We start from the raw sequence: 72,089 nt of genomic DNA, 5'->3' as shown, positions 1-72,089 counted from the left end.
TAAGAAAAATGAAGAAGCTCTAATGGATTCTGATTGGATATCTGCCATGCAGAAAGAGTTGAATCAGTTTGAAAGGAACAAAGTCTGGGAGTTAGTTCCTGCACCAAAGAACAGAAGTATAATTAGAAAAAATGGGCGTTCTGGAATAAGATTGATGAAAATGGTATAACTACCAGAAACAAGGCAAGGTTGGTTGGTAAAGGCTACTCATAGGAAGAAGGAATTGATTATGATGAAACTTTTGCTCCAATTGCAAAACTTGAAGTAATTAGGATTTTTCTAGCATTTATTGCACATTCAAATTTTAAAGTGTATCAAATGGATGTCAAGAGTGCCTTCCTAAACGATGAGCTAGAAGAAGAGGTTTATGTGCAACAACCACCTGGCTTTGAAGATACAGAATTTCCAGATTTTGTGTACAAGTTACTCAAGGCTATATATAGACTAAAGCAGACACCTAGAGCTTGGTATGATACATTGTCAGAATTCCTACTTAAACATGGTTTTACTAGAGGGACTATAGACAAAACTCTCTTTTACAAGAAACATGGTAATGATATGATCCTAGTTCAAATATATGTGGATAATATCATCTTTGGTTCTACAAATTAAAAGTTGTGCCAAAGATTCTCCAGGCTTATGCAGAGTGAATATGAAATGCGTATGATGGGGGAATTAAGTTACTTTCTGGGACTACAAGTCAGTCAAATAAGTGATGGAATCTTCATCAGCCAAACTAAGTATGTCAAATATTTATTGAAGAAGTTTGGTATGGTTGACTGTTCACTTGCATCTACACCTATGTCTATAGCAACAAAGTTGGATGAAGATAAAATAGCAAAAGTGTAGATATTTCAAGCTATAAAGGGATGATTGGATCATTGCTTTATTTAACTACAAGTAGACCAGACATCATGTTTGCTACATGTTTGTGTGCAAGATTTCAAGCCAATCCAAAAGAATCACATTTGATGGCTGTAAAGAGGATTTTCAGATACTTGAAGGGGACTCTAAACTTAGTATCATGGTATCCTAAGGGAACTGGTTTTTGAAGCGGTTGGCTACACAGATGCAGATTTTGCTGGATGCAGGGTTGACAGAAAGAGCACTAGTGGAAGCTATCCATTTCTTGGACAAAGACTTGTATCCTGGTATAGCAAGAAACAACAATCTGTGTCAACTTCTACAGCAGAGGCTGAATACATAGCTACAGGAAGTTGTTGTGCTCAAGTGCTTTGGATTAGAAATCAACTAAGGGACTATGGCCTAGTGTTACATAAAATTCCAACTATGTGTGACAATACTAGTGTTATATCTATAGTAGCTAATCTATTTAATCATTCTAGAACAAAGCATATTGATGTAAGGTACCATTTTATTAGAGAACATGCTATAAATGGTACCATTGAGCTCATTTTGTTCCAACATAAAAACAATTAACTGACATTTTTACTAAACTTTTGGATGAAGCAACTTTCACTAGACTTGTAGGTGAAATTGGAATGCTTAATTCTTCATCCTAAGGAAAGAACTCAGCTAATGTTTTGCAGCAGATTAATTTCTGATAAATCAACATTTATTTGATTTAATTGGAAATTAACTGAAATATGAACTATAAATATTTCAGAAATCTCTGCATATTTATTTTTCAAAAATAAATTCAGCTTGGAATTTTTCAAATTCTAAGTAAACTGCCTGAATGTTAGTTTACATCTTCAATATATAAAATTAACACAAGGCGGAATCAAATTGATCAAAAGTATATAGAGAACTGAGTTCTCGATAAGTCCAACTGACTTATCGACAAGTCATTTTAAGACTTCTCGAGTGAGTTCTCGATAAGTCAATTTCCTGACTTCTCAAGTGACTTCTCGGTAAGCTTTATTATGACTTATCGATAAGTCATTGTAGAGTTCTCTAGTAGTGTTAAGTCATAGAGTTCTCTACTAGTATAACTTTTAGACTTATAAATAACTCAGAACTGAAATAATTTAATTTAACAAATTATTTTAGTCAAATACTTTTGGAAAAATTATTTTGATTTTATTTTGGTTTATTCAAATAAAAATTGGAATCAATTCAATCTATTTTGGACAAACTGGTTATTTATTTGACATCTCGATAATCTTGTTTTTTAGTTCTCTACAAGAATTATTAAAGTGACTTATCGATATATTTTTCATATTTTAAAATGACTTCTCGATAAGTATACTCCAAACGTCTATTTTTGACTTCTCGACAAGTCATTTGCTTTTGCTATAAATACCCAGACATCTCGATACATATACATACTTATACCTTCGAGATCTCAAGTGACCTAGCTTTTCAATCCAAAACCGATTTCTCTCTTGTTTTTACTCCTTTCTCACTAATTTTTTTTTACCCATTCACTCTCACTAAACAAGAATGGCACTCAATATTGTTAGAGCTACTATCCCAGATAAAGGAACAAATTACCTAGCTTTTACTGATGCTAATCAAGCCCCCGATAGTTTCAAGGGGTTTGTAAAATTCTTGTCTGAGTCCTATCTTGCAGGAGCTTTAATTGTTAACCCAGTCTTGTACTTGGATGTTCTGCATGAGTTTTAGACAACAACTGTGATAAGGACTGTTATGAATGATAACTCTGTATCTCTGGTGGTAACTTGCTCAGTTGGAGGCCAACAGATAGAGTTCAATGAGCAAGATGTGAATATAGCTTTGGGTCTTCCAACTGCAAACTCAGTGGAGGTGCCAACCCAGGATGAACTGACTGAGTTTATGGACTTCATCAACTATGATAGAAGAATCAACTTGTCAAGTTTGAACAGGACAAACTTAAGGAAAAAATGGTCCTTTATGTTTGATTCTGTAGTGAGGGTCTTCACATGCAGGAAGACAGGGTATGACAATATTTCAAGTATGATGCAGAAGCTGGTGTACTCAATAGCCCACAACAGACACTTGAATGTTAGTCTATTGATCCTGGAAGAACTTGCAACCACGCTGACCATGCCCCAATCTGCTAGAGGTAAGGAAATTTTCTTTCCTAGATTCATTATGTCTACTTTAAATCATAAAGTAACAGACATACATTTGTTGAATGGTATAGATAACACCAAAATAGGCAATTGTAAGCACGTGTCGAAAATAATATTTGGTTCACTTACTACAAAGAACAAGGTAAATGTGAGTCTGAAAATCACTCCATTCATGATGGAGAGATTTAGGACTTACCCTTACCCAATGCCTGACATGAGATCAAATGCACAGTCTAGCACAACTATGGTTCCTGAACCTGTGGAAGTACAAACATAGGAACACCCACAGGGACCTTCCCAAGTTGAGACCACTTCTTCAACCCAACTAGCAGCTAGGAAACCAACCACTTCATGCCCTCAAAAGGGTGAAGTGAGTAAAAAGAAGAGAAAGGAGATAACCCTAATAGCAATAGATGAGAGTGGCAAGGATCAAACACAATCTGAGTCACCTTTGGTCAGAAAGATAAAGAAGGCAAAACAAACTGAGCTGACCACTCAAACCACCCATGTATCCTTCCAAAAGGATGCAGTTGTAAAAATGGGGACTAAATAGACTCTAATACATTCTCTCAACAGGATGTGTCTATTGAAAAGAGCATTCACCCCAATGCACCCTGTATAGAGTCTGCACAGCCAACACCTGAAGAAATTCAAGTGTATGGTAGGAGAAATAAGGATGGCAAATATTATGAGAGCACATCTATTGAAGCTCCCTCATCCATTCAGGGGGAAGTGCCAACATACAATTCTGAGCAACAAATCTTAATCTCACAAATTTCTTCCTCTCCTACAGCACTTGAATCCATTTCTCAAGTGCGAGATAAATCAAGTGACTTGGTTCAAGAAACCTTGCTCACCACCCAGACACTATAATCAGATGGTGAAAGGCTACTAGATGGGGTAGACCTTGATGACACCATCAAAACCATGGGGGATTCATCAGTTTTATTGAAGACCCCATAGATGTTACAAATGCACCTTCATGTACAAATTAGTCTTCATAGATTGTTAGGTTTGAGGATAGTACTCCTGAGGGGGAGCTATCTAAATCCTCTCCAATTCAATTGGAGGTACCTCATGCAGGAACAACTCCCCTTAAAACCCTAGCAGAAATTACATTAGCAGTAGATGCTAGGAGTACAATTGCCAATGACCCTGCTATGGGAGAGGCAAGTTTATCACATTCAAGTGACAGTTCTTTGCAAGAAGCACAAGGGTTTGAAGCCGGTGTACATGACAGTAACCCAGTCAAATCCCCTCCAATTCAACTGGAGGTTCCCACTACAAGTGGAAGACAACACACCGTCATAAACACAGAGCAATCTGTGAGTAAAAATGTGACTTCAGTCACAGATGGTTCTGATCCCTCACACCAACCTTCAACCTCACAACCTCAACAACAACACCTTCTCTCTCAATGGATGCAAATATCTGACTCTCAACCTACATCTGTGGATGATCTTCTTGTTGAGCAGATTTCTGGATTAGCAAATATTTCACAGCATCTACTCACTTTAGATATGAGCAATCAGGACTATCAAGCCATTATGCTAACATACAATAAAGATATTGAAAAATAGAAGGAGAAGATTGTCAATGATGCAGAACTAGATGGGAATGTAGATGCTTGGCTATCTCAGGACTTTGTATTGGAGATGGATCAAGTCTTGTCTAGGTTTAGGGATGAATATGTCATTATTCTTGGAAGCAATGCCAAGGTCTTGACTCCACAAGATGTCTATGATGTAGTCACTGAGGTCTACAAAGCTCAACTCAAGGTTTTTACCTATTTGGTAAAGTTCTAGAACTCAAGCTGACTGGTCATGAAGACAAGATAAGGTAGCTGGTGAAGGAGAAAATGGAATAGAACATACCATCTCAAGTCCAGATCACCTTCAAGTTCAAGCATTTTGTTGATCAAATGACAAGGATGGATCTGACTACCATTGAAAAAGAGGTCAAAAATCTAAAACAATAATTCATTGCTCTTTATGAAGTAGTCTAAAAGTAAATCACCAATACAAATTACTCAAAGGTCAAACTGGAACAACTTCACCAGATCAAATATGAGCCTTCTGCCTTGCTTATGGATGACATCAAACAGGTCGTGGAAGCAACTTTTGGCTCCTCAACATCTACAAGCTCTCATCAACCTGTCTCAACCTCCGCAAATCTTCAAATTCAGTCTCTTCAAGGTCACGTCTCCACTTTACAAGCTTCAAATGACCAGCTCACAGCTCAAGTGCATGCTCTCATACACTGGTAAATAGTCAACATGTAGACGTTCAAGCCTTGGTGGACTCCCACAAGCACCTAAAAATGTAAAATTTAGTTGCTTTTGGAGCCATCATGGGTAAAATTAATATACCATTTCCTGTACTTCCTGAAGCTGTGAGGCCTGAAATTCCTACTCCCCTTCTCATGCCTGCCAACAAGACTAAGGGGGAGATATAGGCTAGGCTATCAAGATCAAGATCATCTACTCAAAATGTCTAAGCTGCTGAAAAGAATTTAATTCAAGAAGTAGATATTGGTATGGAGAGGCTCATTAGGGTTGCTGAAGGACTAAGTCTGAGCAGGGAATTTGATGAATTGCTCAAGGCCCTAAGGGATTCTCTCAACAATAACTTCTTCACCTACAAAAAGGCCTTGGACAGGATAATAAATTCCTTAAGGGTGATCTTGGTGACTAAGGACAATTTTTAGGAGAAGAGGATAATGGTCAATATAAATGACTCAGGGGTAGACAGGTGTATGCAGGTGTCCCTCAATTATCTTATTTCTAGGAGGGCATCTGAGTTGGATATTTGATAAGCAAAGTCATAGTGGTGATCCATGAAGACACTCAATTGCAAACTGAACTGAAAAATGCTCAAGTGGCTGCTTTTCCTGACGCATACCTACAACCAAGCAAGGGAGTGGAATACATATGTCCTACCACAAAACACTTCAAACACTTCCAAATCCCTAAACAATATGTCATGGCCAACAAAAAGCTTATCATGACCCTAGAAACTGAGTTGAAAGTAAAGACAAATAAGACTGTTGAAGATGAAGAGATGATTGAACTGTTGGGGAGATATCTAAGGAATGCTGAAGCCAACTTTCCCAAAACTCAAATCAACAAGGATAATTTGGATGATGATGATCAGAAGAAAGATGATCAAAAACCTTCTGGCTTAAATCCAAGTCAATCCTCTAGGGTAGCTAGAAGCAAGGGTGAAAAAAAGAAGGATGATGAGAAGAAGGAAGATGACAAGAAAAGAGGTGAAGAAAGAAGGAGAAAGAAAAAACATGATGGCTCAGGATCAGAACCATAACAACAAACCCTAAAAATCCAAACAAATCTAGCTCAAGCTTCAAAGCCAACAACCTCAATTGGTGCATCTCAGATGAAGATTATTTTCAACAACTAGCTGAGGAAATAGTTAGAGTCTGGGTTGTATCTCCAAGGGAAGTTAGAATTTACTATAAAGATGGGTCCTTCACATTCCTTGGATGTGCTTTAATGGATTCTCTCTCTCCCACAGAAATTAAGAGAGTGATAAGTCTGCTAAAAGATAAAGATACTGCTACAAGAGCATGAGGATCAGTTTTGGCTGAGTGGTTGATTATAAGGGAAGAAAGAAGAAAAAGAAATGAGGTAGAATATAAAGAAAGAAAAAGGAAGTATGATGAGGAGATTGAGATGTTCAAATTGACTTGTGCAAGACATGCCTGTACTTTAACAAGGCTAAGTGAAATTGATAACCCTAAGTAAATTGTATTGTAATCTTAATTTGCATTTTGTATTGTAACATTTAAAGTCTGTAAAAATGTCAAAGAGATGACTTGAGTCTTTTTCTTTAAACAGTATCTAGCCTAAGAATTCTATCTGGAAGAAGATCAAGAAGATCATGTCTCAGAAGAAATATGAAGAAGCTTGTAGTTGAATAAATCTGTTTTGAGAAAAATGTTTTAAGTCAAGATCTCTACAAGTCACAGATTTAGTGTTATAGAGAAGTCATTCGAGAACTCCAGAATGACTTAAAGAGAACTCAGAGATATCGACAAGCCACATTGAAGACATAAAGATTGGAGATACAAGTCATTTCTTCACTAGAGAACTCAGAGTTATTTGTTATTCCCTAACAATACAACAAGAATTACAGAAGGGGGTTGAATGTAATTCTGTCTATTTTTTCAAGATTTTAAAAACTGTTATAACTGAATATATATAAGTGTTTGATTTGCAGAGTGCGGAATGAAAGAGTTATATAAATCAAAACACAAAGTAATAAAAACACAAGCTTTTTAAACTTTCTGGTGGATTTGAATGTATCCACCAAATATATATATATCAGTTTGAGAACTTTGTGTAGCTTAGAATGGCTCACAGCTGCTTTACAAGTAGAACAAACAAACTACAGAGAAATTCTTGACAAGTACAACTTTTTCTATCTCTCTTTAAAATGTGTTTGCTTAGTTAAATTTTCTACTAGCTGCACTTGGTTTATATTCACCAAGTTTACATGACAATAAGATAAGATAATAAAACAAAACATATCTAGTCTAACTCCATGTTGCTTCACTACTCTATTCCAGCATCTTTGAATATCTTCATAATTTCATGGAAATGGTAATGCTTCTTTGTTCTCAAATTCCTGTTTAGCAGGCTGCCACATTCCTTTTACAAACACCCAACGCATGTGACTGTGTTGTCTGTCAATAGATATTTGAATTTGATCATCCGTCGGGTAGCTTTGTTGGTCATCCGTCAGGTAGCTTTGTTTATCATCCGTCGGGTAGCTATTTGTCACTTGACTCTATTTCACTTATACAGAATTACAAGACATCTCATATTTATAATTAATCAACCTATTCTGCATATCCACTAGTAGTCAATATGACTCATATACTCCTACAGAATCTATACAAAGTTGATAGTAGAAATCTGTTACAATTCTTATTATTACATAAGCTACTCACTCGATGGATGTTAATCTGTCATCCGTCGGGATTATAAGGTTTATCCGTCAGGACTATATTAGATGATCCGTCGAGTGCTACAAAATTCACTAAGTTAAATCTACTAAGGTGATTTGTTTAACTTATCATCAAGTTCACAACATATTCCTAACAATCTCCCCCAATTTATGTCTACTGGAATTGTAGCCATAAATTAAGAAAAATTTGATGATAACAAAATACCCTAAAAACACAGATTGAAAAATAGTAGATAAAACTGATAAGTGCTACAAAATTTATTGAAAATTGAACAAGGCAAAGTGTACAAAGAGTTGCTCACAATCTTTATCAAGGTGCTCATCTATTCTGAGCAGATAAATCTATTTCCTTGATTGTCTGGATTTCTTCCCAAGCCTTCCGTTGTTCTCTTCTATCTGATTCTAGAGTTGTTTGTGGAATTCAAGTTCATCAGCTTAAGATATATCCAACATTTCTTGCATTTCCAAAAGAGTCTCATTGCTAGAGATGCTCAGTTGGTCATCCAGTCTGAAAATTTTTCTAACTCCCTTATCATCCATGAATTCCATCAGCCAGTAAAGCCTCAAATGCACTCTCTTTCATGTGAAGGGAATAAACAGAGTTTTTGGAAGTGCGTCTTTGGCTCTATTACTCCTTAGCTCCTCTATTTTCTTTAGAAATATTCTCCTTGCAGTCACATTAAATCCAAAGTTCTTCTTGAAGGATGAATAGACCTTTATCAGTACAAATTGGCTTTTTTGAAGAATCATGTGAAGTGGCCATGTGATCTCTTTCCCTTCCTTATACTTGAACACTAGCCTTTCAGGAAGATGTCTGTAGGCATCAATCCCTCTTACTTCTTCTAATTCTTTTCAGTAGAGGTTTATTTTAGAGAACTCCTTGATGTCATAGATGTATAAGAGATCCTCCTTATTGACTGTAGGTTGATATTTGGTTAGGGTCTTAGATCTAAGAGTCACAGGCTTCACTTTCTTGATTGTTCTAGTCTTTGTTTTCTTTAGCTTGTTGAAGATTGGAAAGTTTAGTTCAGGAATTGGAAAACTATCCCAGTCTACTGGCTCATCCTTTAGAATTATGGGCTCACCATGAATATTCCTTGTTGGATCCACCACCTTGAATTCTTCAAATACCATTGAGGGTTTTGATGTCTGAGTTAAAGTTGTAGACTTTTTGGGAATGTAGTCTTCCATTTCCTCATCAATGAAGTCCAATTTTAATTTGGAGTGGAGCTTGTATCTGAATCTTCTATTCTGTTGTGGTTTCTGTTGCATTTTCTGATCTTGAGGTTCAGCAATCACAGATGGTTGTACAGAAATCTCAGTTGTAGTCTTCACAGCTTGAAGTTTGGCCAAGATAGCAGCTTGCTCCTTCTTTTGTTTGAGCTTCTTAGCATCTAAGGCAGCTTGCTTCTTTTCTTGCCTGATTCTTTTCTTCTCTTCCTTTTTAGCTTCTACAAACTGAGGGTGTCCAGCCACCACACAGATTTCTTTACCATTTCTGTAAATCTTGGCAATTCTTCTTTTAAGTGCTGAATCCGCTGGATCTGTGAAAAATGCAATTAACCTAGCCAACAGCTTCTTCTCATCTGGCCTAGGTGTTTCATACACAATATCCATAGGATTTTTGTCTGAAAACTTTGAGTAGTTTCTTTTAGGCTTCATGATCAGATTTGCCTTTGGAGATTTGATGCAAGATGTTTGGCCTTTTTCCAGATAATTTATACTCATTTCATTGACAGAAATATTCTTGACTTGACAGTGATGAGTGAAGATTTTGTCTGGTTTCTTAATTGGCCCAAACTTGTGTTGAATTTATGCATCTATCTTTCTCCATTTCTCATCTAGGTCCTTCTCCATAACTGCAATATCAAGCATCTTTGGAATTGACTTTGACTCAAACTTAGCAACTGCTATTTGGATCAGATCAATGCTGTCTAATACTGGTGATTTTGGCAGAGTAATTTCTGGAACAATTACTTGGCTGATTTGTACATTTACCACATGCTCCCCCTCACTAGTTGGCTCTGCTTGACTGTCTTGAGATAATGATTTCTCCCCCTTTTTGTTATCATCAAGTAGAGTGGAGGAAGAAGATTGTGTAGCCACCAGCTTTTGTAGCAGTTGAGTTTGATGTGCTTGATGTAGATGAATAGCTGTTATAGAAGCTTCCATAGCAGTCATCCTTTTATCCAAGGAATCCACTTTAGTGGCAAGATCAGAGTTCTTCCTTACATGCCACTTAATATCAGGCATTGTTGCTTCTGGAAGTTTAGTATCCAATCTTTCAGAAATATCCTTCTTCACTTGATCAATCTCAGTCTTGATAGAAGTGATATCTTGATTGTGTTGAAAGCCTTGGATTTGATGCAATTGTAGAGAATTGAGATGTGCCTATAAGAGCTTCCCGGTGCTAGCATTTGTTGTGGCTTGAAGAACATTATGCGTGTCTTAAATTTGATGGATGAAAGTGGTTTTGAAGTGTTGAATATTACAGTCCTTGGAGAATGCCCATGATGGCAGGCCAGATCTAGAGCTGGTGCCTGCTTCTCCCCCTATGTCCATGAGCTCTTCACTATCATCACCATCATCTCCAAAGAAATCTGTAGATTCACCAGTACCATAGTCAACCTCATCATCAGCCCTAGGTGGCATGGTTGTGATGGCATCCTTTGCTCTTTGCATAGAATGAGTGGTGTACACTAAGTTGAGCATCCTTTCGGCCTCCTCATTGCCTTGTCCAGCTAGAATTTGATATGCTGGAACAAGATGAGTAAATGTCTCAGCATCCAGGGGGATAGATTCTATGACAGTTTAATGTGCTTGCTGAGATAGATTCCCCTTTTCTGCATCACTGACATTCATTGACTCACTAGCAATCGTGTCCATCCTTATCTCTCCAGTACCTGCATTTCTCTCATATTCTCTCTGTTTTTGCATCAAGGGTTCCCCTTGGCTTCCCACCCTCACACCCTCACCTTCACCATTTAAGGTGGGACTCCCCTCACCCACTTTTGTCAGTCCTGAAGAAATGGACTGCATAGGTTCACTTATTTTCTCTCCTTTTTCCTGGGAGCAACCCAACCTCTCACTCAGTTCACTCTCTTCCCTCAGTCCTAAGAGTGACTGTACTACTACTAAGTCCTCTGCACTTGTGATAATTGAAGAAATTTGAAGTTGTGCAGAGACTCCCGACGGATGAGGAATATCCATCGGGGTAGTAGTTTGGCTAGCCGACGGATGACTGCTGTTAGGCACATCCGTCGGGATACAATCACTACTCGACAGATGAATGATATCCACCGGGATAGAAGAAATGAATGAGTTTGGAGTGGAGACTATTGTAGAATCTGTGCAGATTGATGAAAATTTAGGCACAGATGTCTCAATAGACTCAGAAAGAATTGGCAAGTGAGCCAACAAATCATCTAATAGATGATGCTCGCTTGCTTGGATTTTTGGCTTCTCCAACAGAGTTAAAGATGGAGAATTTAGAAGTGATGTATTAATCATGTCTACATCCAATGAGTGTGTGGGTCATTTTGGTATTTCAGGTGCTTCTATCACTAAAGATTTTGGTTGTGACTCCACATTTACTGGAGCCACATCAACCTGAATTTGAGATGGTGCAGTGAATGAGTGTATTGCTACAGTTTGCACTGTGTGTGTTCCCTGTGCATCCCCAAGGGTTTTAGATCTTTTCTTTCTAGCATAAGTCTGTGGTGAACTTGTGTTCTTAACCCTCTTGACCTGTGCTCCTGATTGAGAGCTTGTTTCAATAGTAACATCCTTTTAGGAGGATGAAACTAGAAGTGAGCTTATTTCCTTATTAACAATCACAGTTTGTTGGGAAACTGTGGTGTGGCTAGGCTTAGGTACACTCATCTCACCAGCCTTATCCTTAGGGTTTCTTTGATTTGTACCCTATCCTTCACCTTGCTCACTCACCTGCACACTCGCCTCTTCGTGTTTAGTAGATTTTGTAACTGGTTTCTTTTAAGAGAAACCAGAGGGGGCTTTCTTAGCTTTGGATTTTGAAATTATTGATTTGGTAGCTTGGGTAGGCATCTGTTGGGTCATTGACACTGATGTCATAGCTACACTTGAGGGCAAAGAAATGTGTGAGATTGGAAGAGTGGAGACAGTGGTGCACCTCACTTACCTGAGGTCCCTCCATGATTGAAAAGTAAAGGAGGGGCACCTCTTTGTGGTGACTTGCCCTGTTAAGATCAGTAATGACTCTCCTTTCTTGAACCCAAAAATTTAGCTTATTGGTTGGGTTCTCAACAACAATATTATCAATAAGATGGTTATCAAGCATCATAAAAAAACAAGCATAATAGACACTTTACCTCTCTTGTTAAGTTCTCCTAACTTATAACCTAACTCAAACATGATCAAGTCACTGAGATTAAAGTACTTATTAATAACTAGCATATAAAACATGTTAAGCATGGAAATGTTAACAGAATCAAAATTGCTAATTTTACCAGAAAATACTTTAGTTACCACATCACACAGATAGCTCCAATCCTTTCTAAGACCTAGCCTCCTAATTTCACTTAACTTAGAAGTAGAAAGTGCATAGCCCATAAAATTTAGCATGTTAATTATATCAGTATCTGTGTGTGGAACAGTAATTGTGTTATCTGGAATTCTAAAGCATGCTTTGACAATGTCACTATTGATGCAAAACTATTTACCTTTAAGTGTAAAAGTTATGGTTTTGTCAGATGAGTTGTACACGGAAGTTGTCCATATCTCCTCCACAACTTCACAGTAGATTGTGGGTGATTCCAGCATAGCATAATTGAGTTTACAGTTCTTCACAAAATCCATCATCTTGGCAAAGTCTCCAGACTGTGGAATCTCCTTATTCACAAGAGCTACAAAGTTGTTCTTTTCATAGATATATCCAGATTGAGACATGATTTTGACTTCTAGTGCCATTGTTAGATAATGAGAAAATTGTAGAGAGAATGTTTGCTTTGGACAAGAAAGGAAGTTAGAGCAATTGATTTGAGAATGAGAAAGGAGTAGAATAAAAATGAATTCTGCTTTTATACTATCTCAGAAGTAAACTGTCAAAAATAATAAAGTGAAATAAAGTAACCAATCAAAATAGCCCAAAATATCCGTTTAAAAATAAATAAACTATAAAAATTCTGTCACTTATCCGTCATATTATACTTACAAATTGTAAGTATACCCAATGGATAACGTTCAGAGTTTTAACGGCTAAGATTGAGACAATTCGACGGATGAGGATAAATCAATATCCGTCGGGTTATAAAAAATCCAAAAAAGTAATTGATTTTTATTAACAAATGATATTCTGACGGATGATCAAACTCGATGGATAATGAGCATCCGTCGGGATGTAAATTCTGACTTAGCCAAAATTTCATCCAAATCAGAAAAATCAATTAAGTTTCTGGCTGCATTTTAACTTGCAAAAATATCTGAAATAATTCAAGAATAATTAAGCATACCTAACTCACTTACCAACCTTGAAAAGGTGGATTCATCAAGTGGCTTGGTAAAGAAATCTGCAAGCTGCTTTTCACTAGGAACAAAATGAAGTTCCACAGTACCATTCATCACATGTTCCCTAATGAAGTGGTACTTTATGTCTATGTGCTTTGTTCTTGAATGTTATATTGAATTTTCAGTGATGGCAATTGCACTTGTGTTATCACAAAAAATGGGAATTTTATCCACTTGTAGAACTAGTCCAACAATTGGTTTTTCATCCACAAAATCTGTGCACAACAACTACCAACAGCAATATATTCAGCTTCAGTTGTAGAAGTAGAAACTGAATTTTGCTTTTTTACTGAACCAGGACACAAGTTTGTTTCCTAGAAATTGACAGGTTCTTGTTATACTTTTTCTGTCTATTTTACAACCTGCATAATCTGCATCTGAATAACCAGTTAGATCAAAACAAGAATCTCTAGGGTACCAAATGCTAAGTTTTGGTGTTCCCTTGAGATATCTGAAAATTCTCTTAATAGCTACTATGTGAGATTCTCTAGGATCAGACTGAAATCTAGTACAAAGACAAGTAGCAAACATTATGTCTGCCCTACTAGCTGTTAAGTACAGAAGTGAGCGAACCATGCCCCTATAGCTTGAAATATCCACAGACTTTTCAGTAGAGTTTAATTCAAGCTTGGTTGCAGTGGCCATGGGAGTTTTTACAGATGTACAATCCATTAGATTAAACTTCTTTAAAAGATCATGAATATATTTAGTTTGACTAATGAATATTCCATCACTAACTTGCTTAACTTGTAAACCAAGAAAGTAAGTAAGTTCTCCCATCATGCTCATTTCATACTTACTTTGCATCAATTTGACAAACTTTTTGCAAAGTTTTTCATCTGTAGAATCAAATATAATATCATCTACATAGATTTGAACAAGCATACTAGAGTCATTAACATTTCTAAAGAATAAAGTTTCATCAACAATGCCTCTTGTGAAGTGATTTTCCAAAAAAAACTTTGATAAAGTATCATACCAGGCTCTAGGTGCTTGCTTCAGTCCACAAAGTGCTTTCAAGAAATAGTAGACATATTCTAGAAAATTTGGATCTTCAAAACCAGGAGGTTGACTGACATAGAGTTCCTCCTCCAAATCTCCATTTAGAAAGGCACTTTTGACATCCATTTGATAGATCTTGAAATTGGCATGAGCTGCATAGGCTAAGAAAATTCTGATGGCTTCAAATCTTGCAACAGGAGCAAAGGTTTCATCAAAATCTATTTCTTCTTGTTGACGGTAGCCCTTAGCAACCAATCTAGCTTTGTTCCTGACCATTATGCCAATTTCATCGATCTTGTTTCTGAATACCCACTTGGTGTCAGTTAGATTCTTTCCTTTAGGTTTGGGTACCATTTCCATATCTTGTTCCTTTCAAATTGGTTTAACTCCTCCTACATAGCTAAAATCCAATCAGGATCCAACAAAGCTTCTTCTACCTTCTTTGGTTCTTCCTTAGATAGGAAGCTACTATATAGACATTCTTCTTGAGTTGCTCTCCTTGTTTGAACTCTAGAAGATGCATCACCAATGATGAGCTCAAAAGGGTAATCTTTAGTCCATTTTCTTTGATGAGGTAGATTAGCTCTTGATGAAGAGGCCTCATTGTTGTCTTGATGTGTGATTGAGATTTGATTATGAGAAACTCCCCCTGAGTTTGTGAATCTTTGATTTGAGAAAGGGGAACTTTCTGTAGGTGATCTATTATGACTTTCAGCTTCTCTTAATATTCTGACGGATGATGCACTTTGTGTCCCGACGGATGAAGTTGATTGTCTCCCGACGGATAAGGCAGATTGTCTCTCGATGGATGAAGCATTTTGTAACTCGACAGATGTTGAATTATGTGCTTCATTAGTTATAGATTTTTCTACATTATCCTTATTTACTATTTCTTGATCACTTTCATCATCACTGTCAATACTAACCATCTCCACATTATCAAACTCGAGGCTCTCATGGAAATCTTCATCTTGCAGTCCTTCAATATTTTTGTCATCAAACACAACATGTACTGATTCCATAACAATGTTGGTTCTTAGATTGTAGACTCTGTATGCTTTTCTCACAACATATCCAACAAAAATTCCTTCATGTGCTTTAGCATCAAACTTCCCATGTTGATCAGTTTGATTCCTTAAGATATAACATTTGCAGCCAAAGAAATGAAGAAAATTTAGAGTTGGCTTCATATTATTGAACAACTGGTAGGGTGTCATGCACTTTGCTTGATTAACCAAAGAAATTTTCTGAGTGTAGCAGGCAGTTTTCATAGCTTCAGCCCAAAAATATGTTGGTAACTTTGATTCTTCAAGCATTATCCTTGCAGCTTCAATAAGAGATCTGTTCTTTCTTTCCACTACTCCATTTTTTTGTGGAGTTCTTGCTGCAAAAAACTCATGCATAATCCCATTCTCTTCACAAAATGATCTCATCACAGAATTCTTGAACTCAGTTCCATTGTCCTGATTCTTCTTAATTTAAAAGCAGGATGATTGTTGACTTGCCTTATGTGATTGATGATGATTTCACTAGCTTCATCTTTAGACTTTAGGAAATCTGTCCAAGAGAAATTTGAGAAATCATCCACAATTACTAGGCAAAATCTTTTCCTTGAGATGGACAACACATTGACTGGTCCAAACAAATCCATGTGTAACAATTGCAAAAGTTCTTCAATTGTTGAATCAAGCTTCTTTCTGAATGATGCTTTGATTTGTTTTCCTTTCTGGCAGGCATCACACAATCTATCCTTAGTAAACTCCACTTGAGGAATACCACTAACCAGTTCTTTCTTGAAAAGCTCATTCATGGTCTTGAAGTTCAGATGGGATAGCTTCTTGTGCCAAAGCCAACTTTCATCTTGACTTGCCTGAGAAGACAAGTTACTGATTCTGTATTTGATGAGTTGAAATCAGCTAAGTACACATTCCCTTTTCTCACTTCAGTGAGAACCACTTTGTTGCTCTTTTTATTTGTCATAACACAGGCTTCTGAATTGAAGGTTACTGAGTTGCCCTTATCACAAAGCTGGTTGATACTCAATAGATTGTGCTTGAGACCATCCACTAGGGAAACCTCTTCAATGATGATATTGTCTTTTGAAATCAAGCCATATCCCACATTATAACCCTTGCTGTCATCTCGAAAAGTAATACTTGGGCCAGCTCTTTCCTTGAACTCAGTGAGAAGGGTAGAATCTCCAGTCATGTGACTTGAGCAACCACTATCCAGATACCAAAGATTCTTTCTATTTCCCTGCACACATCAAAATTAAATCAAGTTGATTTTGGTACCCAAGTTTCCTTGGCTCCTGCCTTATTAGCTTTCTTCTTTGGTTTCTTAGGTTTGATCTCATTTAACTTGGGGTTTTCTGATTCATCCTTAGTCATTTAAGTTGGACCTTTGAAACTAGTCATTAGAACATAATGTCATGCATATTTTGATTAATAGGAAAAGACATGTTATTTGCAAACATGTTATTCCAGTAAGGCATGTTAAATGGCATTTGATGCATATTAAATGCAGCATAATAAGGATTAGGTGCAAATGACATATTAGCAAATTATACATTCATATTCTGAGTAGACATAACATTCAATGGCATGGTAGGCATAGCAGTCATGTTGGGAAAAGAGGGAGGCACATACATAGGATTAGGTATGGCAAGTTTGCAATTAACAGACAAGTGATTAACACTACCACACTTAACACAAATTTTTCTTGGTGCAAATTTATCAGTGTGTAGTTGTTATGTTTGTTAATTCCTACTTTCTCATTTCTATTGTTTTTCTTTTTAGTTTCTGTTTTAACCTCAATCTTTATTAATCTGTCATTCAATTGCTTAATAGACAGATGATCAACATTAACTTTCTTCTCCTTCTTTACTTGACTAGATTCTCCTGGAATAAAGTTCTTAAAAACTGATCCATATTTCTCATTTAACTTAGCTAGCTTAGCTTTGCTAATAGGTTTACTCACAACCGACTGATGTGGCTCCTTGTCACTCGACGTATAATCCTTCTGATTATCCGACAGATGAAATCATCCGTCGAGTCCACATCTGTCAGCAATCCTCTAACCGAATTGGACTCAAGCTTCTCTTTATTCTTCTTCCAGGCTGCATCACAAAAGGACTCAATACCTTGAACTTTAGTGATTTGAGCATGGACATCTCTGGATAATTTCCATGCTTTAATCACTTCCTGTTCTCGTTCAAGCTGCTTCTTTAAAATCTCTTCTTTCTTCAAGGACTCAGTTAATTTATCCTTAGCAATCTTACACTCAATTCTCAATTTTTCAAATTCAATAAACTGAGACTCTGGCACATTATTCCTCTCACTTAAAAACAAAATATTTTCTTTAATTTTAGCATTTTCCTTAGTGAGGGACTTAAGTGTAACACACAAGTGATATAATTATATGGACATGTCATTTATTACATCATTACACTCAGCTTTAGATAAATGTGCTAGGTTAGTGATGATTACCTGGTTGCTTGAAGAACTTGTTTCTGTTTCATTAGATTTGGCCATTAGGGCTAGGTTGACATAGTTTATTTCTTCATCTTCATCCAAACCATCTTCAGCCCAGTCATTCTCCTGTGTGATGAAATCCATTTCCTTTTGTTTGAGCAACTCAAAGTATTTCTGTTTATAATCAATAGGCTTAAACTTCTTCTTACTAGAATCAGACTTTCTACATTCACTTGCAAAATGCCCTGCCAAGCCACATTTGAAACATTTCAATTTGGATTTATCCACCATGTTTCTACTTGGCTTGGCTGCTCCAAAATTCTTTTTGAATCTGAGCTTGGCAAATCTTCTGGACAGGAATGCTAGATGTTCATCAATATCATCCATGTCTTCTTGCCTCAAGTGATCTTCATTTTCAGCTACCAGCCCTTTACCCTTGCTTTCACAGACCTTTGATGTAGACTCAACAGTTTCTACCTTCATCTCTTTCTCCTTTTCTAACTAAGCAACCAATGCTATGGACCCTCCTTTCTTCCTTCCTTTCTCCATCCTCTCATCTTGCTCTATTTCAAGCTCATAAGTTTTCAGGATGCCATACAGTCTTTCCAAGGTGAACTCCTTATAATCCTGTGAATTTCTCAATGAGTCTGTCATTGGTTTCCACTCTTTTAGAAGAGATCTAAGGAATTTGAGGTTAGAGTCTTTTATTTGATAGACTCTTCCATGCAACTTTAGAGCATTTAGTAGCTTTTAAAATCTACTAAAAATATCAGTGAGAGACTCACTTTCTTTACAGTGGAAATGCTCATATTGTGGAATCAGTAACTGCATCTTGTTCTCCCTTACTTGCTCAGTACCATCACAAATAATTTGGATTGTGTCCCAAACCTCTTTGGATGTTTTAAAGTTAATGATGTTATCAAACATATCACCATCAACACCATTGAACAATATGTTCATGGCCTTCTTATCTTTCCTGACTTGCTCAATATCAGGATCTGACCATTTATGCCTAGGTTTGGGAACAGATGGTTCATTGCCAGTTGCAGCTCCCATTGGTACATGAGGACCTCTCTCTAAGCAATCCACATAGGCCTCATCTTGAGAAAGAAGATGTAGGTGCATTTTCACCTTCCAGTGTTGATAATTATCTTTGTCCAAAAATGGAATTTTGACTCCAACATCCTTCTTGTTCATCTTGTTGTTTATTGTGATCTTTACACTCTTTGTACTTCAAGAGCTTGATCTGATACCAATTGTTATTCCTTAACAATACAACAAGAATTACAGAAGGGGGGTTGAATGTAATTCTGGCTACTTTTTCAAGATTTTAAAAACTATTCTAACTGAATATATATAAGTGTTTGATTTGCAGAGTGCGGAATGAAAGAGTTATATAAATCAAAACACAAAGTAATAAAAACACAAGCTTTTAAAACTTTCTGATGCAGTGGTTAAGCAAGCGCTGTTCCAAATGCATCCGGACAAAGCCCCAGGTCCGGACGGTATGACACCTGCTTTCTTTCAAAAGCAATGGAAAATAGTGGGTCAGGATGTGATTTTGTTGGTGCGTGAGTTTGTTGACACTGGAACTCTGAGTAGTTGTTTAAATGAGACCAATATTGTGCTGATCCCAAAGAAAAAATGCCCGACGATTATTTCAGAACTTCGACCGATCTCTTTGTGTAATGTCTTAGTCAAAATTATTATGAAGGTCCTTGTAAATCGTATGAAAATTTTATTGGAGTCAGTCATCTCCGAAAATCAGAGTGCATTCATCCCTGGACGTCTAATTATGGACAATATGATGGTCTCTTATGAGGTTATGCACTACTTGATGAGGAAACGCAGAGGGAAGGGTGGCTTCATGGCACTGAAATTAGATATGAGTAAGGCCTATGATCGGGTGGAGTGGGATTTTCTTTGAGCTATTCTCTTGAAGATGGGGTTTCATGCAAGATGGGTTAATCTGATTATGCAAACCGTCACTACAGTCTCTTACAAAATTGTTCATGGCCAGAATGTGATGGGTCCGATTAATCCTTCGCGTGGAGTTCGTCAAGGGGACCCTCTATCCCCGTACCTGTTCATCATATGTGCGGAAGTCTTGTCTGCCTTGATAAAAAAAACGTATCACAAAAAGCTATATCAGGTATAAAAGTTTGTAATCATGCTCCAAGTATAACCCATATGTTTTTTACGGACGATAGCTATATATACTGTAAAGCCAACGTGGAGGAAGCTCAGAATGTTTTAAATATGTTGAAAATCTTCGAGGGTGCATCAGGGCAAAAGATAAACAACTCGAAGTCATCAGTCTTCTTCAGCATGAACATGGGGAGCAGTAGCAAGACGCAAATCTGTGACACACTTCGTATACAGGAGGCAGATGACCGCAGTACTTACTTAGGTCTCCCAAATTTTCTTGGTAGGAATAAGTCATCGGTGCTGGGTTTTATAAAAGATAAAATCACGAAAAAAGTGGAAACTTGGGATGGTAAAATTATCTCAAAGCCTGGAAAGGAAGTTCTTATTAAATCGGTTGCTCAAACCATTCCCAGTTATGCCATGGGTGTTTTCTTGTTGCCATTGGATATTACGAAAGATATAGAAAGAACTATTACTAAATATTGGTGGAGTTCAAAATCATATGGCACTAGGGGGGTTCACTGGATGTGTTGGGACCGATTATGTAAGCATAAATCAACTGGGGGACTTGGATTTAGGAATTTTCATGATTTTAATTTGGCTCTTCTTGCTAAACAGGGGTGGCGATTTCTTACTAAACCGAATAGCTTGGTTAGTAGATTGTATAAGGCTCAGTACTTTCCCTCCTCTGATTTTCTAAACTCTTCGCTGGGTAACAATCCAAGCTTCATATGGAGAAGTGTGTGGGAGACTCGAGAGCTGCTTCGATCTGGTCTTAGATGGACTATAGGAAATGGGGACAATATTGATATTGTTGGGCAACCTTGGTTGAATGATGCAGTTAATCCTTACTTCACATCAAGTTCTGAATCTTTTCAGAATGTCAAGATCTCTTCTCTTTTTGCTATGAATAGTACGGACTGGGACATGGATATCATTCGAGATCTATTTAATGTAAGAGATCAAAATTGCATCAGGCATACTATGGTGGAGGGTGGTTTGGATGAGGACAGATTGTATTGGAGTGAAGAGGCTTCAGGACTGTACACAGTAAAAAGTGCATATCGATTGCTACAAACTCAGAAGGGTCTTTGGAACGCTGCCGATAATGAGAGTCTTTGGAAGCAAATGTGGAGGATCAAGGCTCCATCAAAAACCTTAAATCTTCTATGGAGAGCAATGTCAGGATGCTTACCGACTAATGTACAGTTGCAGCATCTTCATGTTCCAATTTTATCATCATGCCCTGTCTGTGAGCATGAAGAGGAAACCACTCTGCATATTTTAGTTTTCTGCCCGTTTGCTCAGCTTTGTTGGCAACTGTTCAAGCCTCAATTACTGTCTATTCAATGTGAGGATTTTGCAGGATGGATGATGCAAGCTATGGAGACTTGTAATGCTAAAGCAAGAGCGGAACTAGCCACTTTGTGTTGGGCCATATGGAAAGTAAGAAATGACAGAGTTTGGAGGAATAAGAAAGCTTGAGCGAATTATGTTTGTTCATCAGCTATGCAGTATCTTTTACAGTGGAAGAATGCTCAGAGTAAAGATTACACACCTATCTCTCACTACAGTCGTGAAGGGGATGGGGCGAGTCTCTGGGTTAAACCTCAAGGTGATACAATAAAGATATCGGTTGATGCAACATGTTTTGTCGAGAGTTCTGCTTATGGTTCTGGTATGGTGGTTCGTGACTCGACTGGTGAGTTTATTTATGCTTCTTCAAAACTTTTTCATGGCAGGGTTTACGGACACGGTTCTTAATTACGGATTAGAAGATCTGGGATTTACAGGAGATAGGTTTACATGGGAGAAATCGAGTGGAAGTATAAACTGGATTCAGGAGAGGTTAGACAGAGGAATGGCAAACCAAGCGTGGAGGGAGTTATTTCCTCAAGCGGAAGTTCGAGTGTTGGATGTGACAACCTCTGATCATTTGCCGCTTTACCTTCAGTTAAACAGGAGAATTTATATGCCAAAGGTTAAAAGGTTTCGTTTTGAAAATGTGTGGATCAAGGAGAGTGAATGTTTCAATCTAATTCATGATTGCTGGAATCGTGGTGATACAAATGATATTATGATAAAGCTGGCTACTTGGTGCGCTAAATTGGAGGAATGGGGGGGGGTGGTTTGATTCAGGATATGCGTAGGCAGATGGGAGACTTTAAGGAAAAAATGTGAAAGTTTCGGTCTAGACGGGATGCTCAGGGTTTAAATGAATATAAGGAGGCAAGGTGGGGGTATCTTTGTTTACTAGAAAAATAAGAGGTTTATTGGAAGCAACGAGCTAAGCAATTCTGGCTTAAGGAGGGGGATCAAAACTCTCGTTTCTTTCATAAGTATGCAGTGACGAGGAAGCAGAATAATAATATAGGGAGGTTGAAGGATGGTAATGGGGTTTTGCAAGAAGAAAAAATAGAAATTCAAAACATTATTATTGAATATTTCTCCACGTTGTTCAAATCCTCAGCTGAGAATACAAGCTTGTTAGATAGAGAGAAAGTATCTAGTGTATCTGCGGCACAAAATGATGACCTGATACGGGAGGTAACAAGTGACGAAGTTAAGGAAGCGGTGTTTAGCATGCATTCAGATAAATCACCAGGTCCCGATGGATTCAACCCGGCATTCTTTCAGACTTATTGGAGTATAGTCGGGGGGGATATAGTACAGGTGTGTAAGGTTTTTTTGGAGACTGGAGAACTCCCGTTAGGTCTAAATCGTACGCTTGTGTGCCTCATTCCCAAAGTTAAGCATCCACAGCAGATGACAAACTTAAGACCTATATCGCTGTGTAATGTTTTGATGAGAATTGTGTCAAAAGTTTTAGCGAATAGGCTAAAAAAATGTCTCCCATCCATAATTTCGGATAAACAGAGTGCATTTATCGAAGGAAGGTTGCTCACAGATAATGCTTTAATTGCGTTTGAGATAAATCATTACATTCAGAGGAGAACGAAAGGGAAGACTGGGATGGGAGGGTTGAAGCTAGATGTATCAAAAGCGTATGATAGACTCGAGTGGGGCTTCATAAAAAATATGCTGTTCAAATTTGGTTTTCATCAACAATGGGTTGACAGAGTAATGTTGTGCATTAAGACAGTTACTTATAGTTTTGTGCATAATGGGGAGGTTTTTGGGGAAGTGCAGCCTCAAAGAGGGATCCGTCAAGGTGATCCATTGTCACCGTATATTTACATTTTATGTGCAGAAGGGATAAGTGCTATTGTGAGAAGACATGAGGAAACAGGGTTGTTACATGGGTGTCGAATAGCTAGGAGAGCACCGGTTATATCTCACTTGTTCTTCGCGGATGATTGCTATTTTTTTATTCGGGCATCTGAAACAGAAGCAATGATTATGAAGAACATTTTGGGACGGTATGAGAGGCTATCGGGACAGGCTATAAATTATAGTAAGTCTAGTATATGCTTTAGTCCAAATACAAATGTAGAAGAGAGGGAGAAGATATGTACGAAGCTTGGGGTCCCAGAGACAAGTAAGGCTGGCAAGTACTTGGGGATACCAATGTATGCGGGGAAAAACAAAACAGAGGTTTTTGTTTTTTTACAAGATCGAATGGGTCAGAAATTGCAGGGGTGGTACAATAAGAGTTTGTCAAAAGGTGGTAAATTAACCCTTTTGAAAACGGTAGCGCAAGCCATTCCGAACTTCTGGATGAGTTTATTTTTACTTCCTGAGTCTGTGTGTGATGGTATCGAGAAGAAAATGAACGGTTTTTGGTGGGGGCAGGGAGCTCATGGGAAGGGTATAAGGTGGACCTCGTGGGAAAAGCTTTGTGTTCCAAAATCAGGAGGTGGGTTAGGATGCAGGGACCTCAGGAATTTTAATAAAGCGATGCTAGCAAAGCAAGGATGGAGAATTCTAATCAGAGAAAATCCTTTGGTTTCAGATATAATGCAAGCGAGATATTTTCCTCATACAGATTTCCTTGGTGCGGAGGTTGGAACAAATCCTAATTACATGTGGCGTAGCATTATGGCGGCTCAAGATGTGGTCAAAACAGGAAGTAGAAGAAGAATTGGAGACGGTGCTAGTACAAAAGTATGGCAGGTGCCCTGGCTTCCGTGTACGACGAATGGATGTCTTACTTCTAGCATGCCACACGACTTACAAGAGAGTACGGTGCAAGGGTTGATGAATGAAGAGAGAACTGGGTGGGATTATGACATCTTGAATGATTTATGTAACATGAGGGATAGAGAACTAATATCTAGAATTCCAATACCAATGAGACATAGTGAAGATTCTTGGTTTTGGCTGTTAGACAAGGATGGGAGGTTTACTGTAAAAAGTTGCTATAGAATTTTACAGGGAGACCAAAGGTATGATTATGCAAAATTTTGGAATCGTCTATGGTCTTTGCAACTCCCAGGAAAGATTATTGTTTTCTTATGGAGAGTCTATAAGGGTTGTTTACCTACGACTCAAGCTTTAAGCTCTAGAAAAGTGGAGATCATTGATGAATGCCCCTGGTGTCGTCAGGGTGCCGAAACGGATAGGCATGTGTTGTTCGAATGTGATTTTGCACGAACAGTTTGGACTGGTACGGGGCTACAACAACTGGTTCAAGCAATAGGGGATGAGAGAGCTTTTGATGTCCTGTATAGAGCGTATGCATCAGCTACCAGGGAACAATGTGTGCAGATAGGAATGATGTGTTGGAGCTTGTGGAACCGTCGAAATAAATGGGTATGGGAGAGAGCCAATGGATCAGCTTTTGGAGTTAAGGCTGCTGCAGTAAAGCTGCTAGAAGATTGGAGAGAGGCTAGAAGAGTGGAGGTAAAAGAGAACAACCAACAGGGGGAAAGTAGAAGAACATGGAGTAAGCCACCGTTGGGATGGGTTAAACTAAATGTCGACGCAGCCATTTTTCAGAATGGTAGTGTTGGGTTGGGTTGTGTACTTTGGGACGCTCAGGGGAGTTTTCTTAGAGCTCATTGTATTCGCAAGCAAGGATCTTGGCAGGCCAGAGAAGCTGAAGCTATTAGCTTGAAGGAAGCGTTGATGTGGGTTAAGGCTAATGGGGTTCATCATTGCATTGTGGAGACTGATTCACAGATCTTGGCGAATGCTTGTAAGGGTATGAAGGGAGAAGCGTATTTTAACACAATTGTTTCAGATTGTGTATATTTATTAAAGCACCTTGATAATGTGCTAGTTGAGTTTGTGTATAGGTCTGCAAATAATGTAGCGCATGTATTAGCAAAAGCTGCATTATCTGAGTCAGGCTTAGGGGAGTGGAATGTTACTCCTCCTGATTTTATTCATCATGTAATTGCTTCTGATATTATTTAAGTAATGCAAGTACGTTTATTTCAAAAAAAAAAACCGCTTGAAGCTGAATTAACCTATTAATTTAAAATTCGATTTATATTGAGAACATCAAATTAAATTTTATATAAGGTCATATTAAGCAAGCATTGACATCACATAATATGAAAATGTTATTGTCGATAATGTTAAAAAATATAATAGTTGGATAGTAACTAGACCTAGCAAAATCAGTTGTATCTAAAAAACCTAATTGAAATTCATGTAATCAAGATTTGATCAAATTTTTGATCATATAATTTGATAATTATCCGAAAGTTAAATTAAATTGAACCGATAATATAATCGAAAATGATATGAAATATAATGTTGATATATATTAGAAACGAACAAAACAAAATTATATATTCTCGAAATCGAATATGATCCGAAATAAGCAAAATTCATACATAAAAATATTTTATGTTTATGATAATATTATTATTTAATCATAATATTTTGTAAAAGTACATTATATTACATTAAAATACTACATTTTAATAAAAAAATATTTTCTTTATATCTTATAAATTGAAAAATGAATAAGTTATGATCCGAAAATATCTGAACCGAATTTAATCTAAACCGAATTTCATCCGAATTTTATACATTTTAATTTAAATTAGACCAGAACCAAATTAAATCCGATCGATTGATTTTCACTCATACCATGATCCAAATTGAAAACCTATCTGAAATTGATATGATCGGAAACTGGTCAGTTATCCAATTTGCTGATGAAGTCGGGATATTCATCTGCATTTTGAAACATAGTTACTTGCACGTCCCTTTTGTTTTGTTTTTTAGGGGTCCAATCGGCGCATGCACTTAAAAAGAAATTTATATTATATTATTATAAATAAAATATGATTTCATTCAGTATGTTGGTTAATAGTTTTGTAAAAAATGCGTTAATACTTTTCAAAATAAAAATTTAAAAAAATATAAATTAACTAGAAAAAATTAAATCATGTCTAATATAACTACAAAATCTATAAATAATTATCCAATTTAATTTATAATCACACTCAACTTTTTTTTTTTACCTCTTTTGTAGAGAACCGAACACTTTCAAAATTTATTTTAATAATTTAAATTATAATATAACAAAATAATTAATAAATCATGAATAAAAATTTTTAAAAAAATTATTTTTAAAAAACAATGCCAAATCATCTATTCAGACTCCCACCTACCTATGACATGTGGTAAGAAGCTGTGGTAAGAATAATTTTTTTTTATAATTTTAGCTATCTAAATTTTAAATTTTTCAATAATATAATATATACAAAATAATATATAAATTTTTTAATTTCATACACATCAACAACTCAATTAAAATATCACATATTATGTATCACATTATTTTAGATTATTTTTTTACACCAAATTTTGTACAAAAAAAATTACTCTTGCTTAGTTGGTTTGCTGAGCAACAGCTTTGGAGACGGAACAACAAGAGTCGTCTGCATATGAGCAAAATCGGGTTAAAAAATCTGTCCCTGTGACAACTAAAATTGACGGAATAACATATATAACTAAGTGACGGGAGTCGCTCCAATTCATAAGCATCAAGTGAAATTGACACCCAAAACTCTGATCATACTTTTTCTTCAAATTTAAAGTAATTTGTAACCAAAATCCTGCACCACTTTACATGTTTTATCTATAACTATTACTCTCTTTTATCGACTAATTATAGAAAAAAGGTTTTTTTTAGAAGATATAGTTCTTGTGTGGCACAACCATATTTTACCGTCAAAACCCATTTTTCATTTTGTCAGACTATTTGGGTACTGTAAATAAATGATCATTTTCTCGGATAAATGAAAAAAAATTAGAAAGTGGAAGGAAGGTACATTCCCCCTTTCATGATCTGAGTAGCTTTGTGATATACTCTCTTCGGTCTTTTTTATATTTTTTATTATTACTTTTATTACGGGATGTATTAAAAGATAATTTCACATATTTTTTCAAATATTTTTACCAAAATTTTAATTTAGGACAATCAGAACTGTGAAGATTTGATATTTATTTTTAATTTTTTTTAAATAATGATTAGTTATCTTTTAATTTTAATTTTATTTTTGTATCATTTTATTTTAACACGCAACCATTATACTGACCAAATTAAATCAATCTGATTATATTTAATTTTATTTTTTTAGCCCGGATATGTTGTATAACGTCAAGATGAATAGTGCATATTATATAATTTTATCTCGAGATCATTATTCTTATTTTTAAAATTTTCACTTTTTTATTTTATATTATGTATTAAAATTCATTCATGTAATTTGTAATTAATATTTTATTTTCTTTTTAAAAAAATATAACTTACAAGTTATAATTTACCAAACACATTAATATATTATTAAGTTATAAGTAACTTATACATAAAATTATCCAAAAATCTAAATAACTTATAAGTTAAATGTTCATATCATTTATATGACATTTTTCAAATTTAAATCATAATTTACATTTTTTAAAAATCCCCAAAGAAGCCCATAATTTCCCATACATATAAGTTGTGAAGCGCTTGACGCCTAACATTAAAGTAAATTAATGGTATGTGACTAAATTTTATCCGATTTTATATTTTAATTTCCAAATTTCAAATTTGTAATATAGTGATCAAATATTATTTTTATATTTTAAAAAGTTGCCTAAAGATCACTTTTTTTTTTCAAAAAAAAAACTAATGTTTCTTTTTCAAAAATGACCCTTACATACATTTAAGAAGAATTAAAGTAATATTTGATATAAATTTAAAATTTAACACAAAAACAGGTAAAGTCAAGCCTCAATTTTTACAATTTACCGCAATAAACTTTTCTGTATTAACCCCGGTGCTGAAAAACTGTAGGGTGCAGACTTATAATTATCAAAAGTCAACATTTTAATTTCCACTCTTTCACACACATTCACGTGTGAACTCTTTTACTTTGCCGAGGTCGTTGAAACCATAGTTTCATATTTTGGGGTCAACTTATATGTCGTAATCTTAGTTATGTTTACTCTGTTCTTTAACATGTTAATTCTTCGAAGTCGCGTAACAATTATTTTCAGTACGTAAATTTTGAAAATCAGGATCGTAACGTAGAAATATAGTAAAATATGGCACTCTTTTAGATTCTTAAAAGTGGAATATGAGAGTAGTCAGACGATGATATTTTTATCTTGTTAATTTTATATACAAACGGGCTGAGTTCTATGGAGTCCACCTTTTTGTCGGAGTTCTCGGAGTCCATCTACATTCTACAAATAAAATATATTGTAAAACGTGTTATTTTGCAAAATATGTTACACAAATAGCATAATTTCAACAAAATCATGCAAATCTCATATATTTACAGTACAATATGTATGTTCTGCAATATGTTCTGCAACATGAACATTTATGTTCTCCAAACTAAACATATTTTGTAGAATAATATATTTTTGCAATGTTCTGCTTGTAAAATGTATGCAATCTACAAGATTTTTAATAGAATAGTGATGTTTGTCGAAAAATAAAATGTTTTGCAATATTTTATCCTATATTTTACGTGCAGAACATATATGGACTCCGATGACTCCAATTAAAAGGTGGACTCCATAGAATTTTACTCTAAATAAAACATACCTATCTATTTAATGACGTGTTCATACTTTATGCAAGCAAGCATTGAATGAAGTTCAAAGGCTATATTTATAATCCTCATAATTTTTTCCCAAAATTATTAGTTTTACTGTAAAATTTTATAATAATTCTTAAATTATATTTCACAAAGTATAAAATTTAATTTAATATAAAATATTAATTTTATAAAAAAATTAACACTTCAAATTTGAAATAAAACATATGTTTGGATTTGATTCTCCTTAAAAATCATGTTAAATAAATTTGATTTTACTATGTTTTACTTTTGACATTTCTAAGTGATTTTTAACCATCTTTCTTCAAAAAAAAAAACTCAATTTCAACTTTGATTTGCCATTGAAATTTGTAATTATATTTCTATTTATTAGTAGAGTAATCCCTGTTTTTGTTCCCGCTCGAGTTTGTTGGTAAATGAACTGATCTGATCTCCCTTGAACGAGTCCGGTTCCAAAATTTGTTTGCCAGCAGCTCAATTAGTTTATGGATTACACAATCTACTTTCAAAGACAGAAGTAACTGCATTTTGATAGTCCATCCTTTGCACAAACGGTGAAAGTCCTATAATATCCGCCGACTATTTGATTATATATAGTGGAGTAACAGTCTGATACTTGTAGCATACAAAGTATGAGGATGATACTCGTAACAAACGAAATATTATATCTGTATTCTTTTGTCATGCAGTATAGATCAGATACTCCTTTATCATAAATTAACATGAGATGCTCATTAGTCATTTTCATCTAAAATTTTAAAATAATTAAATTAAATTTCACACTTTGATTTGGGTTTAAACCGTAGGGGTTAGAGTGCCCTAAACCCTAAATCAATTTTAGTTTTATTCATTTTATAAAATATTTCTAAATCCCAGATTAGAAATTGTTAAACAATAAAATATTAAAATTATAAAATATAATACAAGTTTAAATAATAAAATTATTAAATTAATATTTAAATTTTCAAAAAAAATACATATGGGAAAGGAGAATCAGAACAAAATCTGCCATGATACTACATTGTAAAGGAGCATGACCCTCATACTTTAATAAAAGTGACGTATCATATTCCACTAAAGTGAAGTATCACGTATGTATTAAGGGTAGTTTATCTTAGAATGGATATTTTGGACAAAACAGCCTCCAAAAAGATGTATTTTGATTATTTTTTTTTGGACAAATGGGGTTGATATGTACGTTGTCAGTTTATGGGAGTGAAGTCCACTTAAGTTGGGCTGGAAACTAACGTTTTATTGGGCTATTCTGTTACAAAGTACACCTGGACTTCTTATAGAATTGTAAACCAAACACATTCTTAACTTTTCTTAAACAGCAATCATCTTAAATATTCTTTTACAAGTTGTTGAGTTCATAATATATAATAAAATGTTATATTATAAAGTGTGACCAATATATTTCATCAAATATTTATTAAAATTTGTTATTACTAGTAATATAGCTTATGATTCGTATAGGAGTAAATACATTATTTATAGTTAAAAAGGTATTATGTTTTTTAAAAAATAAAATTTTAACGTACTAAACATTTTAAAATTTGATAAGTAATGTATAGCATTAACAAATATACGAGCGGACTTCATCAAAAATATACTTGAAATTTGTCAAATTTGAACAATACAAAACAATCAATATTTATATTTTTATAATTATAATGTACACGTCATTAGTTAATTGCCATAATCAGACAATTGTGTATATATTAATCAAAAACTCTTTCTTTATTCTAATTCTTTGAATAAAAGATAAGGATATTTTAAAAAAGTATAAAATTACATGGATGACTTTAATTTTAGAAAAAAATGTTAATAATATCTTTAAAAAAAAATAAAGACGTTCGAATATTAGTTTCATAGCAATATTGCGCTTAATTCACACACTGAAATTATAGTTTATATACAAAATTTAATTTGTTTAATTGTATCATTCTTTAAGTAATATATATTTCAAAATGTTATATTTTATGATGATATTACAATTATGAAGAGGCAATATTAACATATTGACTGAGTTGAAATATAATAGTTCAAATATGTGTTTTCTAAATCAAATGAGTTGTTTTTATTTATATTAATTTGTCCATGTAATTCCACATTTTATTCGAGGAAAGATGTATATTTTATTTTTTTCCAAATATTACGTTACACATATGTTAGCAAAAAATTATATAATCTCTAAAAAATAAGAAATGTCAGAATATATATGATTAATTGGAAATTGGATATATATCATGCTTTAATGAATTTTTTTCATTGAATCTCAGGTACTTATTGATTGTGATAGCATTCATAGTAAAAGTCAAAAATTAATCATTCTTCTAACAAATCCTTGATCTTAAACATTAGATAAATGGATAACTTGCCAAAAGGGATAAATAATCTAAAATCCAACTTTCAATTCATGTAAATTATGGAACTACATTCTGACAAAAAATATTATAAGACTGTCTAATAAGTTTACAAATTCTTCATGTCGGTAAAGTCAATCTACATAAAATCATACATTATAATTTTTGGCTAACACTTTTTTAATAGAATATCATGTATATTATTTTAAATATTAAGTCAAAAGAATTAAAAAAATTGTATATATATATATATCTATATATATTCTCAATTTATTTATCACTATATATAAGGAATAAAATTACCTCGATTAACTTTTTAATACTTAGAATAATAATTTATAATTTTATAATAAACTAAATAGAGTTTCATGGTCGTGTTTTTATAGTGATATACTAACTTGTATTAACAATGACGCTTAAAATTAATAATTTTAGTTAGATAAGAATAATAATTAAATTATAAAATACTAGCATCAATTTGTATTAGTGAAGTTGTTTATTTGCTAAATCACCAAAGTTTGTTTCACCAAAACAAATGATAACTTTAAAAGGTCTTTTTTCACTGTATAGAACGATATCATATTTTGCAACTAATATGCATACAATTCAAATTGTAAGCTCAATCACATAACTTAAATCCCCAGCTAAACCTGTCTACGATTGCTTTGATGCTACATAATTAGAGCTTGTATACAGCCTAGTGATAGTTGCAGTCTTGTTATGCTCATAGTTTAAAAAAAACATGTCTTTAGGAAAGAAGCTCATGATGTACTCATCAATCTTTAAACGCATATATATCTATGATAATAGAGGAGGGACTAAACACGAACAATAATTTAAAAGGCACCAAGCAATTCATAGAAACACAAGTACCAATTAATGCCAAAGCAAATTTGCAAATCTACAGACTATACTTGATTAGCATTTTAAAATAGAAAAATCTAATTTCGATAAGCTAGATTAGTTTTTGTTCTATTGCCTAACCCCATTACTTCCCTACAACACTGCACTATTCAAGAAACTTTTCTGAACCTCTTAGGACGATCAAACTTAAATTAATATTGTTAAAAGATACCAAATCCTACTATATTGTTAACTTTAAAAATAGAGGCTCCTACTGCCAAGGTGATGGTGTACTTTAAAAAGTTGCTTATGGAGTATCACCAATTGACGGCACAGCAGTTGAACAGTTGATAATGCTTGATAATGCAGCATCAACACTTAATGATACACTTTGAAAAATTTCAGGTGCAGTGTCTTGAGCATCTACATTTGCACTGTACTAGTGCACGGTGAACATTAGCACTTTGAGAATCTACTGGTGCACTTTGAGCACTTATTAGTTATTATTGTCTTGATTTTAGAATTCTGAAAAAAAAGTTCAAAGTAGTTATATTACTAAGCACGTGCTAAATTAATTGAATAGCGTGATCAACGGCCGTACATCAATAATTTGATTATCAATTTACAAAATGTTCAACTCTCCAAAAACTATAAAATACACTCTCGCCTTGAGACTTTCATATGCTATCAACTGTATCTAACATCAGAGTCGCTGCCTGTAATGCATTCTAGCTACAATTCCAAAAAGCTAATTAAACTTCAAGCGCCATAATCTTTAGAAAAATATGTAGGAGCAAACATTCCTTCTAATAAGTCTTAAAGAAAACTTCTAAATAAATAACAAAGTTCATAGTAGTAAAATCTCTTTAAACAACCAACTCTAGTTTTAATCAAGAAAAAACTTACCTAGACAAAATCACAAGCTCCGTGAACTGTGAATTACAGCTTCAAAAAAGTTACACAGCTACAGAGGAAGTGTGAACTCAATATAACACTAATAAATTTACTTGATAAGGAAGAACAAATTAAATGAAGTTGCACACAGAATTCTAACATATGAAAGCCTCTACATCAAAGAACTACAAATTAAGTAGAAATGGTATTAAATGCTCATATAATATAATTTAATAAACGATTTAAATCTTCAATAAACTAAGAAAATTTGGGTTAATTTAAGGACTGCAAATATAGGATATTAGATTAATCACTGTCATGACACATTTAGCTTTTCTATGATCACTTTGGCCAAGTGGAGGATGGCAGTTGATGGAATAACTCGAATTTTTTAGACTTTGTAAAAACGTTTAATGAATAGTAACCCTGAAGGACGGGGAAAACTTTTTAGCCCACACTATGTAGTGTATGAGAAAATGAGTTTCGGAGTTGATATTATGATTATACGTATCAAATGAATGTATGTAAACACTATTAGTTTTCGAAGAAAACAAACTTTGAAAAACGACCATATTTACGAATTATCGAGGATTACGGGAATCACTATATAATTACGAATTTAAAACCCTACAGATTTATATCCAAGTATGATAATTCAAAACATAAGGAATAAATACGAAAGAAATTACGTCGCGAACCATTTACGAGAAAGTATTACAAAAACGTTTAAGCGACCGAGCGAACGCGTAAACGATTAAATAAACGTAACGCACTAACTTATCATGGTAGAAAAGTAACCATGGTTATTTTATCAAATAGTAAGCTAAGGCATAGGATGATCAACCAATGGCTAGCAAATAGTAAGCTAAAGAGCTAAACCAAGTAGCTTAGCTTGTAAACTACAAAGGCTAGCTAGTTTTGTCTCAAGATTTGGCAACCAAGATCAAATCCTAGGATATACACTAAGGAATAACAATCAACTACAAGCTATCACAAACATTATTGCAAGAAGCAACCAAGAAGCAACAAAATTTTCTCTTTCCATTTCTTCTTCTTCTTCATTCGGCTTTTTCAAAGAAAAACCAAGAAACCAATTTCAAATCTCCAAGCTCTAGCCATTGATAAATCATCCCATTAATTCTCAAGCTTCATACCACCTAAACTAAGGTAAGATAAATCTTTGAGCTCTTTTTATCAAGGTTTGATGGGTGAAATAAAATCAAGAAAGATGATAGTAAATAGTATGAATAGTAACTTTTGTTTTGTTTCTTGATTTTAATGGTTATTTTAGGTTCCAAAAACCATACTAAGCTCTCCCAAGACTTCACCATCATCAATAACACATCTCAAACTCTCAAGACAGGTATAAATCTTTGACCCAACCTTATTTAAGATTTAAGTTCAAGATCCTTTTAGAATATAGTTGTAAACCTAGTTTTGGTGGAAGTATTGTTGTAATCTTGATATTTAGCTAAGTAGATTTAAGGTTGATTGTTGTTGCCTCAAGAACATCATGTTCTTGAGAGGAGTTAGTGTGATGATGATGATATGTTGATTGTTGGTGGTAGTATAATGATTTAAGGCAAAAACGAGACTCCGATCGTAACCGTAATCTCACTAAAATGAAAAAACGTAACTTTAAGTTTCTGCAGAAATTTCGAAAGATATAAAATGTAGTTTATTGAAAGATAATCCTTTATTATAATAGAAAATGTTATAAGGATCTTCTAGGCACTTGAATCGCTTGATTCCGATTTACGGATCAAAAGTTATGGCCGTTTTACTAAAAGTGATTTACGCGACAAAAAATGCTACGAATTACAAACTTTGAAAATAAAAATGACCAACTTAAAAATGTTCATAAATCATGAAATTTTTACAGAAAGTAGTAAATTGAGTTTCCTAACTTCCATAAAATTTCAATTGAAAATAATGATTTTTCAATTTTATAAAAATATCGGAGCCGAAACCGCGCGATTAGAAAACCGTAGATTCCATAAGCGGAGCCGACGACGAAAATGAAAACGGACATAAGATACTTTGAAAAAGGAAGAGACCATAAGAAGAACAAGGAATTAAAGGAATAATAAGGGTAATATAAGTTGAGAAGGTGCAAAATAAGTAGCGCATAAGTGCGAGTCACCGTAAATTAGAACGGGACCTAATAAAACGAATTTTGTTTATGATTATAGATTTTCGAGCAGAACCTAGAGCATCCTTCACCTCGAGATACCTAGGCAAGTTTACGAACCCAACTCCATTTACTGTTGTGTTGTGAAAGGATTGTTTTATTATCATTTCATAGATACCATGCTTGCCATGGTACATAGTAATTGAATTTTCGCATAATGTAGGGATGTTGTACGATAAGTATATATCGTGAACTGTTTAATTCCCTATAAGCGTGACGTATTATTATAAGACCGAGAGTCAGTCGGGATTTCAAAATAAAAACCCGGGAATTATTCCGGTGATATTACGGGACGATTAAAAGTCCATAGTAGTTACGTATTAAGGGCCTCAACGTCCACTTACGAAACATTAAACACCTCGAGCTTTTATTAAAACGATTTCCAAAGATCGTATTCCCTCAACTATATTTTATCTTCCGAGTAATAAATATTATATACCTACTCATTTATTATGGGAGAAGCATATCCCATCGATTATTTACTTCAAAATCGATTAAACATTAAAGGTTATTAAATTACGTAAACATAAATTAGTTGAGGAATATTATTTTAAATATTCTTTTAAAAGTAAACTCCTCCGAGGTTTAATTATTTATCGATTATTATTTATTTAATTATTATTTATTAAATGGTTTATATATGATTTAAAAATCATAGAACCTGATTTAAAATACTTTCTGATTTTCGGAAAATCATTCGAATAATTTTAGATCGTCGAAGAATATTATCTCGACTTATTTTAAATATTTTGAATATAGTTTCAAAAGAAACTCCCCCCTTATTTAATTATCTTTTGACAACGGTCAACTCACATCCTTAGTACTTCCTCCGAAAACTTTCAGAAGTACATATATATATATATATATCTGAGGTAAAACTGTGCCTATCAACAAGCAAAACGCTTGAGGGAACTTCGATGTGGTTCGAGTTCTCGAGATATGATAGAATTCTTTTAAAAAGCACAAGGGAGGGGTAGACTCTGGTACTATGTGTGCTAGATGGACTACCAAAGGTACCGCAGGCGAAGGTACTCTGTGTACTCAGGAACTTGTGAAGTATGTGTATACCCAAAAATGGGACACGTAGCCCGAATGCGGCAAGGGTGATAACCGGGATACGAATGTGTCGTCCTTCTACTAGTAGAAAAGGTTACTATTATCGTAGTACGACTGATCATCGTATGCGGTGGCTCCAACGAATGTCCTATTCTTCCAATTGGAATTGTGATGCAATACCGTAACCCAAGCCTAGGTGCTGGGTTTACTATTAAGGTATTCGTAGGATAATAAAATCCACTAAAGGATTGTTTCATAAGAAGGTGTGTATCACCTAGGAAAACTATTTTTTTGAATAAAATATAATCATCATATATGATGTTTTACGTGGGTTTATCATACAGTCATTTTCATATGGTACATTATTATGCTGGGCATTATAGCTCACACTTGTTTTCTTAAATTGACACAACACAACAGTGAATCAAGTTGCCTACCATAAGACTCACAACCAGAAAACGGGTAGGAAATGGCCAGTTGTTCTGTAGGTTGTTTGGTACGGTACCACAGGTAGTCCGAATAAGCTGGATTGGTTTTCAGTTGTTTTTAGTTCGGCTTATTTATAAGTATGACTTATGTAAGGTAATAAATAAGAAACATATATTTGGCCGACGGACTAGCCTTACTTAAAGGTTATTCCCCGGTAAGACTTAATTACTTTTGGGTTGTAATAATTATCACTTTGTGGGTTAATTTACTCTAGTAATGAATGGTTCGTTTCCAAGACAATAACCTATAAGTGTGTGTATGTGATAAGTGTGGGGTCGTAAAGTGTGAGTATTTATATATTGTGATGCGAGGTATGTGGTTTATAGTGATTGAGATGGCGTGGCCTCCGAGATCCCCGACCCCAGATTTTGGGGCGCCATAGTTGACATGGGAATGAGATCTCGATACTTATTACCAACCATTGAGCTCCTCAAGCTCGAAAAAATTGCCAGCTAGTAAGTCTGCTTTTTGAATAAGAACTTTAGAATGATGCATACAAAACTTTAACACTATACGAAGATACACACAAACTCCTGATATATGAATCATCCTTACCAACACTGAATTTCAGCCGTATGCAACATAGTGAAAATGCGTGTTTACTGCCGGTCAAAAAAATATTATAAAACAAAAGTAAAAGTACACTATTTTCTTCTCATATTTTGACTGTTACGCCCCGATCTCCATCGGATTGAAAGAACAGCCTTCGGCCTGTCAACAACTCTCTTTTGCTGTTACCTGAAAAGGAAGAGAATGCGTGGAATTGTCCCCCTGATTCACCTTCGATGTGAGAATAAGAATCTGGATGTAGAGTGAGTTTTGGGAATACAAGAAAGTAGAGAGTATTTGAGAGAATGAATGTAAAATTGTCTTTATTTTACTTTCCCAGGGGTTTTTATACCCAAACCCGCTATGAATGCTCGTCTCTTACATCTGATTAATCAAGAGGAGTGAAAAGGGGGCGTTATGATTATATAATCCCAATAGTTGGAGGATTAAAGGACCTCAGTCTATGAAACTCAGTGGGCCTTCGGTCCGTGGTCACGTTGGGCCTTCGTTCGTTGGGCCTTATTGGTACCATAACTAACATGTCCCTGTCCTGTGGCTGGTCCTTCGGTCGGGCCAATGGACATCGATCTCAGCCCATCTTGGGGTGAAGAAGACCTAGGAAGATCACTTTGGTTTTTCCTCGATCTAGTTCGTACACGTGGAAATGTCGTGTGTGTATTAATAGGACAACTGTCTATCACACGTTCTATAACTCCATCCCACCCGTTAAATTCCAACCATTTTCATAAGGGCGATCCATTTCAAAAAAGCCCAGAAGTCATCTTTTTGGCACCCAAACCTTTGCATTTTTTAGGCACCTATATATACACTTCACTGTTTGTTTTTTATTTTTTCCTATCTCTCATTTTTCAACCAAACACAAACAGCAACCAAAGCTTTTCCAGTTTCTTCAAGACGGGTGTTGTTAACTCGATTTTCCCAGATCATCCCATTCCAGTAAAGAAGCATCTTCAAATCAGTATGTAGTTTTCGTGCTCATTTATATTTACTCGTAGTATTTTTCTTACATGCATACATGTTTTTCTTTTGGTTTTTGTTCTTGATGATTGGGGCATTTCCCGGGTAGATAGTAGGGAATTTTGCTGGGTTTCTTTTTTTCTTTTTAAGCGCCTACTGGGTTTAAGAGGGCTTGCGATGTGTTCTTGGGCAAGAACTCCCTTCGGGGGGTTTTTGGATGTAGAACAATCTTCGGGAGTTGACCCAGGGTGTTTAATTTTTTCTTCTTCCTTGCTTATTGAGTTTAAAAATGGCATGCGAAGGGTTTTATGGGCAAGAACTTCCTGCGGGAAAACTTGTCTATAGAATATCCTTCGGGAGCCGACTCTGGAAGTTTTCTTGCTTGCTCGGTCTCAGGACATGTACTCGGTCCCTTGTCCTTTTAATTTTTATTTTTTGTTTATCCAAGTACATGGAATAATTTGTCTCTTTATTTTCGAATACAGGGACATGGACCTGTTGAGTGGAATTTATGTCACTTTATAACGCTCCGTAAAGCTTTGAATTGATGTTTTATACTCGAGTTGTTAGTGTTTTTAACGTATTTTGTAGTATTTTTGCATTTCAGGCATTTAACAGGAATACAGTTGAATGGGATTATTTTGATGCTAATATGTTGTTATGATGGTGTCTAGAATAAAAGCTCGTGAAAAGACTAACTCAAATCAGCAAGAAAAGAAGTAGTCAAAAAATTATCCAGAGATTCAGCGTGCCCGCGCTGTAGAATCGCGCGCCTGCGCCAAGATGGAAGAAGTACAGCGCGCCCGCGCTGGTCAAGTGCGCGGCTGCGTCAGGTCGAGATAAAAGAATCCTGATTCTCTTGTGATTCTGATTGATGGACTTCTACTCTGCATGGGCTGCTATATATACATAACTTAAGGTCGTTTTTCATAATGAGACGTACTAGAGCTTAAGGAGAATGCATAAGAAGACCATAGAGCACAATTCAACCAAGGCGAAGAAGATCTAGTTTATACTTGTGATTCTTTGTTTTAAGTTGTAACTTTGGATGCTAGTTTTCTTATTCGTGAACCTATACTCTTGTTGCGTACTTGGTTTATTATTTATTCAGTATAAAGACTATGTTTATTATACCATGCTTTCATTGGAACCCACATTGATGATTGTTAGTCGCCAAACACGCGCTAATCATACACACAAGTATACGAGTATGAAAGTAGTATAATATCTTTTCTAGTTCATTCCCACATAGACAGGCCTTGGTTAACTAATTAATTCACACACTTAAACAACAATGTATGGTTATTATTCAATGCTAAGACGATAAGAATTTGAGGTTGTTTATAACTAAGAATTAAACTAACAATTATAACTAAGAGAATAAGATTGATTGAATTAATATATATGACAAACATGAGATTCTAACTTCATTAAATACTTCATTCAATAGCCTTATTGTTCATAACTTTAGCATGCAATGGTGATGACACTAATCAGATAACACGAAACTGATAAATGCCAACTTTCGTTGTACGAATACCATACTACCAGACATCCACAAAAGAAATAGAAGCTGAATAGACACCAATTATATTGAGACCCTATATGTCTATAGAATTTGACAACATAACGGTTTAAGCACAAGTTATCTATCTTGATTACATAGGGCAAGTAAGATGGTAAAAATTACATACGAATCATGCATAACAATACATGAACCTATGCTAGGATGGCTAGTTCTAAACCCTTAAATTCACTTCCGCTTCATTAAGAATTAACACCCTATCTTATAAGTTCGCGACGCTCATAAGATGAATAAGCACAACCAATACTAGGTTATTATTTATTCAGTATAAAGACTATGTTTATTATACCATGCTTTCATTGGAACCCACATTGATGATTGTTAGTCGCCAAACACGCGCTAATCATACACGCAAGTATACGAGTACGAAAGTAGTATAGTATCTTTTCTAGTTCATTCCCACATAGACAGGCCTTGGTTAACTAATTAATTCACACACTTAAGCAACAATGTATGATTATTATTCAATGCTAAGACGATAAGAATTTGAGGTTGTTTATAACTAAGAATTAAACTAACAATTATAACTAAGAGAATAAGATTGATTGAATTAATATATATGACAAACATGAGATTCTAACTTCATTAAATACTTCATTCAATAGCCTTATTGTTCATAACCTTAGCATGCAATGGTGATGACACTAATCAGATAACACGAAACTGATAAATGCCAACTTTTGTTGTACGAATACCATACTACCAGACATCCACAAAAGAGATAGAAGCTGAATAGACACCAATTATATTGAGACCCTATATGTCTATAGAATTTGACAACATAACGGTTTAAGCACAAGTTATCTATCTTGATTACATAGGGCAAGTAAGATGGTAAAAATTACATACGAATCATGCATAACAATACATGAACCTATGCTAGCATGGCAAGTTCTAAACCCTTAAATTCACTTCCGCTTCATTAAGAATTAACACCCTATCTTATAAGTTCGCGACGCTCATAAGATGAATAAGCACAACCAATACTAGGTTATCATATAATCACCACATACTAAGGTATCAAAACAAATTAAATAAAGAAATCCATAAATAAATCTGCTATAACCCCACGATAACGATTAGCCCATAATAAGACTCATCATCAGCGTGGGTTCCGATGAAAGCATGGTTTAATGAACGTAGTCTTTATAACGAATAAACAAAACCAAGTACATAACAAGAGTAAGGTTCACAAATAAGAAAACTAGCATCCAAGTTACAACTTAAAACAAAGATTCATAAGTAAAAATAAGATCTTCTTCGTCTTCATTGAATCGTGCTAACACGGTCTTCTTACAGCTCTCCTGATATGTCTCTGGCTTGATATCTTATTAAAAACAACCTAAAGTTATTTATATAGCAGCCCTGATAAGCAGAGAAGTCCAGAAATCAGTCTTCTACTCAAAACAGGATTCTTGAAACCCGACCTGGCGCGGCCGCGCGCTTGATTAGCGCGGGCGCGCTGGCTCTCTGAAGTTCGGGCACGGGCGCGCACTTGATCAGCGCGGGCGTGCTGGGCTTCTGCCAAAACTTTGACTTGTTTATTTTCTTGCAGATTTGAGCCGGTCTTCGTGAGCTTTATTCCTTAGACACCAACCTAACACCATATTAGCATCAAATCAATGCTAACTCACCTGATTCTCAAATTAATGCCTGAAATGCAAAAACACTAAAAAACACATTAAAACACCAATAACTTGAGTACAAATACACCAATTCAAAGCTTTACAGAGCGTAATAAAGTGTCATAAATGCCACTCAACATACCCCCAAACTTGAATCGATGCTTGTCATCAAGCATAAAAAGACTCAAACACAAGAAATAAAAATGCATGAATGCAACTAAATGAATGCAACGATCCTAAAAGAATAACTAAACCAATCAACAAGCAACACCTCAGCAAATGCAGTTATTCACATAAAGATCAATCAAATCTCATAAATCAACCTACAAACCAGAGACGTGCGTGTGTGCAACTGCTTACAGATATACTATCACAACTAGATCAACAATCATGACTCACTACTTATCAAAACAATCACAAGTTTATATAATAAAAGCTAAACTCAAAATAACTTATAACACTTCAATTCTTATATCGGAGTTTAACATAAATTCACACTTTTATTCACAACAAAATAATAAAAGTATGCTTATTTGATTGTGCAATGAGTGAGGTCCACAAAAGACTTATACAATAGTACCCATGTAGCGAGCGTTAGGTTAGGGGATCCCAGACTATAAAAGCCTTAGGTCACTAGGCACAAAGTCCCCTAAGAACTTAATAATTCGAGTACTAAAGAGCCCACTCGTGATCAATTATATATAACACTTATTATTTTTTTTCTTTTTTTCTTTTCTTTTTTCAAATTCTAAACGAGTGTGTTTCGCTCCATCTCGCTCAACCATATACTACTCATATAAATATGAGCTGACTACTAGCCATTTGACACCTAGCCACACAACTAGCTATGAAATCCAATTTTCTCCAATTTTTAAATATCCATGTCTTTTATTATTAAGAGAATATCCAAAATTCTAAATATAAAGAAGCGATTAAACCTCGACAAACCAACAAACCATGATCATGATCTAGCACTCTAGCAACCTATAAGACTTAGTGAAATACAAATTGTCTCTAGCAAGCAAATTAATTCGATAAGACTTAACATCACTAAATACGACATCACTACACTAACATCTATATCACAAATTAATCAGAAAAATCATCTAAGGGATCATGTTGTAATGCAAATGCATGAAACTATATGAACAAAGTATCATGAAAACTTCCAAAAATTCGCTAAAAACTACATGGCAAAATATACAAACTATATGTACTAAACTATCATGAATATGCAAACTAAATATGACTCACACAAAACATATTCCTTCAACTACTATCCCCAAACTTAAAATATTCACTGTCCTTAGTGAAGGTAATAATAAGGAATTCAGGTATACCTACTGCGAATCAGAATTCTCAACCTCAACGGGTGGAATGTCAGGTGTATCAGGAGGTGGATATACAGAATCCTCACAAAATACTGACCACTGAATGTCAACTCCGGTGGCTCTGAAAGCTGTCCCAAGTGCCTGGGTGAGATCATGTGCAAACCGACAATGAATGTCATGCATCGCATCCATTCTCCTCGCTAGACGCTTATACTGCGTCGAACTTAAACCAGCTCCAACATCTGCTCCTGCTGATGCTGCGACGATCCAGCCTCCTCTCCTAACTGAGCTCTCTAAGCTGCCTTACGGGCTTGCTGAGAACCTCCCGCAGTAGCCTGATCCATGGGTACACCACCTAGCAGATGATCATATGAATACCCAAGCCCCTTAGGATCGGGCGTCCCTCCATACCACTCATGCATACTCAACAGTGTAGAACTGTCAATAGGAGCACTGGGAAGCTGAAGCTGCTCATGTGCATGCCAATGAACACCAACTGTCATGCACAACTTCGTCACAACAGACACATAGGGTATAGCACCTGTGGTACATCCTCTTAAGAACCGCAAGATCCCCTGATAAATCGCCATCCCTAAATCAATGTAATCGCCCTGAAGAATACCCCACAGCAGACGAGCACACTCCACAGTAATCTCATGCACATGCGAAGATGGCATGATGTTAGCACAAATAAATGAGTTCCAAGCCCGTGCAAACCTATTCATGCATGACGCAGGGAACGTGGAGTAATCAGTAATGCCCCTCTTGAACTTCCAGTGAGTCTCAGGCACACACAGAGTCGCAACGATGAGATCCAAGTTGAAGTCCTCGGGAGTCTTATTGTTCCAAGTATCCTGACGGGGCTTCCTCGCGGGCTGCTCAATCACCCTCCTTATGGCATCAGAATTGTACCCTACAGTCATCCCCCTAACCACCGTGAAGCCATTCTTCTCCACCTTCGTGTTAGTGTAGAACTCCCGTACAATACTAATGGGCACAGTAGTGGGAGCCTCACAAAAAGGAACCTAACCCATCTCAAGAATCATCTCCAACAACTTACCATCTTTCCATGATGGAAGAAAACCCCGCTCCTTAGCAATAGGCTTCGAGAGAAGCCTCGTGTACTCCTCTTCAGCCTCAGCCATAGAAAACTTTGGCCTCACACCACCCGCAGATGAAGAATTGGTGGTGCTGCTGCCTACTTGCGTTCTTTGTCTTTTCGGTGCCATTGGGATTGAATAAGAGAAAAAAAAGACTAAGTGTTTGAGAGAGAATTGTGTTTGAGAATTTGTGAAGTGGTGGAGAAGTTTGTGTACAAGTTTGTGTATTTATAGGTGGAGAGTTGAGAAATAGATATGGAATAGAAGTGGGAATTGATTATGGGAATCGCGGGAATAATGGTTTTGATTTGGAGAGGGAATTATAGGATGCGGAAGAGTAAAAATCGGGTTGGAATTTATTTTGGAGTAAAAGTCCTGATTTTTCTCTTTATCCTGCTGTTAATATTTTTTTTCGAACAGGGACCTGGCGCAGCGGCGCGCTTGGACAGCGCGTGCGCGCTCATTCTCTGGAAAACCGGCGCGGGCGCGCGCTAGATCAGCGCGGGCGCGTTTGGTTAATGGAAAAATAGCATGGCCACACTATTGATCAGCGCGGGCGCGCTCAGCTACTGAAGTTGGCCCTGAATTTTTTTCCCCTGATTTTTTTTGTGTTTTTCTCCTTTCTTCTTGCTTCCTCCACCTACTAATGTACAACAAACTTGGGTTGCCTCCCAAGAAGCGCTTCTTTTATGTTGCTAGCTCGACGTAGAACCTTGAGCTCAAATGGATAATAGAACGGTGATAAGTGGCATTTTATACCACTTAGAACGTCTTATAATGGCTTGAATTGATGTCTTGAAATCAAGTATTTTGTGTATTTGATGCGTTTTTCTAGTGTTTCTGCATTTCAGGGTATTACTTACATTTTTGGGGAGATTTCATCAAGAATAAGCCTTAGTATGTGTTTGACATTGCAAGTGGGAAGTTAGGAGCAGAATGCAGCAAATAATGGGAGCAAAAATAGAGTATTTTCCAGAAAGGGTCTGAGCGCCCGCTTAGCTCAGCTGAGCGACCAATCAGGAAGCTGGGCGCCCGCTTAGGATTGCTGAGCGGCCGCTCACGGACGTAAATTAAAATAATTATTTTTAGACTCCTAATTCTGTTGAGCTTCCGACTTCTGAGATAGCTGGATTTTGTGGGACTCCTATATAAGTAATTTTTAGAGATGTTTCACGTGTGTTGTATGGTAGTATCAATTGAGGAGCATGGGGATAAGGAAGAAGACCGTTTTAGCATATCGCAACGAAGAGGAAGCATATTTTCTTGTGATTCTTTTATTCGTTGTAACAGTGGATGCTAGTTTTCTTTAATTTGAACCTATTTACTCTTGTGACGTACTCTATTTTAATATTAGTAGTTTTTTTAATTATTCTCGCGTGTTATTATCATGTTTTCATATGAACCCATGGTGACGATGAGTTCAATCATGGGCTAATCGTGATCATGGGGTCGTAACGGATTTACTATGGAATTCTTTAGTTAGTTGTTTAATACCTTAGTGTGTGATGATTGTATGATATCTAGTATTGGCTGTGCTTATTTGTCTTATATGCGTCGCGAATATGTAAGATAGGGTGTTAATCTCTTGTGAAGCGACAGTGGATCTTGAGGTTTAGAACTTGCCATGCTAGCATAGGTTCATGTATGTGTATGCATGATTAGTGGGTTACTCTAACCATTTTACTTGCCCTGTGTAATCATAAGGAATAACTTGTGCTTAAATCGTTATGTCGTCAAATTCTGTAGACATATAGGGTCTCAACATAATTGATGCCTATTCAACTTCTATCTTAATTGTGGATGTTTGGTAGAATGGTATTAGTACAACAAAAGTTGGCTTTTATCAGTTTCGTGTTGTTCAATTAGTATCATCACCGTTACATGCTACGGGTAATAACAATAACTATTGAAGGAAGTAGTAATGAAGTTATGATCTCATGTGTGTTTAATATTGTTAATTCAAGTATCAATTAAGTGTTTAATTCTCGTAGTTAATTGTAGTTAATAATTAGTTAATCAAATTTAAGTGTTATTGTCTTGACATTGAGAAGTAATTATACATTGGTGAGTGAGTGTTAATTGAACATAATTAGTCTGAGTCTCTGTGGGAAGGAACTAGAAAGTATTCTATATTACTTGCGAACGCGTATACTTGCGTGTATTATTAGCGCGTGTTTTCCGCCCTAACAAGTTTTTGGCGCCGCTGCTAGGGACTCGGCGTATTTGTTTAGTTTATGTACTTACCATCAGTGGTCACTAGGACTCATTGATTAAGATGTGTTACTTATTGTTTCCGGTTGTGTTTCAGGTACTTTATCGAGTGTTTATGCAAACACGTTCTCGTACTCGCAAGAGGACTTTAGATACGGCTGAGGAGACGGACGAAGTTCTTGATATTCCGGAGAAGATAGATTTTGAAGATTCGGATACAGAGAGTGAGCAGAAAGAACCAGTAATCATGGGTGATCGTATAGTTCCGGCAGATCCAGCTCTTATGGACTTTTCTCGGCCTAAACTTGATGACATTCAGTCAAGCATCCTTCATCCGGCTATTCAGGCTAACACTTTTGAAATCAAGCCGGGCTCAATTCAGATGGTGCAGAATTCTGTTTCTTTCGGAGGTGCTGCTACTGAAGATCCCAACATGCACATTAGGAATTTTGTCGAGATCTGCAGTACTTTCAATATAATGGTATGACTAATGAGGCTATCAAGCTGAGGCTTTTCCCATTCTCTCTAAGGGATAAAGCTAAGGACTGGTTACATTCTGAACCTCCTAGGTCCATCACTACTTGGCAAGATCTTGCGCAAAAGTTCCTGGTAAAGTTCTATCCAATGGCGAAAACTGCGGCTATGAGGAGTGCTCTTACTCAGTTTGCGCAGCAGCCTACAGAATCCATGTGCGAAGCTTGGGAGCGCTACAAGGAGATGTTGAGAAAGTGTCCACATCATGGTATGCCTGATTGGATGGTGATCACTGGTTTCTATAATGGTTTGGGGACCCAATCTCGGCCCATGCTCGATGCAACAGCTGGAGGCGCCTTGTGGGCCAAAAGCTATACTGAGGCTTATAATCTTATTGAAACTATGGCTGCAAATGAGCCTCAAAACCCAACTCAAAGGATGATGCCTGGGAAGGTAGCAGGTATTCTGGAAGTTGATGCAGCTACAGCTATTGCAGCGCAGCTACAGCTATTGCAGCGCAGCTCCAAGCGCTATCTATGAAGGTCGATTTTTTAGCCACCTATGGAGTCAATCAGATAGCTATGGTCTGTGAGCTTTGTGCAGGTTCTCAAGCTACGAATCAGTGTTCTCTTGTTAATAAATCTGTTCAGTATGTGAACAATTATCAGCGACCGCAGCAGCCTGTGCCAGCTACTTATCATCCTATCAACAGAAATCATCCAACTTTCAGCTGGAGTAATAATCAGAATGCTATTCAGCAACCATATCAGCAAGGCGTCAGTAAACAGTTTAATCCACCTGGATTCCAGCAACCACATCATTATGCTCAAAGGCAATCATATCCTCAACAAGGAGGTGCTGCTCCACCTTCTAGTGATGATTTTGAGGAACTTAAGTTGTTGTGCAAAAGTCAGGCTGTTTCTATCAAGACCTTGGAAAATCAAATCGGTCAAATAGCCAATGCAGTGCTCAATCGTCAACCTGGCATACTTCCCAGTGATACTGAAGTGCCAAGTAGAAAGGAAGCTAAAGAGCAAGTCAAGGCTATTACCTTAAGGTCTGGAAAAGTTGCTGATGCTGAAAAAGCAAAAGAAGGAGAAGCTAAAGTTGGTGATGAAGAAGCTAAGCAAAAGGAAAAAGCGGTGGAACCAAGGAAGACAACTGTTGAACACACTCTGCCTGAGGGGTAATACAGGGGAGAAACAGCTCTATCCTCCACCACCTTTCCCTAAGAGATTGCAACAACAAAAGCTGGATAAGCACACTACACCATAAAATGGCTATGGCAACCACACAAATATATTGCCTTATGGGCTATTTATGTTGCAGTAGAATTTATAGCAACAAATATGTAATATTTTGGCGTTGCATCCGGTGGTGATGTAATAGAGGTCCTATTGCAACATTTTAAGGCATTTATAGCAACAACAAAATATTATTGCAATAAACCAAATATAGCAACGAAATATATTTTACAGCAACGCAGTTAAATTATTGCAATAGCTATTTTTGTCATCTAAATAACCACCTTAACGCAACACTAATTGGTGTAATTGTAATGAAATTTAAGGTCAAATTTGACAAATATTACAACAATTTTGTACATTTTTAGATTCAAATGCAACAGTTTTTTTAAAAAAAATTGTAGGATCTTATTGAAAATAGAGCAATCCAGGCATTTTTTATGCCACAAAACCAATTATCAATGTCATTTATAACCATTAACAACCATTCAAAAGCTCAGGTTGTTCCAACATTATTATACAAATAATTCAAAATATAAGTCAATACAAAATGGCAAATAGCTGCACTAAATTAACTAATGAACAAAACTAATAGTAATTTTCTTTTAGCTTCTTGGCTGCCAAATATGATTCTTCTGCCAAACTATTCTATTGTCATGCCAAATTCATCCGTAGATATCATGTGCAGAAAGGTATGCAAGTTGCTTTGTCTCGTAGTTAAACTTAGCATCATCAATTTTATGGCGGGGAATATATCCTACAAACACAAACACAAAAAATGTCTCATTTCTTAACTGAATAATTTAGTAACAATCTAACAGATATTATACATTACCAAAAGCCTGATATTGTATATTACCAAAAGCCTGAGATAAACTATTGAGTCAATACTACTAGATACTATTAGATAAATGAATTGTTTATTCATAACCAATATTAAATTATCAACTTGGAAACATGAGTTCCTATAGCAGAGTATGACAATACTTATTATAATACAAGCAGAAACAAAGACCTGATAATTCGGACTAGTTTAATAACTTATCCGGCTATGAGCAAACCTGAACTTGAATAATTCCATGTACATTTACGTTTGACACAGACCCTTTCATATGTAACATAGTGGTTATAAAGTTTTGTTCTAGCTTGCCAAGAATAAAGGACAATTGGGAATCATCTTCATCATCGTCAAAGGTTGGACTGTAAGGATGCAACAACAACAAACCACACACCACAACAACAAGTTTTGACATTTATATATTTACTATCATTCAGAATAAATAAAAAAGAGGGTACCTCAGCCTTTTTTTTCTTTTCTGCTTCTTCAAAATCTTCTTCTCAGCCTACAAAACCAGCATACAAAACAAATCATTAAGAACATATATCACACAGTACATCAACATACGATTAGCAGAAACTATTATACATCTTTGTACTTCCCTCATGTTTCTTCAGGGAAAAAACTGAACACTAGCAAACATTAACAAATTATTAAAGACATTGTCATAAATGGTTCCAGTTTTACCAATTAAAGACATTATCAAAGTTAGGGGTGTTCACTCACCATCTTTCTCATCATCCCAGTCCTCTCGCTAAAGTTGGAAACAACTGAACACTAGCAAACTTTATGCGGAAGTAGGAAAAAAAGAGTTATCTGCACAGATTAACATGAACTATATAAGTTTACAAATCTGGTATAATAATGACCAATATACTTTTTCTCTAATTTCCCATCCAGGGGCGACAAGAGTATTTTTAGAAATAATGCTTTGTAAAGCAACAAACCACCAGCCAAGAAAGAGCAGGAAGAAAAATTAAAATTAGCAATAATTTGAAAAGGTTAAGAAGACAAAGTACGTAAGTTAACAATCCTAAAAAAAGAATCTACATCCACAGTAAACCTTTCCATGTTCAATGTATGCAATAAAACGAATTTGACCTATAAGAAACAATAGAGACAAGATATTAAAATATGAAAAATATATATAACATATATGAAAGTATTTAAAATTGTTAAGGTTTTTTTTACATAAATATAAGTATATAAAATTTTAAGGTTTTTTTACATAAATATAAGATTATTAGGAAGACAAAGTGCGCAAGTTACAAAAGATTGATTTCTTTTTTCAATAATGATGCTCATCTTAGTACTCAACTTTAGAACAAAAAATATTAATTGAAATTAGCTTCTTAATGCGTCGACACTTAGGTCATCAAACACCAACAAAAAAACCTTATTAGTGAAAAGTCAGGAGTGAAAACTACCTACTAAGTTGTTCTTTAAAATCTACCTACCAATTGAAATTGGCCTCCACTGGAATAAAGATTTCATGTGTCCCTGCTACTCTATAAAGTTACAAAGCCTAAAATCTCAAGAACTCCATTATAAATGTAATTATATTATAAACTAAGTTTCAATTAAATAATCAGTAATCTCATAAAATCCCGAATTATATAGAACCCCAAAATTTAAGAAACTCAGTACAAAGAAAATATAAATGCATACAAAGCTCGTATTATCCCTAATTATATATAATAATAAAAATTTCAAACATAAGAACAAAGTATTGCTCAAACTCACACTATATTAAACACAAATAATTAACATCAAAAATAGAAAAACACTATTTATAAACTGGAAAATAGTAATTTAAGAACAAGAAAAAAGATTTTAACATATACAAATGAACTAATCAAGATTTTTCAATTGTTATTTGAACAAAGAAGAGCATGTATACTCAATTGAAGAACATGAACAATCGATTTGGGGTGAAAGGGAAAAAGGATTAAGGGTCGATGTTTTACCCTTTTCCTGCTCAAATCTTGTTCTTGAATCTTTGAATAATTAGACTCTCTCTTTTTCTTGCATCTGCCGTGTCCTGTATATGGGTGTGGTAGTATATAGGGGTGTGGCAGTCGTGTTTTTTGTTTCTTGTTTTATTATTTGTTATTTTTTATTAGCCCGGCAAAATTGTTCAGTCAAATTATTTGAAAGCCCGCTGACATTTTGGGCCCAAAATTTGGACATACTGCAACGCCTTAAAAAATTTATTGTAATAGAGTGCTAGTTTTTAACTCCCTCTGTTTTTTACACTGCATGTGCAACGCTTTTAAAAGTCCTTGCAATACATGTAATTTATTCTCTCATTTGCAACATTTTTTGATAAGTTATTAAAAATGTGGTTGCCATAGCCAATCTATGGTGTAGTGGCAGTTCGGTAAGTTTCTGGAGGTGTTCAAGAAATTTCACATCAATATACCTTTCGCTGAGGCTCTAGAGAAAATGCCTAGTTATGCGAAATTTATGAAGAGTATTCTTTCAAGGAAGGTGAAACTGGATGACCTTGAGACTGTTGCTCTACCGGAAGAGTGCAGTGCTGTGCTGCAACAAAAATTACCTCCAAAGCTTAAAGATCCAGGTAGCTTCCCCATTCCTTGCACCATCGACAAGTTATCTTTTGACAAATGCCTGTGCGATCTTGGAGCAAGCATCAATCTGATGCCGTTGTCTATCTTCAAAAAGTTAAATTTTCCTGATCCAAAGCCCACCTACATGTCTCTACAATTGGCTGATCGTTCTATTACATACCCACAAGGCATAGTGGAGGATGTGCTAGTAAAGGTGGATAAGCTCTTCTTTCCTACAGACTTTGTTATTCTGGATTTCGAGGAAGATAAGAAGATTCCCATAATCTTGAGGAGACCTTTCTTGGCTATAGGTCGTACCTTGATAGATGTGCAGAAAGGAGAACTTACTATGAGGGTGCAGGATCAGGATGTGACATTCAACGTGTTCAAAGCGATGAAATTCCCTACAGAAGACGATGAGTGCTTAAAGGTGGATTTGATTGATTCTGCGATAACTTCAGAACTTGATCATATGCTAATGTCTGATGCATTAGAGAAAGCCTTAGTGGGGGACTTTGACAGTGATGATGAGGATGGCAATGAGCAACTACAATATCTAAATGCTTCTCCTTGGAGGCGAAAGCTAGACATGCCATTTAAATCTCTTGATACTTCTGACCTCAAGAATGTTGAAGGAAAGCTCAAACCATCTATTGAGGAAGCACCTACTTTGGAGCTTAAACCATTGCCTGAACATTTGAGGTATGCCTTTTTAGGTGATGCATCTACTTTACATGTTATTATTGCATCTGACCTTTCAGGTAGTGAGGAGGACAAGCTCTTCAGGATCTTGAGAGAATTCAAATCGGCTATCGGATGGACTATAGCAGACATAAAGGGGATCAGCCCTTCGTACTGCATACATAAAGATCTGCTAGAGGAAGTGTAACACCCCCAAATCCGGGGTCGGGGATCCGGGTTGTCACGAGTTCCATTTCCCTTAATAACACCCAATCTTAATAAATAATCAACTACTCTGTACTGTGACCCCACAATAAACACACACACCACAAGTTATAGTCTCAGAGATGAATATCCAAAAATAATCACAAGTCATTTTATTCCACAATTATCTGCCAAAACACCTTAAAAGGTTTTCTGAATAAATTTACATTTTCTTTGCCATTATTACAATTCATAAATATACATAAATCTGGTACATCAAAAGTTGAAGCCTAGCCTATTGGTAGCTCCTACCTCAGCTACAGCGATATCAACGCCTATAGGAAACTGCAGAACGTTTCCTATCCGCTCGCGAATTGGGAGCTTGGTCCTGTTCATCTTGTCTATCTGATGTTGTGTGATGAAAGAAGAAAGCAAGGGTGAGCAGCAAGCCCACCAAAGTAATATGTATAATGATTAATAATATATGAGCCTTCTCATAGTACTCATGAAAGTCTTGGTCAAAAGAAATGAACCAAGTTGATATCTTAATGCGATGAAGTCGCAAAATATTCAGTATATATATATACATATATACTTTTCAAAATATTGGAAGTCCTCTTCCATGCATAATACACACAGAGTTCCAGTGTATAACTGTATAAAAATATCGTTGCAAGGTGATCTCATATATCTAACCTTGTCTCAACATTTTTCTGAAAATCTTTGTCATGCATAAGATAATCATTTACTAGATATAAGTTTAAAAGATAAAGTTACAAGATACTCCAATATACTTACATCTTTTCCAAATACTACTTGAACTACCACCATTCAAGTTATAATTAGTTCAAAAGTTCATCACATAGATGAGACTACAAGATAATACTTGAATAGATTCAATCTTTGAAATATTATTGAATGAAATGAAGTTACGAGATACTTCATTAAGTCCCGATATATATATACACCTATATATATCTCTCATACATTTCCTGAAAACCTCTGTCATGTAAAGTATGAAGAGAGTTGCAATATCCAATGAATTTGGAAAGAAAAGAAATTTTGGCATAAACCTGATATCTTGCTGATCAGGCAAAGATACCAATAAGTAACCTTTTCTACTAGTAGACGGATGAATCCCCCACCGGTCATCACCCTGGCCACATAAGGACCTTGTGCTGGACCGCCACCCGGCCTCTTACGCGTTGATGGACTGCCACCCAGCCACTTACACTTTGATAGACCGTACCCCGGCCTGTCGCTTATGCCGACTCAATTAGATGGGCTTACTTCCCGAACGTTGGGTAAGTAATTAATTCATTTGTTTTCTCAAAACAGCAACCACGTTGCGAATGTAAAATGCACCACAGAGCTGGATCCCCCAGGTTTTGAGCGAGTATTTAAATCCCCTTTGAAAGGAAGATCTTAAATATAAAAAAATGAGTTTTGGGGTCCACTCTAACTTTAAAAATTATTTTGAAGACTCGAAAACATTTTTAAGAATGTTTGGAGTACTGCTGATTTATTAAAATAAATCAGTCCCGATATATTAGAAAATATCTGAATATTATTATTTAAATAATATTCTCATAAAGATAATCCTTATAAAAATAATCGAAGTAGAAGTTTTAAAACTTATACTTGAAATGGATATTAGATAACCAAAGATATACTTATATGAAAGTACTATCTTTATTTGAATAATCGAAAATAAGTTTGATTATCGACACCTTATTCTTTAATAAAATAAAGAATATATTTCAATAATAAGCGGAGTCATAATACCTCGAATGAATATTATAAATAATATTCATTAAATAAAATAAAGGAGTCATACATCCTCAAATGAATATTCAAATAATATTCAATTAATAAAATAAAAGGAGTCATAAGCCCTCGAATGAATATTCGAAATAATATTCCATAAATAATATAAAGTTATCGAATAACCCTTATTCGATTAATAGTTGTGAAAACTATAACCATATATATATAAATATATATATATATATAAAATCTACTCGGGATCCTCGACTCCCGGTTTTAGAAAATGTTTTCACCTTTGGGTCCCTATACTAAGGGTATATGCAAATTACCGCTATTCTCTAGCATAGGTATTATCAACTGAACCAACAGATATATATGGCAAGAATACGAAACAGGCATGCATATGTACCATATCACATGCTATAATATATCGCAAGAATTTGCTAATAACAAATATGCATTTATCGCAAGATCATGCATATACACATATACATCACAACAACAGTTATAACGGGTAGAAAACTGGCCTGAGCGACTGGGGGTTACGAATGGCTCGGGACGAGTCTGGTAACCTATAAGCAACAAGTAAGTTGGAATTAAACCAAAGTCACTTGTAAATCTATACATTAACCAACTTAGACTCTAACGCTCGCTTTGCGCTTACTGATTCTCTTAAGTCACTCGAGTACCCTCGGCTCCACCATTTTTAATAATTTAACCATTACGAGTTTTAAGGCGATTCCTTCGCGGGTGTCTTATCAACTGCCTATTACACCTTACATAAATGTTTCATACTTCAATTAGTCCTTTAAAGTCTTTAACCTATGTTTCAAAGTAAGGCGAGGGGTAAATGTTCGTTCGCGAAACGCCGTTACTTAAAACGGTCGTTTCTCCTAAACCGTGCATCGGAATCGAACGAACTACATATCAAAACGAAGCTCGTAACATGAACTATCTAAGAATGGCAATGGTCATAATCTAGCAGGGAGTCCTCGGGTCCAAATGTTATGAACAAAAGCAGTCTAAAGTAAATCGGACATTACGACGGCTATGTTTACGCGATTTCCCAAATTTAAACCATTCCAAAACCATCACAATTCAACCCCAATTCACAACCCAATCAAACCTCCATCCAAAATACATTACAACAGCCCCAACCCAACTCATTATAATCCATTTACTTACTCATAAAACTTGAATTTAAACTATACTTAAGTTCTTTTAACCAAAACAACAAGATTCACCATTCCATTTCACTACCACTCCAACCCAAACTCTAAACCACAAGCATTAAGCTACTATATCATCATAACAATAAAAATCATCTTATTATACAAAGGAATCTAGGGTTTGGTGATGATATACCTTCCTTGAAGTGGTGGGAGTAGCTAGGAAGCCTTAGGAAGCCTTGAGGAGTCTTAGGAAAGCTTGGATCTTAAAGGAAAAACAAGAAAATCAAGTTAAAATTCTTGAAGTCACTATTCATTGTCTTCTTCATTGATTTCTTGAAGAAGATTGAGAAAGAATTGAAGGCTTAAACTCATAATATAGCCATAAATATGCATAAGGAACACTAGGGAATTATCTTACCAATTTAGGAGGCTTGGATCTTGGATTTTGAAAATCCTTTCCTTTGAAATTGTAAAAAGCCGAGAGCAAGCTTTTGTTGAAGAGAAATAGATTTCTTTTGTTTTGATGAAATGATTTGTTTGGCTTGGTGGATGTAATTTTGTTTTTGTTTTGGTTAATTACCTTTTTAGCCTTAACTTTGTGTGGTTCTACTTCAACCACATCTCCTTCCTTCCCATGTCATGCTTATGTCATGCTATGATGTCATCTTCCCCTCCTTGTCCTCTTCTCATTGGTTGGGTGACATTATCCTCTCTAATCCCTTTGATTAACTTCCTAATTGTTTTCCTAATGACCGCTGATCTGTTATACGGTTCGCTTAACTTTCGTTTTCGTTTATCGTTTGAGGGATCATACCCGGGATCTTATTACTTAGGTTCCCTTTAACTTTCTCAATATATTATATTCCTTTTATGATCCTCTCTTATAATCCTTTAATTTAAATCCTTTTTATCCTGTTACCTTATACTCAATTCTTTCCGTATCTAGTGGATTTCCGGAAAAATCAAAGTGTTCGGAATTGGATTCTGACGATCTTTACATACACTTATATACCATATAGAGTACTAATAAAATCTCAGAATATCCATACCAGAACCCCTACATAGTGTGGCATGAAAAGTTTTCTCATTCAGCATAATCTGCAAAATCACTATTCATAAGGGTTTCAAAAATTTCCAAAAATTGGGGTTATTACAGGAAGGTAGTAAGCCAACTGTTGAGCAACAACGATGACTTAATCCTATCATGAAAGAAGTGGTGAAGAAAGAAATTCTAAAGTGGATGGATGCAGGAATCATATATCCCATTTCTGACAGTTCTTGGGTGAGCCCCGTGCAATGTGTACCTAAGAAAGGAGGTATTATTGTGGTAGCAAATGAGAAGAACGAGCTCATCCCCACTCGAACATTCACATGATGGAGGGTATGCATGTACTATAGAAAGTTGAACAAGGCCACGAGGAAGGATCACTTCCCTCTTCCATTTATTGATCAGATGTTTGACAGGTTGGCCGGTCATGAGTATTATTGTCTTCTGGATGGCTATTCGGGATATAATCAGATTTGTATTACACCAGAGGATCAAGAAAATACTACCTTCACTTGTCCATTTGGCACGTTTACTTTTCGCAGAGTTTCATTTGGTTTATGTGGCGCACCTGCCACTTTTCAGAGATGTATGATGGCTATATTCTCTGATATGATTGGAAATAATGTCGAGGTGTTCATGGACGACTTCCCCGTCTTTGGACATTCCTATGATAAATGTTTGAAGAATCTTCGTGCGGTGCTCAAAAGGTGTGTGGAAACTAATTTGGTGCTAAATTGGGAAAAATGTCACTTTATGGTGCGTGAAGGCATTATTCTTGGGCATAAGGTCTCTAACAAGGGTCTTGAGGTGGATAAAGCCAATGTGGGCGTCATTGAGAATCTTCCGCCACCTATTTTTGTGAAAGGAATCCGTAGTTTTCTTGGTCATACGGGTTTTTATCGGTGTTTCATCAAGAACTTCTCGAAGATATCAAAGCCATTGTGCAACTTGCTCGAGAAGGATGTGCCTTTCAAATTCGATGATGAATGCTTGACGGCATTCGAGACTCTCAAGAAGAGTTTGATAACTGCACCAGCTATTATGGCACCTGATTGGACAGAGCCTTTTGAGATGATGTGTGATGCGATTGATTATGCGGTGGGCGCAGTTCTTGGGCAGCGCAAGAATAATCTCTTTCATGTGGTCTACTATGCTAGTAAGACATTAAATGGAGCTCAAATGAACTACACCACTACTGAGAAGGAGCTCTTGGCTATAGTCTTTGGTTTCAAAAAATTTCGATCTTATTTGCTTGGGACAAAGGTGACAGTGTTCACTGATCATGCGGCCATTCGCTAGTTGTTTTCCAAGAAGGATTCGAAGCCTAGACTTATTCGTTGGGTGCTCTTGCTACAGGAATTTGAGTTAGAGATCAAGGATCGAAAAGGTACTAAGAATCAAGTAGCTGACCATCTCTCTAGATTGGAGAATCCCGATTCTACTTCACATGATAAGACATTGATCAACGAATCTTTTCTGGATGAGCAGTTGTTCACAGTTCAGGAGGAAGAGCCATGGTTTGCAGATATTGTGAACTATCTTGTCAGTAATATAATGCCTCCTAATATGAGTACAGCTCAAAAGAAGAAGTTTTTGCATGAGCTAAAGTGGTATATGTGGGATGAACCGTATTTATTTAGACAAGGAGCTAACCAGATCATCAGGAGATGTATCCCATTCTGTGAGACGGAGGGGATATTACGAGACTGCCACTCCACAGTTTATGGTGGACATTATAGTGGTGAGAAGACGGCAGCTCGTATTCTGCTAGCAGGTTTTTTCTGGCCTACTTTGTCTAAGGATGCTAATCAGTTCGTTTTAAGGTGTGATCGTTGCCAAAGAGTGGGGAATCTTACGAGGAAGGATGAGATGCCGTTAAATGTGATGCTTGAAGTCGAGGACTTTGATGTTTGGGGAATCGATTTCATGGGACCATTTGTCTCGTCCTGCAATAATCAGTACATCTTGCTGGCAGTCGATTATGTCTCAAAATGGGTAGAAGTCAAGGCTCTACCGACGAATGATGCAAAGGTAGTGTTGAATTTTCTTCATAAGCAGTTTTTCATAAGATTTGGAACACCACGAGTAATCATAAGTGACGAGGGGTCGCATTTCTGCAACCGTAAGTTCATTTCTATGATGCAGCGCTATAATGTGAATCATCGTGTTGCTACTGCCTATCATCCGCAGACGAATGGTCAAGCGGAAGTGTCTAATAGAGAGATCAAGCACATTCTAGAGAAAGTTGTTTGTCCGTCAAGGATGGATTGGTCTTTAAAGCTCGATGAAGCTGTTTGGGCTTACAGAACAGCATACAAGACTCCACTTGGGATGTCCCCGTTTCAACTTGATTATGGTAAGTGATGTCATTTACCTACGGAGCTTGAGCATAAGGCCTATTGGGTGTTGAAGAAGTTGAACCTTGATCTAGATGCAGTTGGAAAGAAGCGAATGCTTCAGTTAAATGAACTTGATGAATTTCGACTCCAAGCGTACGAGAACAACAAAATATACAAGGAAAAAGTGAAAAGGTGGTACGACAGGAAGCTATATCCTAAGTCATTCATGCCGGGGCAGCAAGTTCTCTTATTCAACTCTCGTCTCCGACTTTTTCCGGGAAAGTTGAAATCAAGGTGGTCTGGACCTTTTATTGTCAAAACTGTGTTTCCACATGGAGCGGTGGAGATTTTTGAGAATGATCCGAGCCAAGCATTCAAGGTTAATGGTCAGCGTTTGAAGCATTACTATGGGGACACGGAAAACCGGGAAGTGGTTAGTGCCGTTTTATTGTCAACTTGAGCGAAGTACCCTACGTCAAGCTAATGACGAAAAAGAAGCGCTTCTTGGGAGGTAACCCATGATTTGTGACTATAGGAACCCTTAGAAGTTAGTAACCTATCCAAAACCACAAAAAAATCTGAAAAAACAGGCCAAGAATTTTTTTTCCAGAAGGTCCCTGAGCGCCCGCTCAGCTTTGCTGAGCGACCGCTTAGCAAGTTGGGCGCCCGCTCAGCTTTGCTGAGCGACCTCTCAAGGCCCGGCTGCCTGAATTTTTTTAGCCTAATAAAAAACAAAAAAAAATCAGAAAATACAAAAATACAAACACAAACCCACTACCCACGAATCCTTTTCCCATAAACCCACATTTTTAACCCTCAACCCCACTCCTAATCAAATTTTAACCCTAATCTTTACCCTATATATATACATACAACTATTTCATATACTCCCCCATTCACTTTCAACCTTAAACTCTCTCCCATATTCAAAAACACAATTCTTAAGCACTTTTTTTTCTCAGTTTCAATGGCACCCAAGAGATCCAGGAATATTGATAGCAGCATCACTGTTCCTACTGCTGATTCTTCGAGGGGTACTGCTGCGAGGCCTCGTTTGTTTGATAGGGCTGCTGAGGAGGAGTATACTAGGCTTCTGGGTAAGCCGATTTTGAAGGAGAGGGGATTCTTACCATCGGGGAGGGATGGTGAGTTGTTGCCATTGATTGCTAAAAAGGATAGGATTTCTTTCTGTGAGTCGCCGGAGGCAGTTCCGATGAGCGTGGTTCGCGAGTTTTATGTGAACGCAAAGGCTGAAAAGAATGGGTTTTTTATTGTGCGTGGGCTAACGGTGGATTATCATCCTGAGGCGATTCGCCGTGTGATTGGGCAGCGACAGCGGAAGCCTACAGAGGAGAATTGGAATGAGAAGAATGCTGAAGATTTTGACTTGGATTTGATTTGTGCTACTCTCTGTAGGCCGGGCACGGTTTGGACGTTCAAGACTTGGACTAATGTGTATCGTCATTTTACGGCGATTGCGATGAATAGGTATGCCCGTGCATGGAATGCCTTTATTTGTGCTAATATTCTGCCTACTTTACATGCACATGAGATTACAGTTGAGCGAGCACAGTTGTTATGGGGTATTTTGAATGAGGAGTACTATATGGACCTTGGTGAGTTCATCTACCAAGGAATTCTGAAGTTTTTAAGGGGAGCAAAGCACATGAACATCCCTTATGCATCTACTGTTACAAAGCTTTGCCGAGTAGTGGGAGTTCAGTGGCCTTCTCACGAATAGTTACAGCTGCCGGCCGCTCCTATTGATTCCGGGACTCTGAATGCGATGCAGGAGTGGACTGATGGAGAGCCCGAGGAGCATGGGCTGGGTTATCATCTTCCAGGAGGACGTCCAGCAGCTGGTGCTACCATGGCGAGACCAGGGCGTGATGAGGCAGGCTCTTCTAGAGCTCAGGAGGGTGTTGGGATGGCTGATGCCCAGTATAGGAGGTTGTCGAGGAGGATGGATGCTATGTACGAGACGCAGAGCAGGTTTGCTCAGGAGCTCACCCTTGCACTTGGGACTGCTTTTAGAGGCCTTGGAGCTGAGATCCAGTGGCCCGTTTTTGGTGAGGACTCTGCGTATCCGCCTCCTGATACTCCACCGTCTGAGGGTGATGATGATGATTTCTCCGAGTAGGTATACCCTGTGTTCCTTTCTACTACCTTCGCTAGGGACAGTGAAGATTTTAAGTTTAGGGGTGGTAGTTAAGGAATATTTTGTGTGTGTGTCATATAGTTGCATATTCATGATAGTTTAATTCATATAACTGCATATTTTTTCCATATAGTTTTTTTTTATTTTTTAGCTTTATTTATCATGCCATTTAGCTCATGCATTTACCATGATCCCTTTTGCGTTGCTTTACCAATTGATTTATGATGTTGATGCGAGTGTAGTGATAGCGTTAGAGTGATGTTGAGTCATGTAGGTTGACGTGCATGCTAGAAACACTTGTAATTTCACTAAGTCTTAGAGAATGCTTAAGGACTAGATTGTTGTCATGGTTTGATAGTTTTTGAGGTTAATCTATTGATTATGCTTAGAATTTATAATAGGTTCTTAGTGATATAAGGCATGAAAAGAAAAATTGGAGTAAAAATTGGAATTCATTGCTAAGTGTGGCTAGGCGTCAAATGGCTAGTAGCCAGCTTGTATTTTTATGCGAGTAGTCTAGGGTTGAGCAAGATGGAGCAAAACGCACTTGCTCAGAAATATAGAGAAAAAAAGAGAAAAAAAAGAAAAGAAAAAAGAAAAAAAATAAAGAGTTAATGCATAATTGATCACGAATGGGCTCTTTGGTATTCAAGTTATTAAGTTCTTAGGGGACTTTGTGCCTAGTGACCTAAGGCTTTTATAGTCTGGGATCCGCTAACCTAACGCTCGCTAAATGGATGCCATTGCATAAGTCTTTTGTGGACCTCACTCATTGCACGGTCAAATAAGCATTTGTTGTTGTTGAATAAAAAGCATGATTCCGTTATAAGCTCCAGTAATCTTGAAGTGTTATAAGTCATTTTGTGCCTAGAAATTTATTCTTCTTATAATCATGTGATTGCCTTTAGGATAGTCGAGTTATGATAATTGATCTAGTTGCGAAGCATATCTGTTAAGCATTTGCACACACCACGTTTCTGGATGTATGTTAGTTTGCATGATTTGATTGATCTTTATTCGCCTAATTGCATTTGTTGAGATGTCGTAAGTTGGTTGGTTTGGTCATAGTGAGGGGGATCGCTGCATTTCATATAGATTGCATTCATACATGTTTTTGTTTTGTTTTTCAGTGTGTGATGCTTGAGGACAAGCATCGATTTAAGTTTGAGGGTGTGATAAGTGGCATTTTATACCACTTAGAACGTCTTATAATGGATTGAATTGATGTCTTGAAATCAAGTATTTTATTTATTTGATGCGTTTTTCTAGTGTTTGTGCATTTCAGGGTATTACTTGCATTTGTGGGGAGATTTCATCAAGAATAAGACTTAGTATGTGTTTGGCATTGCAAGTGGGAAGTTAGGAGCATAATGTAGCAAAGAACGGGAGAAAAAACAGAGTATTTTCCAGAAAGGGTCTGAGCGCCCGCTCAGCTCTGCAGAGCGACCGCTTAGGAAGCTGGGCGCCCGCTCAAGATTGCTGAGCGGCTGCTCTGGGACGTAAATTAAAATAATTATTTTTAGACTCCTAATTCTGTTGAGCTTCCGACTTCTGAGATAGCTGGGTTTTATGGGACTCCTATATAAGTAGTTTTTAGAGACGTTTCATGTGTGTTGAATCGTAGTATCAATCGAGGAGCAAGGAGATAAGGAATAAGACCATTTTAGCACATCGCAACGAAAATGAAGCATATTTTCTTGTGATTCTTTTATTCGTTGTAACAGTGGATGCTAGTTTTCTTTAATTTGAACCTATTTACTCTTGTGACGTACTCTGCTTTAATATAATTAGTTTATTTAATTATTCTCGCGTGTTATTATCATGTTTTCATATGAACCCATGGTGACGATGAGTTCAATCATGGGCTAATCATGATCATGGGGTCGTAACGGATTTACTATGGAATTCTTTAGGTAGTTGTTTAATACCTTAGTGTGTGATGATTGTATGATATCTAGTATTGGTTGTGCTTATTCGTCTTATGTGCGTCGCGAACATATAAGATAGGGTGTTAATCTCTTGTGAAGCGACAGTGGATCTTGAGGTTTAGAACTTGCCATGCTAGCATAGGTTCATGTATGTGTATGCATGATTAGTTGGTAACTTTAACCGTTTTACTTGCCCTGTGTAATCATAAGGAATAACTTGTGCTTAAATCGTTATGTTGTCAAATTCTGTAGACATATAGGGTCTCAACATAATTGATGCCTATTCAACTTCTATCTTAATTGTGGATGTTTGGTAGAATGGTATTAGTACAACGAAAGTTGGCTTTTATCAGTTTCGTGTTGTTCAATTAGTATCATCACCGTTACATGCTACGGGTAATAACAATAACTATTGAAGGAAGTAGTAATGAAGTTATGATCTCATGTGTGTTTAATATTGTTAATTCAAGTATCAATTAAGTGTTTAATTCTCGTAGTTAATTGTAGTTAATAATTAGTTAATCAAAATTAAGTGTTATTATCTTGAAATTAAGAAGTAATTATACATTGGTGAGTGAGTGTTAATTGAACATAATTAGTCTGAGTCTCTGTGGGAACGAACTAGAAAGTATTATATATTACTTGCGAACGCGTATACTTGCGTGTATTATTAGCGCGTGTTTTCCGCCCTAACAAACGGCACTAACCACCTCGCGGCTTGTCGTGTCACTATAGTAATGCTTCAACCTCTGACCATTTACCTTGAATGCTTGGCCCAGATAATTCTCAAAAATTTCCACCGCTCCATGTGGAAACACAGTTTTGATTATGAAAGGCCCTGACCACCTTGACTTCAACTTTCTAGGAAAAAGACGGAGACGGGAGTTGAACAAAAGAACTTGTTGCCCCGACACAAATGATCTGAGCACCAGACCCCGATCATACCACCTCTTGACTTTCTCCTTGTACATTTTGTTGTTCTCATAAGCTTGAAGTCGAAACTCGTCGAGTTCATTAAATTGAAGCATCCTCTTCTTACCAGCCGCATCCAAGTCAAGATTCAGTTTCTTCAAAGCCCAATATGCCTTATGCTCGAGCTCCACAGGCAAATGACACCCCTTACCATAAACCAACTGAAACGACGACATTCCCAATGGAGTCTTGTATGCTGGTCTATACGCCCAAACAGCTTCATCAAGCTTCAAAGACCAATCTTTCCTCGATGGACACACAACTTTCTCTAAAATGCGCTTGATCTCTCTGTTAGACACCTCAGCTTGATCATTTATCTGAGGATGATAAGCCGTGGTAATGCGATAATTCACATTATACCTTTTCATCATAGCAGTGAACTTGCGATTGCAAAAATGTGACCCCTCATCACTGATGATGACTCTTGGAGTTCCAAACCTTGTGAATATCTGCTTGTGAAGAAAATTAAGCACCACTTTCACATCGTTCGTTGGCAACACCTAACTTCAACCCATTTTGACACATAATCAACCGCCAATAAGATATACTAATTGTTACAAGATGAGATAAATGGCCCCATGAAGTCAATTCCCCAAATTTCGAATACCTCAACTTCGAGAAGCACATTAAGAGGCATCTCATCCCTCTTAGACATATTACCCACACGTTGACATTGATCACATTTCAAAACAAACTGGTGAGCATCTTTAAACAAGGTTGGCTAAAAGAAATATGCTTGAAGAATACGAGATGTTGTCTTTTCTCCACCATAATGTCCTCCATAAGCCGTTGAGTGGCAATCTCGCAAGATCCCCCCGTTTCGCTGTAAGGAATACATCTCCTGATGATTTGGTCAGCTCCTTGTTGAAAAAGAAATGGCTCATCCCACATATACCACTTCACTTCATGTAGAAACTTCTTCCTTTGAGCATAAAATAAGTCAGGAGGCATGATGTTACTCACAAGGTAGTTCACAATGTCTACAAACCACGATTCTTCTTCTTGCACTCCAAACAGCTGCTCGTCGGGAAAAGACTCATTTATCAATGTCTTGTCCAATGAAGTAGCATTAGCGTTCTCTAAATGCAAGAGATGATCAGCAACTTGATTTTCAGTTCCCTTTATGGCCTTGATCTCTAGTTCAAATTCTTGAAGCAAAAGAACCCATCTAATCAATCTAGGGTTCAAGTCCTTCTTTGAGACGAGATAATGAATTGCAGCGTGATCAGTGAAAACTGTCATCTTAGTCCCAAGTAGATAAGATCGTAATTTCTCAAAACCATAGACAATAGCCGAAAGTTATTTCTCCGTAGTAGTGTAATTCAGTTGAGCACCATTTAGGGTCTTACTAGCGTAGTAGACCATATGAAATATGTTGTTCTTCCTTTGCCCTAGAACTGCTCCAACTGCATAGTCACTTGCATCGTACATCATCTCAAAAGGTTCATTCCAATCAGGTGTAGTTATGACCAGTTCCATGTTTAAACTCTTCTTCAATGTTTCAAAAGCTGCAAGGCACTCGTCATCAAACTTGAAAGGGACATCTTTTTCTAGTAAACTGCACAAAGGCTTTGAAATCTTAGAGAAGTCTTTGATGAAACGCCTACGGAAACCCGCATGACTAAGAAAAATGTGAATTCCCTTAACAAAAATAGGTGAAGGAAGATTCTCAATGACCCCCACCTTGGCTTTGTCCACCTCAAGACCCTTACTAGAAACCTTGTGCCCGAGAATAATGCTCTGTCGTACCATAAAGTGACATTTCTCCCAATTGAGAACCCAATTGGTCTCAACACACCTTTTGAGAACGTGTATAAGATTTTGCAAGCATTCATCAAAAGAATCGCCAAATACAGAGAAGTCGTCCATGAACACCTCCATATTCTGGCCATTCATATCAGAAAAGATGGCCATTATACATCTTTGAAAATGTGGCTGGTGCACCACACAGACCAAAAGAAACCCGTCTGAAGGAGAAAGTACCAAATGGACACGTGAAGGTAGTCTTTTCCTGATCTTCTAGAGTGATATAATTCTGATTGTAACCCGGATAACCATCCAGAAGATAGTAGTACTCATGACCGGCCAATCTGTCAAGCATCTGATCAATGAAGGGAAAAGGGAAGTGATCCTTCCTAGTGGCCTTGTTCAGCTTCCTGTAGTCCATGCAAACTCTCCACCCCGTGACTGTTCTTGTAGGAATGAGCTCATTCTTCTCATTTGCTACCACAGTAATTCCACCTTTCTTTGGTACACATTAAATCGGGCTTACCCATAAACTGTCAGAAATAGGATAGATGATCCTTGCATCTAGCCACTTAAGAATTTCCGTATTCACTACTTCCTTCATGATTGGATTAAGTCTTCTTTGTTGCTCGACCGTAGGCTTGCTACCTTCCTCTAGCAGAATTTTATGCATGCAATAAGAAGGGCTGATTCCCTTGATATCTGCTATAGTCCAGCCAATTGCCGATTTGAACTCTCTCAGAATCCTCAGAAGCTTTTCCTCATCACTACCTGAAAGGTCAAATGCAATAATAACAGGAAAGGTAGATGCATCACCTAAAAACGCATACCTCAAATGCTCAAGTAAGGCTTAAGCTCAAGAGTGGGAACTTCCTCAATAGATGGCTTGAGGCATTTAGGAGCTTTATTTAATTCCTCCATTCCAAGAGATTCAAAAGGCATATCAATCTTCCTATTCCAGGGAGAAGCATTCAAATATTATAATTATTCTTCACCTTCGTCATCTTCACTATCTGAAATTCCCAATAAGGCTTTTTCTAAGGCATCAGACCTTAGCAATTGATCAAGTTCTGAAGTAACCACATAATCTACCAACTCCACCTTTAAGCACTCCTCATTTTCCATAGGAAATTTCATAGCATTGAACATATTAAAAGTTACATCCTGATCCAACACGCGCATTGTGAGCTCACCCTTCTGCACATCTATTAAGGTTCGGCCAGTTGCCAAGAAAGGTCTTCCCAAGATTATAGGAATTTTCTTATCCTCCTCGAAATCAAGAATTATGAAATCAGCAGAGAAGATGAGTTTATCAACCCTGACCAAGATATCCTCCACAATACCTCACGGATATGTAATAGAACGGTCGGCCAACTACAAGGTCATATAAGTCGGTTTTGGATCAGGTAAGTCCAACTGCTTGAAGATTGACAAGGGCATCAGATTGATGCTAGCTCCCAAGTCATATAGGAATCTATCAAAAGACACTTTTCCAATGGTACATGAAATAGTGAAACTTCCTGGATCTTAAAGCTTTGGAGGTAACTTCTGTTGCAGCACAACACTGCATTCCTCCGTGAGAGCGACAGTCTCTAAATCATCTAGCTTCACTTTCTGAGAGAGAAAACCTTTCATATACTTTGTATAACTAGGCATCTGCTCAAGAGCCTCAGCGAAAGGTATGTTGATATGAAGTTTCTTGAACACCTCCAGGAACTTCTCAAATTACTTGTCCATCTTTTTCTTCTGCAGCCGCTTAAGAAAAGGTGGTGGAGGATATATCTATTTCTCCCCTGTATTACCCTCAGGAGGAGTGTGCTCAACAATAGTCTTCCTTGGTTCCACTTCTACTTCCTGCTGCTCTACTTCTTTCTCAGCCCCGAATTCTTTAGTCAATGCTTGAGTTTGTTCATGATTCGCAACCCTTCCCGACCTCAAAGTGTTTGCCTTTACCTGCTATTTAGCTTCCCTCTTTCCTGGCACTTCAGTGTCACTAGGTAGTGTACCAGGCTGACAATTTAGCAAGGCATTGGCAATTTGTCCAATTTGATTTTCCAAGGTCTTGATGGAAACATCTTGACTTTTGCACATAAGCTTCAACTCCTCTAATTTAGATTTTTCATTAGCTTGTTGCAGCTGGAGTTGTTGTCTTGGTGCATATTGCGGTTGCTGAAAACCAGAGGGGTTATACTGCTTAGATGGATATTGCTGATAAGGCTGTTGAACCACATTCTGAGTGTTGCTCCAACTGAAATTAGGATGATTGCGGTTGTTGGGATGATAAGTGGCTGGCACAGGTTGCTGCGAACGCTGAAAGTTGTTCATGAACTGAGCTGATTCACTAAAAATTGTGCACTGATTAGTCTCATGGGCACCAGCACAAAGCTCACAGACACTAGAAATTTGATTAACTCCATAATTAGCCAAAGTGTCCGCCTTTATCGTCAAAGCCTTAAGTTGGGCAGCTATAGTAGTTGCTGCATCCAACTCCAGAATTTCCGCTACCTTTCCCTGAGCCAGTCTCTGAGAAGTATTCTGGTACTCATTAGTAGCCATATGTTTAATAAGTTCATAAGCTTCATCGTAGCTCTTAGCCCACAAGGCTCCTCCTGATGCTGCATCAAGCATGGGTCTAGAATTAGCACCCAATCCACTGTAAAAATAGTTAATAATCATCCAATCAGGCATGCCATGGTTTGGGCACTTCCTTAGCATCTCCTTATATCGATCTCAAGCCTTACACAGAGATTCTCCTATTTGCTGAGCAAACTGAGTAAGAGCATTCCTGATTGCAGCAGTCTTCGCCATAGGGAAGAATTTAGTGAGAAACTTTTGAGCAAAATTTTCCCAAGTGGTGATAGACCCTGCTGGTAAGGAATATAACCAGCACTTAGCTTTGTCCCTCAGAGAGAACGGGAAGAGTCGCAACTTGATAGCATCTTCAGTCACATCATTGAACTTGAAAGTGTCACAGATCTCGATGAAATCCCTGATGTGCATGTTGGGGTCTTCAGTAGGAGAACCCCCAAACTGAACTGAGTTATGTATCATCTGAATCGTGCTTGACTTGATCTCAAAGGTGTTAGCCCTGATGGCTGGCCTGATGATGCTTGACTGAATGTCATTGATCTTAGGCTGAGAATAGTCCATTAAAGCCTTAGGATTTTCTGCTTGATCACCCATCTCTACTAAAACTGGTTCTTCGATTTTCTCTTCTTCTTCTTCTACCTTCTTTTCTTCTTCAAAACCTTCCTTTCGAACCACCACAACTTCTTCCTCGACTTTATCCAGTATTCTCTTACGAGTACGCGAACGCGTATGCATACACCCTCGCTAGAGTACCTGAAATAATGCAAGGAAACGAATAAGTAATAATGTCTGAGTCAATAAACTTTAACGACCACTGATGGAAAGCACATAAACTATAAATTAACACTGCAGTTCCCGCCAACAGTGCCAAAAACTTGTTAGTCGCTAAACACGCGCTAATCATACATGCAAGTATAAGAGTTCGCAAGTAGTATAGAATCTTTTCTAGTCCGTTCCCACAGAGACTGGCTTTGGTTAACTAATTAATTCACACACTTAAGCAACAATGTATGGTTATTATTCAATGCTAAGATGATAACAAATTGAGGTTGTTTATAACTATGAATTAAACTAACAATTATAACTAAGAGAATAAGATTGATTGAATTAATATATATAAAAAACATGGGATTCTAACTTCATTAAATACTTCATTCAATAGACTTATTGTTCTTAACCTTATCATGCAGTGGTGATGACACTAATCAGATAACACGAAACTGATAAATGCCAACTTTCGTTGTACGAATACCATACTACCAGACATCCAAAAAAGAGATAGAAGCTGAATAGATACCAATTATATTGAGACCCTATATGTCTATATAATTTGACAATATAACGGTTTAAGCACAAGTTATCTATATTGGTTACATTGGGCAAGTAAAATGGTTAAAATTACCTACGAATCATGCATAACAATACATGAACCTATGCTAGCATGGAAAATTCTAAACCCTTAAATTCAGTTTCGCTTCATTAAGAATTAAAACCCTATCTTATAAGTTCGTGACGCTCGTAAGACGAATAAGCACAACCAATACTAGGTTATCATACAATCACCACATACTAAGGTATCGAAACAAATTAAGTAAAGAAATCCATAAATAAATTCGCTAGAACCCCACGATAACGATTAGCCCATAATCGGAATCATCATCAACGCGGGTTCCGATGAAAACATGGTATAATAAACATAGTCTTTATAACCCATAAACAAAACCAAGTACGCAATAAGAGTAAGGTTCACAAATAAGAAAACTAGCATCCAAGTTACAACTTCAAACAAAGATTCACAAGTAAAAAGAAGATCTTCTTCGTCTTCATTGAATCGTGCTAACACGGTTTTTTTACAGCTCTCCTTGATATGTCTCTGGCATAATATCTAATTAAAAATGACTTAAAGTTATTTATATAGCAGCCCTGATCAGCAGAGAAGTCCAAAAATCAGTCTTCTACTCAAAACAGGATTCTTGAAACCCGACCTGACGCAGGCGCGCGCTTGATCAGCGCGGGCGCGTTGGCTCTCTGTAGTTCAGGCGCGGCCGCACACTTGATCAGCCCGGGCGCGCTGAGCTTCTGCCAAAACTTTGACTTCTTTATTTTCTTGCAGATTTGAGTCGGTCTTCGCGAGCTTTATTCCTTAGACACCAACCTAACACCATATTACTATCAAATCAATGGTAACTCACCTGATTCTCAGATTAATTCCTGAAATACAAAAACATTAGAAAATACATTAAAACACCAATAACTTGAGTACAAATACACCAATTCAAAGCTTTACAGAGCGTAATAAATTGTCATAAATGCCACTTAACAATGATGAGTCCGATTATGGGCTAATCGTTATCGCGGGGTTCTAACGGATTTATTTATGGATTTCTTTAATTAATTTGTTTCGATGCCCTAGTGTGTGGTGATTGTATGATAACAATATTGGTTGTGCTTATTCGTTTTAAGAGCGTTGCGAACTTATAACATAGTGTGTTAATCTTTAATGAAGCAAAAGTGAATTTAAGGGTTTAGAACTTGCCATGCTAGCATAGGTTCATGTATTTGTTATGCATGATTCATGGGTAATTTTAACCATCTTACTTGCCCTATGTAATCACGATAGATAACTTGTTCATTAAACCGTTATATTGTCAAATTTTATAGGCATATAGGGTCTCAATATAATTGGTGTCTATTCAGCTTCTATCTCTTTTGTGGATGTCTGGTAGTATGGTATTCGTACAACGAAAGCTGGCATTTAACTGTTTCATGTTATCTGATTAGTGTCATCACCATTACATGCTAAGGATAAGAACGAAAAAGCTATTGACTGAAATATTTAATGAAGTTAGAATCTCATGTTTGTGTCATATAGTATTCAACTCTCTTCAATCTCTTAGTTAATATTCTTAAGTATAATCTCTTAGTTAATTGTAGTTATAAACAACCTCAATTTGTTATTCATCTTAGCATTGGATAATAACCATATAACGACTCGTATACTTTTATATTTAATTAAAGTGTAATTAGGAATTATTAAATGAATAATATATGTCTATAGCTTCTGTCAGCTACGTGTTGTTTATTTTTATCTATGTGTGTGAATTATGGTGTCCAGGATGATTCGTGTAATTAATTATGGACTTGCATTAAATTGTTTTCCACTTTTAAAAGTGGATTTAATACAAGTTTATTTGTGTAAATATGTGGATTGTTTCTAAAATTGTTTTTATGACTTTATAATTTTAATATTTAATTTTGGGATTTTATAAAATTTAGAAATTAATATTTCATCAATTATTTAAGCGTGTATGATTTTCTGATTTCATTTATTTATAAAATATGTATTTAATTTCCGAATTCGTCAAAAATTATGAAACTCATATCTATATAAGTTTCGAATATTCTGAGAATTTTAAAATTATTTTGGTAATTTTTGGGATTAATTTTACCCGCACGTTGTTTCGTTTTATTGATAAAAGCGGGTATAAACTGTATTTCGAAAATTGTTTTAAAATTTAAAAAATCACGTTTATGTGTAATCCGGGATATTTATGACATTTTAAAATTATTTTGTAATTTTTGGAATTTGTTTTATTCGCACCTCGGTCCGGTAATTTTGAATTTCGGGGCAAATCGGGTCCTTAAATTTTCGTATTTAACACAAAAGCAACGTGTCAATCTCTGAGTACTTGCATTGACACGTGTTGTATGCAGAGGAAAGGAATAATAATATTAATAATAAAATAAACAAAAGGAGGGTCTCCCCCTTTTTCCCCTTGTTATCCCTGTGTATCTCATCTCTCGGCTATTCTTTTTAATAGTTTGTTTCTTCTTTTTCTCTCGTTGCCGGTCATCGCTGTGTTCACCCTTTTCCGGTTAGTCTCCGGTGAGTTACCCCGTTTGGTGGTAGCTTTGGTATATTTATATATATATATACATACATAATCTATGTATGTCTATGTTATCTGTGGTTTGGTTGTCGCCTCTGGATTTC

At 36.3% G+C, this 72,089-nt stretch overlaps 1 long non-coding RNA gene and 2 other non-coding genes across 3 annotated transcripts; 1 reads left to right on the top strand and 2 right to left on the bottom strand.

Moving 5' to 3' along the window:
- Positions 1-47,004: 47,004 nt before the first annotated feature.
- LOC141722523 (small nucleolar RNA R71) lies at positions 47,005-47,111 on the bottom strand. Its single transcript, XR_012575539.1, has one exon. It is a non-coding gene; the product is annotated as a small nucleolar RNA R71 (small nucleolar RNA).
- Positions 47,112-48,533: 1,422 nt separating this feature from the next.
- Positions 48,534-51,290, bottom strand: LOC141717148 (uncharacterized). The gene is made up of 4 exons (XR_012573541.1): positions 50,889-51,290; positions 49,648-49,737; positions 49,380-49,426; positions 48,534-48,840 (listed from the first exon to the last, which is right to left on the bottom strand). It is a non-coding gene; the product is annotated as an uncharacterized LOC141717148 (long non-coding RNA).
- A 16,902-nt stretch (positions 51,291-68,192) lies between these two features.
- LOC141722169 (small nucleolar RNA R71) lies at positions 68,193-68,299 on the top strand. The gene has a single exon (XR_012575195.1). It is a non-coding gene; the product is annotated as a small nucleolar RNA R71 (small nucleolar RNA).
- Positions 68,300-72,089: the final 3,790 nt, after the last annotated feature.

The sequence above is a fragment of the Apium graveolens genome, chromosome 4 (assembly GCF_009905375.1).
Source record: "Apium graveolens cultivar Ventura chromosome 4, ASM990537v1, whole genome shotgun sequence".
Lineage (NCBI taxonomy): Eukaryota > Viridiplantae > Streptophyta > Magnoliopsida > Apiales > Apiaceae > Apium > Apium graveolens.
Note: the sequence above shows the minus strand (reverse complement) of the source record. Positions and strands in the feature narration are given on the sequence as shown.